The sequence below is a fragment of the Sceloporus occidentalis genome, unplaced genomic scaffold, assembly GCF_023333645.1.
Source record: "Sceloporus occidentalis isolate IW3139 unplaced genomic scaffold, rSceOcc1.0.p SCAF_31, whole genome shotgun sequence".
Lineage (NCBI taxonomy): Eukaryota > Metazoa > Chordata > Lepidosauria > Squamata > Phrynosomatidae > Sceloporus > Sceloporus occidentalis.
Window position 1 is genome coordinate 9042501 of NW_028317011.1, and position 51440 is coordinate 9093940.

The 51440-nt window shown below is 39.1% G+C and overlaps 3 protein-coding genes across 3 annotated transcripts; 2 read left to right on the plus strand and 1 right to left on the minus strand.

Annotated features, from left to right (window-relative positions):
* Positions 1-3434: 3434 nt before the first annotated feature.
* LOC149298807 (2-oxoadipate dehydrogenase complex component E1) lies at positions 3435-16165 on the plus strand. The gene is made up of 17 exons (XM_089487100.1): positions 3435-3606; positions 5943-6098; positions 6959-7170; positions 7759-7953; positions 8618-8887; positions 9414-9585; positions 10063-10261; positions 10596-10908; positions 11888-11972; positions 12265-12404; positions 12811-12961; positions 13179-13285; positions 13728-13892; positions 14243-14325; positions 14789-14958; positions 15679-15764; positions 16064-16165. The coding sequence occupies exons 1-17, from the start codon at positions 3435-3437 to the stop codon at positions 16163-16165; spliced, it is 2778 nt and encodes a 925-aa protein (XP_089343226.1).
* A 2584-nt stretch (positions 16166-18749) lies between these two features.
* LOC149298808 (ADP-sugar pyrophosphatase-like) lies at positions 18750-23792 on the minus strand. The gene is made up of 9 exons (XM_089487256.1): positions 23730-23792; positions 22465-22532; positions 21821-21873; positions 20857-20964; positions 20230-20325; positions 19746-19847; positions 19441-19449; positions 19283-19336; positions 18750-18859 (listed from the first exon to the last, which is right to left on the minus strand). Exons 1-9 carry the CDS (start codon positions 23790-23792, stop codon positions 18750-18752), a joined length of 663 nt encoding a protein of 220 aa, XP_089343382.1.
* A 1934-nt stretch (positions 23793-25726) lies between these two features.
* LOC149298809 (translation initiation factor eIF2 assembly protein) lies at positions 25727-49432 on the plus strand. The gene is made up of 13 exons (XM_089487102.1): positions 25727-25800; positions 26237-26308; positions 26513-26570; positions 27892-27924; positions 28744-28839; positions 31359-31465; positions 35449-35497; positions 36971-37046; positions 39069-39191; positions 42096-42124; positions 45638-45766; positions 48733-48870; positions 49397-49432. The coding sequence occupies exons 1-13, from the start codon at positions 25727-25729 to the stop codon at positions 49430-49432; spliced, it is 1020 nt and encodes a 339-aa protein (XP_089343228.1).
* Positions 49433-51440: the final 2008 nt, after the last annotated feature.

Genomic DNA, 51440 nt, shown 5'->3' on the forward strand with positions numbered 1-51440 from the left:
ATAACAGCACTCGCGGGAGCGACTGTACTCGCCGCACGCACCGCAGTTGGGGATTTTGACAGCTGGTCTCCACGCGTGACCCTATGGCAACAGGAAACGGGGAACACCGCCAGACAGAAACATCTTTATTGGGGGAAAAAATTACCAGACCTGTAACAAAAAAACTCGACTCTCAAAAAACTCAGTGAGGGCTGATAACGATCCTCGAGAAGTCCAAACGCAGGGCGATAACGTAGGACCAGATAGGTGACAACAAGCCGTTTACCTTTGAATTTGTAAACACTCCGCTCCCAGCACGATTCCGCCCTTAGGACCCCGCACGGCGGGCAGCTCTTCCAATGCCTATGACGTACCTGAGAGGTGAGCGGGGCTCAGCGCCCGCAGTGACATACTCCTAAAACCCAATTTTTATCGTTGGCTTGCTGGTCTGGTTCAGTGCGTATACTGCACGCTCACGAAACGACACATAGAAAACGCATTTTGGTACCGGCAGTTCTTAGGACAACTAAATTTAGGACACCATAGGCCGCGGTCGTGGTTGGTAACCTGGTAAGAGGACGCAGGAAGCGGAAGCGTGTTCGCGGGCGAATTGCTTATTTAGCTGTGTACGGCTGTGGTGTGTCATCATAGATGCATGTTACCTGCAGACGCCATTAGTGATGGGAAGTTCGGATCAGTAAAGTGAATCGGATCATTTCGAGTCGTTCATTGAAATGATCCGATTCATGATCCGATTCTTCGGATCACTCAGTGCCACTCACAGGAGTTACTATTTCCCAGTCCCTGCCTTCAGTCACACTGACGATAGGCCTCGAGCCTTTCGTTAGAGTCAATTAATCCTCCTGCCTGCCTACTCTGGTGATGGCAGAGAGTCGTGAAGAGAATGATTCAGATAATCTCACTGACACAATACTTTTATAAATAAATACAGGATTAATCTTCACTGCCCCCAGGGATTCAGATTCCCCTTTGTTTGCCCCCCTTTACCTCTAACTGCACCTTAAGTTAACTTTATTAAATTAACACTCAGTACGAAGCATTAAATTAACCTTAAAGACCCCATTAACTGCCCCTAAATTAACACTATCTCCCTCTCTGAATACAGTAATATAACGCCCAGCGCCGTATACAATAATATAGCGCCCAACAATGTATACAGTAATATAACGCCCTAGCACTGTATACAGTAATATAACCACTAGCGCTGTATACAGTAACTTACCGCCCATCGCTGTATACAGTAATTTACTCCCCAGCACTGTATACAGTAATATAACCCCTAGCGTTATATATAGTAATATAACCCTCAGCGTTGTGTAGTCGATTAGATTGGGATCAGATAACTGAGCAAGAACTCATAATGCCTTCAGGTAGCTGCATATTAGCCATTTGTATATTATGGGGCAAAACCACAACTGGCTTTAAAAAAACAGCAAAATATATATTAATAAAAACAAAACATTTTAGAAAGCGGGTGGCGCAATATTTTGAACATGTAATTTCGATGTGATACCACTCAAAAAAAGAGGCGTTCCCCTTTAAGATGAAAATCCCATGTCACTGTTGGTTCCTATAACCGTTGGATTACCGTTATTTCCGTTTATTAATAAACATGAAGGATGCAGCTTTGGTCGCCTGTCCTTGGAGTCACATTTGGCTGGAAAGCAGCTGCTCCCAACGCATTCTGCCCTTGCGGCTCCGTTCACAAGTCACATATAATAATGTAAGATGTTTTATTAAATGCTGGAATTAATCCTAGTCTCATCGCAGATATGGCAGTTCCCCATCAAACGGTAAAGTGCGATTTAAACATTAATGTATGTATTTGGAAAATATTTGTTGACATCATTTTATAAAAAACAAGAGATATGAATAAAAAAATATTATTTCTTTATAAATCTGTTGTTTCTTTATTAAAAAAAGACAAGGTGTCTGTGATGTATCTGTGCAAAGGAGGAGATGCCTCCAAGCAAGAGTGTAGAGACTTATACAGTGAGGGTATTTAAACCATTAATTGTTGCCATGTATCTTCTCCTTTATTTGCTGCTCTATCACTTCACTATGAGACGTTAATAACTGAAGTATCTCTGCCCTGTGCAGATGGTAATGTGTGAATAAAGTGATCCCCGCAAAATGCTGCTTACAGAAGACCCTTCAAAGGTTAAATGAATTTGTTTCTCCTCCGTTGGAGGATGACAGTAGAAAGCAAATAAGCAGTTTTACTATTTGGAAGAAAAATTCACAGACAACGATTATGAGAATAATAAAAGTTTATTATATTATAAATTTTTTTCTACATAATCGACCATAAAGCAGGTCGAGAGGGGGCCACCTCTGGACTCACAAAGAGTCATTCTCCAGCCCGCAGGAAAGGAAAAACCCCAGCGTTGGAGGAAACCTTTAGAGAAGCCATGGCTGGAAGAATTGCCCTTCCCTCTGGGCGTTAAGAGGTTAATTTTATGTTGAGGATGGGAAAAAATTAAATTCAAAATAAAATACAAATAATTGATCACAAACATAGATCTGTGGGTTACAATCTTCAGACCTCTGCTGGGATCCTGACACTCTGCGAATCTCTTTGCCGGAGAGCCGACACTCCGCAGATCACTTTGTCAGGCGGCCAGCAGTATTGGTTTCTTCAGACTTCTTTGCTGCTGTAGATGCTCCAGAGTGACGGCTTCCCTCCTGTGTGGAGACCTGTGCATCTTCTGTTATGACATCACAATGGAGAAAAAAAAATAAAAAAAACTTTATTTACACACATTTACACAAAACATTCCAGATTTTATAACGGGAACTGGGCATGGAAATGAATATATACAATATGAATGATAAAATGTAAAGGGACATATAGCAATACAATTCCTGGCCTATCTGCATGTAATGTGTCCTGGCTTACACACATGGTGATGTTGATTTAGTTTTAAATGCAGCACTAAGGTGCCATGTGCGGTGTCTGCACTTCTAGATCAGCGGCAGGACAGTGAAGAAAATTGTTTGCATAACCGCGAGGTTGCCTTCTAGAAGTAAGCCGCCGGTCAAAGGGCGAAGAGACCAAAGCCACCTGAAATAATCATTTGGCGGCAACGGGTATTCGCCCGCTCAGCGTACATTACAGGGGTTAGCAGTATTATTCAGCACCGAGATCCACTTTTACGCTGCCTGGCCTTATTACTATCAGAAGTACCTACAGTGGATACATGAAAAACGGCAGCTCACATGTCAACAATTCGCCCCGACTCCTCCCCATTAGAACAGATGGCGGAATCCTGTCATTATCTAGCACCGCACCCCCAGAACCTACCAATCCGCAGTGGGGAGGGGTTGGTCTTTGAAAGTTCATCACGTTGTGGGTGTTCCGGTGGCGCAAACGTCTATGTAGGGTAGTTAACCCTTTGGTTGCTTGCGTGCCGGGTAACAGTAGTAGTTTGATCATGTTGGCTTGGCTTAGTGTCTCGGCGAGGGGTGCCACGTTGTGGAGGCCAGCTCTGCGTAGGTTCTACCGCACCGAGCGAGGGGTCTATGGCTACAGACCGAAAAAGAGCGGCGGTGCCAGCGAGCTTCGGGGGAATGATCGGGTGTACGAGCCAGCTGCTAGCCGGGCAGGTGTGTGCGGGTCTGTCACAGCACAGTGACAGGCAGCTCCTAGCGTGGGGCAAATGTCTCCTGACTTCACCATCTCTATGATTCTCCTGTAAACGTCTATGGTTTATGGACCATCAGTGGTCACCAGGGCCTTCCCAGATTGCGCTCAGTACAAGGAATGAGGGAGCATGTCTTGTGAAAAATGTGGTGGAGACTATAATATAGGCAGTGGTATAGAATATTATAAACTCTGGAATGCATGTTAGATCTAAGCAACCCATATATCTAGGTATTCTATTTATTTACTTTGATAATGGCACTGTTGGTGAATCACTTCTCTATTATCTAACTGGTGCAGATGCGGTGACCTCAAAATACCCCAAATAGCCAAAGAAGAACACTTTGCTTTAGGGTCGTTGGATTGGTTAGGGCTTTTACAAGGCTCTTTAAGGTGACTTTGTGGCCTACAGGTAGTTAGTGTTTAGAAGAAGAATTTTGTATTTAATATACACAAATTAATTTTTAAAGCATTTTAATCCATTTATATTCAAATTATTGGGACTTAGTTGTTACGGGGCCATAGAACACTGTGATACAGTCATACTGAACATGCTAAGCTTTTGGAGAAGAGAGATATCGAGGGCTAAGGAGTGACAGAAGGCTTTGACTGCCAAATGGGTACAGTTCTTTATGAGTCTACTGCATCTTGTCAAAAGCGTCAGTCTTTTATTAGAATGTTAGTAGTAGCCTTAGAGTTTCTAGAGCCCAATGCGAGTTGTGTCTATGACTCCACTCCCTACATGCATTTGCTTACTTACATATGGGAGAACCTGCTGGTGGTAACTTGGTAGCGTAGACAGCCTCTTAGGTATTCTAGGTGGTAAGGTCGTCCCTGAGTGTTGACCAGCCTTCAGTAAGCCTTAAGTAAGTATTCCTCAAGATATGTCTATTGCATAATTTCAGCACCCCATTAAGGGGCTGTATCATATTAAAATACAAATTTTAGAGTCTAGCAAACTTGTTATATTCTGTAGAACTACACTCCTTCCTTTGGTGTAGCACATATACTTTATTTGGATTTCATGAATACACATATTGTACATTATTCATTAAAAACTGGTATTAAACTTTTTAACAGCAACAAGTATCTCTGTCAACTCTAGACTGTAAGCTTGTTTGAGCAGGACCCATTGTACAGCACTATGGAATTTGATGGCGCTATATATATATATATATATATATATATATATATAAAAATAATAATACCATTGTCCATGATGAGGCATCTGGAAGTTTTTGGTGTATCAGGGGTACGCTATGGTTTGTCCACCACAAGGCCTCCTGCTGCCACCCCTGACTCAAAAATGTTTTTTTACAAGGACAGTTTGTAGAGTAATTAAATTGGACTACACAAAGGGTCTGTGCCCTGCAGAACTGTTTCTGTGTGAATCCACTCCTCTTTCCATTATCTGGCATGTTAGCATGTTAGTCTAGTGTGCCTATGGCATGTATGGTTCACAGTTTCATGAACCCAGCAACTAGGGGAGAGTGCAGTTGACAGCCCAGTGAACACAAGTGCATAGCTTTCCAGACCGACAGCTGACTAGTAAGTGAATGAAAGTTTTCACTAAAACGCTCCTCCGGTTTCACTGAAATGAAGATCCAGGAACCAAACTTGGTATGCTGTGGTGTCTCCAAAAAAGGCTGGTCATGACTGCCCCTTTAAGTCTCGGTGGTGTTTACCAGGAATGTGCTGATGCTACACTTTAGTCCTTTGATCATTGACCTGTTTTTCTCTACTTTCCCTGTTGGAGAAATTATCTTCACATCCTTTAATGGATAGAGGTGTGCTTTAGCACGTCACTTTTACTCTTTTGGTTACAAAAAAATCAGAGATTGAGAAAAATAACCTGGCATATAATAATGTTATACCCCATGTATATTTAATATGCACAGCTCTATTACATGCTACTGGCCCTTCTTCGCTAATGCATTAATCATGTGATGTAGCGTCTTTCCCAATAGCTACATATCTGACTTATACATTCTGTATGTGAAGAGGTGACATGACAAACAGTTTCTGCTGATTCAGTGACCATTCTGCAATTAAGAGTTCCATGAGCTCAGTCACTAGTGGCATATATCTTCTATGGCCCAGCAGAACATAGCTCTGTCGTTGGCCAGAAATCCACATTTCCACCGTGGCCCCCTGCTTCATAACCAGACTCTGCAGTGACTAGCACAATATATAGGTGAAACCCCCACAGGAAGAACCACCTTGGTGTTTCTGACGGGTATACTAGGCTTGGAACTTTACTAGTTAGGTTATTTTCATATTTCTTTCTCCATTTTGGCAGTGGATCATGGCCTGGCACGACTTGTTACAGCTTACCGGGAGCACGGCCACAAAGCAGCCAAAATTAACCCATTATTTACTGGTCAAGCAGTAATGGACATGGTGCCTGAAATACAAATGTTAAGTGAAACACTCCATGGGCCATTTAATACAACAGGTAAGAAGATAGTGATTATTTTTGTGTTAATGATAATTATTAAGATTTGCATAAACAATTGTTTACAAATTGTGAATTCCCAACATTCTCACAGATTAGTTCAGAGGAGAGCTACAAAAATGGTAAGTGGCTTGCAGGATAGAAATTATCAGGAAAGGTTAAAGAACCTGAATATGTATAGCTTGTACTGATTAAGGTCAGAATAACATAGTAACCAGCAGCTACATGGGCTTTTATAACTGCACATAAAGAAAAGATCCAATACTCGATGCGCTCCATTGCTCATGCAGGGCAGAGCGTGACGATTAGCCATTCATTTTTCTTTAAAAGTATACAGCCACAACTTTGGTCTGTTATCAGCGTGGCTCTAGGTTTCTTGTCATGCTGAACAAACTGGTCAGCGGCCTGACGTGTGGTATGGCAAGAACAGAAGAAGCATTTGTATAACGTAGTAACCTGAACTTGCTTGAGTACTTCCTCGCCTTCGGTTACTGGGTCCTTGGATCAATCTGGAAGCATATGGTTATGGCTAAGGTTACCTGTCCAGCTCCTGTCTGATACTGTGGCTGTCTGTCTCACTGTTAGTTTACTGAAAAGTGCTGATGTTTAATATATCCTTGCTATAGTTTAGGTTTTCTATGCATACCTGGTGTATAATAACGATGAAAGCAGGGCTCCACCCAATGTATCAATTCTCATCTTGTCAAATGTATTGTATTAAGCGCTGTGTAAATTGTTGGCGCTATATAAATAAAAGATACTTTTATTATTATTATTACCACTAATGTACTGTATAGTGGTGCAAATACCATAAAGTGAAATGTTCTCTGTACCTAAACCCGTTCTACCTTTCTAAACAGGGTTACTTAACATGGGGAAAGATGAGGCAACCCTTGAAGATGTCCTGGCATACTTGGATCATACATATTGCGGTCAAATATCCATCGAAACAAGCCAGTTGCAGAATTTTGAAGAGCGCGACTGGTTTTCTAGAAGATTTGAGGAACTCAAAAAAGAGATCTTTTCTACAGAAGAGAAGAAACAATTTGCTAAGCTCATGCTGGAGTGTCAGGTAAAGCGTATGTATTATGGAGCACTGCAGTGATTCTACTGTAATGTGTGGAAAGTATTTTATAGAAGCCTTCCCTTGGTTTCTGTTCTCTTTTTTTTTTTTTTATTTTTTATTTTTTTTTCTTTGCTGTCACTTTCCATCGGAAATATGTATTTGTCTTACTAAAAAGCAGTTTCTACTTTCTTTTGCTTTCTTAGCTGCATTTCTAAAATACCCCAGTTGAAAGTTTGTTTTATGTGCCAGTGAGCACAATAGAAACAATATATTTTATACATAATCAGTATTTGTAATGTTGCAGATACTAGTCCCGTGCCGCTATTTTGCCAACAAAATAAATTTAAATGTGGGAATTGTACATGCACGTGAGTGCCTATTCCACCAATAATTACAGTAGTACCAGAAATGCCCCAAGGAATAACGCAATACAATGAGATCTCGGATTCAAAGTTGAAGCAATTATATATTTGTTGTTGCATACAGTATTATGCAACAGTATATTTTCTGCTGGTATTTATTTAATGCAAAACATTTAAAAACATTGTTTCATTTCTGTATCGCCTTTATTCTTCTTTTTTTTTCCTTGCACAGGAATTTGACCGCTTTCTGGCTACAAAGTTTTCCACGGTGAAACGGTATGGCGGAGAAGGAGCAGAAAGCATGATGGGTTTCTTCCATGAGCTGATGAAGATGTGTTCGTTCAGTGGTGTAACCGATGTGGTTATAGGAATGCCTCACAGGGGGAGGCTTAACCTCCTTACCGGGCTCCTTCAGTTTCCTCCTGAGGTACAGAGAACGGTTGGCTATGTGAGCTTTGCCGGCTGTGTTTCCCAAGGCTAGAAAAAGGTTTCACGTTGGTACATACAGTAAGGGTAGCTAGCCAGCTGCTAAGCGTCATGGGGGCTGTAGTTCTACAAGAGCTGCTGTTCCTTGCAATTCCCAGCTAGCTGTATTTTCCCATCAACGCAAGTGCAGAGTTGCAGTGCTACCCGTTGGCTGTAGCCGCATATTGTGACCTGTTTCACATAAAAAATGAAGTAGACGCAGCCTGGTTTGGTGACTTGCCGGGGTAACCAAACCAGGTAGTTTGACCCAAGCTGCTAAATATACTGTATGTTGTGTTTTTTTATTTTCTGTGGGAGATGCTTATTGTATCTAAAGCTGGCTAATTTAGCATGATCATTTTCATTTTTTTTAATGGTTTTGTATCAACATGTATGTAAGGCCCCAGAAATGGCAAATGTGTGTATGTATATGTGTCATATATAATATTATATATATATATATATATATATATATATATATATTACAACCACAAAAGAAAGGGGATAAGAGAAAGGGCTAACCAAGGTAAAAGCCATAACATTCATACTTAATCATTAAAAAATGAGGTTTGATGGGCCACAGTACACAATGTGTCTGTAATTGTTGTATTTGCTTTATCTTTCAGCTTATGTTTCGTAAAATGCGAGGATTAAGTGAATTCCCTGAGAACTGCCCAGCAATTGGCGATGTTCTTTCCCACTTGACCTCTTCCGTGGACTTGGACTTTGGTTCCCATAGGCCTCTGCATGTGACTATGTTACCCAACCCCTCACACTTGGAGGCAATCAATCCTGTAGCCGTTGGCAAAGCTCGAGCCAGACAGCAATCCCTGTCAGATGGAGATTACTCTAATGACATTTCAGCACAGCCAGGGGACAAAGTTGTATGTCTTCAGGTAAACTTTGTATAGATCAAAGCACACCCTTAAATGCACAGTCACCTTTTTTTTTGAGTTAGCACAGAATACTAGATATAATATATTATAACACAGGCAGTATGTCGAAGTCAGAAGTTAAGATTTGACATGATCAGTTTTTTATACTGGCCTCACTAAAATACTCCATAGCCGATTGCTATCAATTGTACAGTATAGTTGCCTCTTTCCGCCATGAAAAACTGATTTGGGATTGTCCTTCATGATACATAGTGAGGCTGTAACGTTCAGCATAACTACAAACCCATAATTTAGTGAATTAACTCTTCCCAAGCAGAAGTATTCTAAAACATCATTACATTTATCTTTATATGGTATTTACTTTATCAATTATTTATTTGAGCTGTGTGTTCAGTTGTTTTTATAGTGAACCTTTGATTAAGCTCATTCTATTTCTTTCTCTCTCCCCCCTCCCCCTTCTCTCATCAGTAATTGCATATGATGGTGGTTAGGTAACATGCTTTTACCTATTTTTCATCTTCTACAGGTACATGGTGATGCTTCGTTTTCTGGTCAGGGAATAGTTCCCGAAACATTTACTCTTGCTAATTTGCCACATTACCGCGTTGGTGGCAGCATTCACCTTATTGTTAACAATCAACTAGGATATACTACCCCCTCTGATCGTGGACGGTCCTCTTTATACAGTAGTGATGTTGGTAAGTGTTAATATTACAATGTTTTAGGAACAAATATGATTATGAATTATGGTCGCTGCACATTGGGCAGAAATTGTTGTGGTATCTGGGCTCTGTGCATGTTCTCACCCATGAACTGTTTTGTATCTAAAAGCTTTACAGGCATCACGTAGTTAATAATGCAATGTTACAAATATGATGCCCTCTGCTAGATGGGATACTGTTAATTTTGCTTATCGCTACCATAATACAATTTTGTTACTATCATGGGCATCGACATGGAAAATTCTAGCATAAGGTTTGCAAGAGCTCAAGAAGGGACCCATGCGGTTACAGTGTATTAAGTGGAGAAAATCAAAATGTGATTCTCACGTTACATAATAGATGAGACATTGGACAAAGGAAAGCATTGTTTTGTTGTTGTGTAAATGCAAGTGTGAGTAGATGGTGCAGTAATTCATATAATAGTACTGAGTGCTGTATTCTGCTGGCTTCCAGGTAAAATTGTTAGTTGTGCAGTCATTCATGTTAATGGAGATGACCCAGAAGAAGTTGTCCGTGCCACGAGACTAGCAGTGGAATATCAGCGGCGGTTTAGAAAGGATGTGATTGTAGACCTTTTGTGTTATCGTCAGTGGGGACATAATGAGCTTGATGAGCCATTCTTCACGAATCCCGGCATGTACAAAATTATTCGGTGAGCAATTTTTGTTTTTTTAATAGTAATAAAAATGTCAGTGATTTTGTAGCTGATCAGGTATTCTTTCTTGTGGATTAAACACAGAGGCTCGGTAGGACTTGGTAGGGTACTGGTGTCGGCAAAAAGGAAACCCCACGTTTGGCAAGGGGTGTTAAGGGCATTTTCATTTCATAAATAAAAATTTGCCCGTCAATTCCTATGTTTGCTTTAATTTATTTGGAGCCTGCTTAAATCATAGCCTGTTCATGTATATTTCAAACATGCGCTTGCCCATCATTGCCATTGAGACTGAGGGACAGAGTTCACCATTTTCTTTTCTTTTTTTAATCAGGGCTCGTAAAAGTATTCCAGATGTCTATGCTGATCGACTTATATCAGAAGGTCTGATGACAGAAGAAGAAGTATCTAGTATAAAGACCACCTACTATTCCAAATTAAATGACCACCTTGCGAATATGACATTATACACCCCTCCACCAACGAATCTGCAGGCTCACTGGAGTGAAATGATTGAGCCTTCGGCTCGGATCACTGTGTGGGACACGGGTGTTCCTGCCAACCTCCTGAAATACATCGGTGCAAAGTCTGTAGAAGTTCCTGAAGAGATTCAAATGCACAGCCATCTTCTTAAAATGCATGCGCAGGTAGGAATTGACACGTAACATTGAAATCCCTACAAGCCTTTATTACAGTATATTTAAAGGCCTGCTGAGCCCTGAGCACAAATTGTTAATTACTAAAATTGTGATATTCCTATCACATTTCGTATCCCCTTTACGGAGATACACTATAAAATAATATAAAAACACAGTTTAATTAACCCTTTAAAAATGATGGAGCCTATCTAACCGCTATTCATTTTGATATCCACTGCCTCAAATCTGTTTAGGAGATTGAGGTGATAAGCTAGGAAGCAACCGTTTTAAACTCAAGAAATTAATATGGCATCGCTACAAGCTTTTCAGCTTGAAGGGTCAAAGAATGGTGTTCTGCAATTGTATAGTTAGATCAGCTGACTGGCACATTGAAAAAACTGATCCCTGCTGTCATGTAGGGGATTAGATTTTATGGCACAGCCACAAATAAACATAGGAAAATATACCCTACACTGACATTTTTCTTTAAAAAAAAAAAATTATTTTAGAAATGGGCTGAAAATTTAAACATTCTAATTTGGAAAAGGGGATTGGCATGTTCCATTTTGTCGAAACAAACAAACAAAAAAATAATTCATATGTTTTGTGGTATTTTGGTCAACTGTGCTGGTTTGGAAACAGTTTTCTTAGTAAAATTATTAGAATTTTTTTTTTCATATTATTATTTTGATCGATTTACTTATACTAACTGTTTCATTATATACATCTAAAAATTGTATAAAAAAAAAAAAAAAAAAAAAAGCTCTACCTGTCCTTAAAAGAACAATTATCTAATTTGTGTTGCTCAAAATAAATTAAAAAGAAGAATCATTTTTAGAGCAACATAGTGTAGAGATGCTGAAAAGTCTCTTTTTTTGGGGGGGGGGGCAGTATACCCTCAGTAAAGAAGGGGTTAAAAACAGAAAAGTTTTTATAATGAATGTGTCACTGGTGAAACATGCCTAAATTAATGTTTTCTTTGTTTCAGTCTAGAATCCAAAAGCTGCAGGAAGGAGTAAAGTTAGACTGGGGCACGGCAGAAGCTCTGGCTTTTGGCTCGTTACTTTGCCAAGGTGGGTTACATGGTCCATTTTTCTCCACTCCTCTGCTCTTGTATTGCATTTTCTGTGATAAAATCAGGCTGCATAATTTTGGTCATTGTCTTGCTCAAAACCAGAAATTGCTTAGGGGTTCTTGCGATCCCGTACTTATGATGTCCATTCATGTGCGCATATAAAACAAATCAAAGTAGGCTGCCTGGGAAAGTCATGTATTTATAAATTTAAATGTTTGCATTTTTGTTCTATGTTTCATCATCTTATAGTTGATGGGTTAATCTTATTTGTTTCCTCATTTGTTTTTTAGGTTTTAATGTTCGGATAAGTGGACAAGATGTAGGGCGTGGAACCTTCAGTCAGCGGCATGCCATGGTGGTTTGCCAAGAGACTAATGATACATATATCCCTCTGAACCACATTACACCAGACCAGAAAGGCTTTTTAGAGGTACATGTATACCTTTTAAAGTCCTCATTTTTTTTGGTTGCATTATTACATGGGCATGCAGAAAGAAGTGAAAAGTGATTCAAAATGGATAGGCCAATAGGTTAATCTGTGCTGTCAATATGGATCTGTTTCCAAAAAAAACCTTTTTTGAGGGTTATAGCAAATTCACAGTCTTGCCTCGCCAGTATTAGCCTCTGCTACTTCTGGTGGGGGTGCTGTTCCATCTACAACCCTCTCTGTAAAGTAAAGAGTCCTATAAGTTATACATTGGTCCTCTATTTTGGTTACATGGTTTGCCGTTTTCTTTGATAGTGGCAGTAAAATATATGTAAGTGAATGTTGTGCGAATTTCCTTCGTTAGATGATTTCCTCCAATAAACTTTCCAAACTAATGTCTGTTCCAAAGGTAAGCAACAGCGCCTTATCGGAGGAAGCTGTCCTGGGCTTTGAGTACGGAATGAGCATTGAAAGCCCCATGTTACTTCCTATTTGGGAGGCTCAGTTTGGAGATTTCTTCAACGGTGCACAGATCATATTTGACACTTTTATTTCTGGAGGTAGGAGAACTCTAAAACATTCTGTTTTTAAATGAATAGAGGAAAATAACACTTTTTAAAATAAATATACAAATACTTCTAGGTGCATATATAATTTGTAGCTACTTGATGCGCCACCATATTGATTGAAGCATTTCTATACTGTTGCCACATCAAATTCAGAACAATAAAATGTCATCATTTAATCCTCAGTAAAAATGATTTTCTTCTCTATCAGGTGAAGCCAAGTGGCTGTTACAGAGCGGCATTGTCATCCTGCTTCCCCATGGCTATGATGGCGCCGGCCCGGAGCACTCTTCATGCAGGATTGAACGCTTTCTGCAGGTTAATAGTTGATTATCTCAATAGTTAACGACCTCTTTAATTCCTGCCTGCACCATAACCATTCACCCTGTTCTCTAACGTGTCTTACTACCTTTTCGTTTTCTAATGACCCCTGTTACCCCTTTATAACTATCTCCCATGCCTTTACCCCCTCTTCTTTCGCCCACTCCCTTACTTTCCAACAGCTGCACCAACTGCACTCTGGTCAAATTTGTCATAGAATTTTTTTTTTTTATTATAAAACCTGCTTTTCTACAACTCAAACTTTGTTTAAGTGAACTATAGTTGTATTAAATTACTTCTGGCAGCCTTCTGACCCTTCAGTTATATCTGAAAGCTGTTACTCTGAAAACGACCCTGGCAGTAATTGTATAAAAAACATTCAATTATTTGCATTGTTATTATAACTACAAAATACTAATACCCTTTTCTTTTTGTATAGATGTGTGACAGTGCAGAGGAAGGAGTGGATGGTGACAGTGTTAATATGTTTGTAGTGCATCCAACTACCCCAGCACAATATTTCCATTTACTGCGCAGACAGATGGTCCGGAATTTCAGAAAACCCCTCATCGTGGCTTCCCCGAAAATGCTGCTAAGATATCCGGTAAAGCAGCATACATGATCTAACGCTACCATTGCAGTTCTTCGCTTCTTGAGAACATTTTATTAATATGTGTGCATTTCTAGACATAATAGATTTAAGATTGTTTTTTTATTGTTTCCGTATATGTGTTTTACATAGAGAGTTCTGCAATATAGCACTGTTCAGGTCTAAGTTTAAGCATGGTATGTTTAGTGCCTTGGATTAAGTACACGAAGACAATCCTTCCTACCATTCTTGATTTACTGCTGCTGGGTGACTGTTTGCATGAGTTCATTACACTCTGGAACATGGCTGTTAATATGCTAGTAGAAGTACTAGGTTGTCGTTTAACATTCATGAATATTTTTCAGGCTGCTGTTTCAAGCTTTGATGATATGGCGCCTGGGAAAACATTCAGACCTGTCCTTGGAGACTACTCCGCGGATCCAAAAAGGTAGTGAATTGTTAGTTATGGTACTCCCTGCTTCTTTCAGCCAAATATTACACCTTCCACAAGACTATGGCAGACTGGGATTGGATTATTAGTCATCTATCTTGCTTTTTGGGGGGTAATTCAGTAAATGATCAGTGTTTTATGCAGTGACATAATTTGCTTTATATTATCAATGTAAGCCCAAAGACACTAACACGGCTTTGCATTATCGTCCCATGTGCATTGATTGCAATCATACAACCTCATCGGTGCCTGCTGTGTTCCTCCTTGCACTCTGCACTTCATCATAGGCTTTTTGCATAATTCTGGGGTGAGAAAAGCCAAAATGTTTCCATGCATTCCCCACTAAAGCCACACAAATCGCCAATATGTCAGCGCCAAGTGAAAACATTTGTTTTTTTCTACAACCTTTCCGCTGAATATTTTTAGCTTTTAATTACTATTCTCTTTTCTTCTTCTTCAGCGTCAACAAAGTGATCCTTTGTTCTGGTAAACATTACTATGCTCTTGCCAAGCAGAAAGAGACACTCGGAGAGCAAGGACACAAATGTGCTATAATAAGGCTAGAGGAACTCTGTCCGTTCCCCTTGGAAGCACTACAGCAAGAAATGGCAAAATATCCAAATGCCAAAGGTGAGTCCCTCTGACCAGCTTCGTTTGAAATCTGACATATTTCACTACACTTCTGTATTATAATCTATGAAATAGAAAAGACACTGTTTACTAGTACACTGCATGCATACTTTCAGATTGGGGAAAGGGTAACGCAAGTCCGTATTACATATACTTTATCAACTGTGTCACGTCCGCTAGGCTCAGTGGCTTACCACCTTGTGCAGGCATATTGGCTAGGAAGCACTGGACTTGAATCACTTGCACCTTCAGATATATTTGTAGTATTTCCTTATACATTCAAGTGGCACACATAAAAACAAATGTTTTCTTTCTGTGGCACAATGTATGATGTATAATGAAATTTAACAAGAATCATATTTTATCTTTTGTTATAAAATATGTCTATAGGTAGTTCAGCCAGCTGTTTTTTTTTTTATTATAGCTGATGAGTATTACTTGTAGAATCTTGTAGGTGTCAATAGTAAACAATACCTGGTTTGGCAAATTAGTTGGATTAGTGGATGAGCAAATTGCATTTCTTTTAATGGTGACACCACACAAAGCTGCTTTGTTGCAATATACAATGGCTTTATGTGCTGAAAGGAATGATTATGTACGGTATGGTGCCATACGTGATTCCACAAAGGATACACCAGGCTAATAGAGGAATAACCCTGATAATTTCTTTATTTAACCCCTTTGTACTTTTATATATATATATATTCTCTTATTTTACAGATTTTATTTGGAGCCAAGAAGAACCACAGAACATGGGTGCATGGACTTTTGTTGCACCTAGGTTTGAAAAACAATTGGGATGTAAGGTAAATTATGTAATGGTTTTAAATATTCTTTCTAGCACATTTACATTATTTTGATACAATACCTGGAAGTATCAAATTTTGTATTAAGTATAACTCATTTCAAAAGCCTTTATCCTCTTGTCAACAAAGATGTGCTGTACAGCTATAAAGCAGCCTAACCGCTTGAATATTGTTAGTGAATGTATTTACAAGAAACAGACTATGGGCAAAGCTGGCCATTGAGTAAAGAGTGTTTCTATTTACAATAGTGTGCCATAGTGTGTACTCTTATAATCCGATTCCTCTTTCCGATTCCACAGTTGCGGCTTGTAAGCAGACCTGCTCTTCCTGCACCGGCAGTCGGTATTGGGACGCTGCACCAACAGCAACAAGAAGCTATAATCACGAAAACATTTGCATAGATGGACTATTACACAGCCTTTACAAGAACTGAATGTATTTCTGGGTCAGAGGGCTATTTTGCAGTTTTACCCAAATGGAAAGACACCGTACTTCATAGGATCAAATAATAATGATGCCGTTTTAGCGAGGTTTATTATTTTACCCCTGTTTGAGGGAGGTAAGGATACTGCCAGTGAGAACACTAAACTGTAGACTTTTATAGAAAAGGACTTGAAATATTTACACAATTAAAAGGTTTGAATTGGATCTATTAAATATGAAAATACACAGGGCTTTATGTGAGTATAGTGATATCTAATCTCAAACAGCCACCAACCATACAAACAGTGCATTGACAAAACTGTCCGAACCTGGAACTATTAAGAAAAGCACCTTAAATGGATTGTATTGGACTTATCATCCACCCATTTGAGAACTTAATTTACCGTTTATAAAATAAATTATACTTTAATGTTCTGTAGTGAGGTACGCAGCAGAGATTTGGAGACAGTATTATTTAGAGAACTTCAACTGTTTGCAAATAGCAATTACAAATGCTCGTACTTAATCTAATAATTACATAAAATAACCTATGTTAATGAAATGCTTATGGTTATTTGCTGTCAATTACCAGCATCTCCGCTGCCAATTAGTCCACACTAGCATTTAAACAAAATTCCTAAATTACCCTAAAAACGTATTTATGTATATGGTATACAGTCTGTGTTGGAATTTTACAGCCACGTTCAAATTGAGTGAAAAGTCTGAATCTGCGATATTCTATTGCTGCGGATGATCCCTTTGCTCGAATGTAAGAAGGTAAAATATACACTACCATTCAAACCTTTGGGGTCACTTACAAATGTCCTGGTTTATGAAAGAAAACAAAATATTTTGTCCATTTAAATAACATGAAATGCATGTGAAATACAGCGAATACCTTTATAGGCGTACAGAGGGCTGTGTTCCAATGGCACGTTATGTTCGCTAATCCAAGTTTAAAAGGCTAATTGATGGTTAGAAAACACTTGTGCAATTATGATACTGCTAGAAATGTCCTGGTTTTCCTTGACCCCAAACTTTTGAATGAGTAGCTTTCCATTATTTTTTTTTTAATTTCCACTTATATGCAGTAATCGTCAGTTTTGTAATTTATAAACCTTGCTAGAAGACATTTGTTCATCAATTTGTAATACTTGCATGGATAAAAGTCTATTTTTAAGGCTAGAAAAATTACGAGCACTTCTAGGCTTTTAATATCTTAATGGAGATTTGTGGATAAAATGAACAGTGCGTGGTGACAGACATTTTCATTATTTTACATAAAGCATCATTATAAACTTCTGACACACTTGGAGGGGAATAGAACATTCCAGACTATCTCCACTTTCAGCAGGAATGGGCATAATACAAAAGAGCTTATGATTAATACTTCTGTATTAAATACGTTACTGTGCTAATTTATTCTGTTGTCATTTGCATGGGGTGGCAGTATTTATATATCTCTTACTTTTAACCTCCCTGGCCAGGAGAATGTACTTTTCTCTGCAGCACAATGTTATGTCAGATTTGTAAATGTATAATGAGGTAAAATGGCTCTTAATTGTAACATCAATAAAAGTTAGGAATTGGGCAGTGTTTCTTGAAACTACTTGACCAAACTAGTCTCACAGGTACAAGAAACATGCGGAAACAGTGATACTGTATGTTAACCCCTTAACAACCAAATGTGTAATACTGTAAAGGTTGGGTTATGCTGTTTTACGGGGATTGTTCAACCACAATTCCCCTTTTCTCTGTTTAGAGTAAAGGCACAAATTACATTTACAAGACAACTAGGTGCTAACATTTAAAAAGTTAGTTTAGGGGTTCTTCTACAGGACAAGTGCCACTGCTGAAAAATAACTCCGTTTTTGTTCAGGGGGATCACCCAATTACAGTAATAACGTGTATGTCCATTTTGTTATGCTATGGAGATCAACATCTCTCACATGGTATCCTTATTTTTTTAAGCCTCCGGGTTTAGGGTATGGTTGGTGGTTTTTTTTTTTTTAAGTTAAATTTATAGTTCCGGTGGTATGAGGAATTGGGGTACATTCTAAAGTTTTATTTTTATGTTCTAGTTTTTATTGTGCATTGCTCCAAGGGCAGCATGGCTAATGACCCCATCATCTCACCGATTCAATTCCATGTACAATTACAGCAAACTAACAAGACTTTCAAAGTGTGTTAAAATAAATGGTTAAAAAAAAACAATACATCGTAGCAATATATATAAAAAAAATGATTACAGCTCCTTTGATTGCAAACGGATGACTGCATATACCACAATAATGCAAGCAGACAAATATGCAGTCATTAAATTTATTTGGGGATTTAAAAATACCGTTCACCCATACAAGAGTTTTCTACAAATACTGAATTTCCTTATCGTTAAGTTGGCATGCCAAGACTTTTAAAAGACTAACAGTAGTGAATGGAAAGATTCAAGTGCTCATTCCTCTATCTTCCTTAGAGCCAGCGGGAACGTTACCGTCATTACAGGCAAAGTGAAGGAGAATGTAAACATCTGTATTCCAATAGGATACTATAATGTACCATTCCTTAACCCTTCAAGAATGGAAGCTCATATGGCTTTGCCACAGCATGTTCCAGTGCCAAGGCGTAGGTATAAACTCTAGCATCCACTACAAGCTTCTCAGCAGCCACTAGTTCTAGAGAGAAAACAAAGTTAAGTCAAATTACATTAAGCATACTTAACAGCACAAAAATATTCATATTCACTACAGTCTTAAAAAAAAGTAGTGAGACATGCAGAATCAGATCAATGTATATTTCAATTGCCGTTTCCTTTAATGTCACCAACTGTTCCCATAAAAGTACCTTTAACACAACATCTAATGCAAACAAATTCCTGTACCATACAGCGTACAGGTTTGCATGTTTTTGCTCTCTGGCACCATAAAACGGACACCCAACTTTGAAACGTACCTCCTGCTTCATAGGATACTAAGGTGAAGATACCAATGAGGGAATATATGGTCAAAAGGGTTGAGGAAAAGAAAACATCCTTCTCCTATGCAAAAGATAGATGTATCAAGGCAGAAGAGCTATACTATTCAATACAAAGCACATACCATCTATACGTTTCCTCAGATCATTCTTGGGTATCAAAATGGACTCTGTAAATTCTAAAATAAAAAAAATTTATGTCAAAAGAGGATAGCATTGGCATTACATTATATATATATATATATATATATATATAATATATTAAAATAAGATTATGACATACCTCCATCAGCTGAATAGAGAGAAGAAAAAAAAAAAAAAAGGATAAGTTATTTTTTTGTGCAATGATATCTGTATAAATTACAATCCTCAGCTTAAACCAGTAATAGAACTAGAACATAATTGCTAAAGTCTATATTTAAAAAATACATTGTTGGTCAACTTTTTCTGCCACTAATTAAAAAAAGGATGAATATTTACCCATAATTTAAAAAAACATAACATTTTCATTATTTTGCCCCATTTAATCACCCTGGCGGGTCGAACAGCAGGGCAATTAATGCTCATCAACTTATTGCATGAACTTACCGAGCTTTGGTTTAGGCTTGTTGTTGGCAGGATCATCACCATTTATGTGCACGGTTACTATGTGTGTTGTGCAGTTTGACAATCCAGGATCCAGACAAGCCACTATAGCAAGAATACACATACAATAGAAAAAATGAAAACAATCATTTTCACTAAGGCACCACTACTCTGACATTGCAAATTACGCTGGAGTATTACAAAAGTAAACTCATTTAAAAAGTGTATAGAATAGCTAAGACCTTTTTTTCTAGTACATATGCCATCATAGATGCAGCATTCCTAAATATGTATATATCCATTAATTATAGTACAGATTTTCAGCTGCCCATTCAAATATTGGAATTAGAGACCAGTTGAGCTCTGACAAACGTATTAACGGTGTTAAAACGTCCAAATTTCAAAAAAATAAATTGTACATAAAAAATAATGCTTTTTAACAGTGGAGCAGAAAGCCGTGACATGTTACGAACCAGCTTGGACCCACCTGGAGAGCACTCCATGACTTCTCCCTTATAGCCGGTTTCCTCCTCCAGCTCCCGCAGAGCTGCTTGCTGAGCAGTTTCATTTTCATCAATAAGTCCTGAAATGGTGACAAACCCCAGGAAGAGTCAACAAAACATACACTACATACCTTCATTCCATTACTGCACTTGTGTCACTTGTATTTAAGAGCCCAAACCATTACATACATATAGCCCTTTACCAATGTGTCATCTACCGGCTTGAGACAAACACTAGTGGTATAAAAAAAGACCAGGTCCTCAATACATATACTTTTTATTATTTAGCAATGTACTCTACAATGAGCAAAAGGCAGAATGCAATTAAATAATTGGCTAAGCACTGGACTTCAACAAAAAGGTAAGTATCTGTTCGGCCAACACCTGCCCTTTGCTAAATACTTAATTGGGACAGTCTAAACTTGGCACAGTGAGCAAGAAGGTCCATGTCTGGTTCCACTGTGCACTTGGGGAGAACCCAAAGGAGAAAACCAATGGACTTGGAGAAAGCTCTCACTATATTGGGCAACATTCGGTGTACAAATGGCTGATCATTCAATGTACAGATACAGACAACTCTTATTCAGATAGCTCCATTTTCCTCTACTAACCTGCAGGGAACTCCAAGCAGTGACAGCCCAAAGGTGGTCGGAACTGCTTAACAAGCACAATACATTCATAGTGAAGAGTCCTCTGTAGAACAGGTATTATTGCTACACCTGAAACAGAACATACAGAGACAAGTGAAGAAAGAAAAAAAACAAAACAAAAAAAAAAATGTATTGCAGAAAACAAATCTAAAAACAAATCTATGCACACCAACAGGATGGCTTCTATATGGCCCATCCCATTAATGAATTCTGGAATTCTTTGTATGACATTCCCATCCTCATCAGTACTTCTTGAGTTCAGTTGCTTCTCCTGATCCCAAAATGATATATGGTACTGATCTGAGATTGTTATTCTGATTTGAGATCATTACCCCGCAGGATGATACACGGTGAAATACTAGCATGATCTCATATGATAGTCCGCTCCTTTAAGGATGCATTTTCTGGCATTGTGCGCAAGGTGATATTTATCTTTAACTGCACGTTTGCACACACAACATTTGGAGGCACAATACTTTTAGTTGTGTAGCATCAGTGATTCCAGTACAAAACAGAGAAGGCATGGGTCATGGAACATGAATGAAAACCCAATTTCTCACACAGCATGCTTGCCAAATGTTTTTTTTTTTTTGTTTTTTTTAAATGTTACATGAATATGTTTTGTTTATATTTAAGGGCTGTGGGTAAAACTGTCAAAACTAAACCAACTCCGTTACAATTGTTGTCCGCACCAAGTTACAAAATGATAAACGGCTGAAACATAAAAAAATCATCTAATTTTTAGTTAAAAATATTGCCACAGATATCTAGATATATAAAATGTGTGTCGTTCTGCCCCTGGTATCAGCACCGCGTACAAAATATAAACATCATAAAGTAGCAAGTCTGGCATTGTATGTGACTGGCATCAATGCATAATGATGAATACATAAACTGTACAAAATTTTCATTAAAAAACCCTTACCATCAGCTGCATTACATGTGGCCCGTGTTGTACGCTTTACGGTTTCCCAGGTTCTGTTAAAAGGTGCAAACAAAGTAAGCAATTTCAATAGAAAAGTTTGCCTTGTTCTTACAAAAACTTTTATGTTGATAATCTTTAACAAGAAAAAGAAAAGGTCCCCAGTGTTACGCTACAATACTTATCTATATATATAGTTAAATATAAAACAGTTGTTTTACTCCCCACGTTTTTGGGGTTTTTTTGGGGGTTAACACAGTCGGGTTAATGTTTACATTAACTCATTAACTAGAGTCACAGCAAACAACTTAACACAGAGAATAACAAGCACGCAAGTAAAAAACTGAAAGGTCACTGCTGATTAACTCAATAGTTTATAATCAATGTAACACTCATAGAGCTGTGAAATTACATAAGGGTCCTGGCAAGCACATGACATCAATGTATGGATCTCGTTCATAGGAATGACATACTTTAAGGCATGATACAAAAACCTCCATGTACTTTAGGAATTTAAAATTATTGCACAAGAAACCTCAGCGAATCGACAGATTTTAAAGGCGGCCAAGTAAAATCACAAGGCTAACCAGTCAAGTGTTCTTCCATAAAGGGTTAGGCAAAGGGTACAGATATAATACAAAACGAACCTGGTCTTTCCATCATGATCCGAATATGTAGTTTCCTGGAGCTGCACCCACTTTCCTTTCACAAGTGTCTAACATGAAGCAAATAAAAAGAACGGGTATTAGGAAGGCCAGTAATTTACAGTATAGTACATAAATTACATTAAACTTCCCTATCAGTAAGCCCACCCCCATACAAAAAAACAGGGAACTTTTCTTACAAATAGCTACCATTAAAGCCTGATTTTTGACTTTTATCTTTAATTTTCCATCTGCCCTAGACTAGAACACTCATCTCAGAGTTGGATAAAGTGGCAGCAAAATCCCCCCAAATTCATTTTATTAAGGCAAGTGGGAGTCTATTTTACTACATCCCAGCGGGAGAATGAATTCTCTAGTTCTCACCCATGGAACTAATTGAAGCAACAGCCACAATTGCATGTATGCTAGTAAAAAGGTGTTCAGACGTGCCGCTAGAATAGAATAGGCGTTCTACTAAACACATCCAAGAAACATTATCATCATCTTTTATTTATATAGCACCAACAATGTACGCAGTGCTTAATACAATAAATATATTCAAGGGGTATGACAAGACGAGAATTGACAGACTAAGACAAACCGATACATTAGGTGCAGAGGGGGCCCTGTTCGCTAGCATACTGTGGTATGCCCGATGCTTTTAGTAGAGGCAGCTGGGGGGGGGGGGGGGAGTTAGATGAGACAGAAGTCTTGTTTATTTATCTCTAATAAATAAAGAATGCGTACAACAGAGTATATGTCTGGATTATATATCTTTAAATAAGATCAGAACTGTTTAGTTTGACCTATAGATTACTCAAAAGTGCTAACAATTAAATTATAAAATGAGATGTTTTAAATGATCTCAATATTGTAGTCAAAAATATTTTTTTTTTTAAATCTATGTGTTTTAGATGTTCATATATGGTGGTAATGAGCTAATCTGCATATGCAGGTTGAAAGTTTTGAATACTTGGGTTGCATTCCTCGGAGGTAATGTGGCTTGCAGGGGTTGCTATGACAACCAGACATTGTTACTGCTCCCTGAAAAATTCTTATTAGAAGGCCAAAACAATGAATGGGTCTCCTGAAAATCAGTTGGATTGGTTTATGTTAAAATACACAATTTAGACTCTTTACAGTGATCCGACTCTATTCCCCCTTTATAAAGCCTCTCAATCGGTATGACATCAGAAATGTCACAGGTGGCACTTTACTCGGAACACAGGATAATAGTAAAGAACGGAATCCACTTGAAAGCGACTTACCTCCTCTTTTATAATGGTGTTCTTGCCATTGGCTGAACATTCTTCTGAAGCCTGGTTTTCCATTCCTTAGATGTTAGAGGCACAGGTTAGTTCCAAACAGCATAATGAACAGTATCAATCAATAAAGGATTTTACATTATGATTAACAAATACAATAGATGGCCAATAATACATTTCTAAATCCAAAAAGAGTTCAAAAACGATGACCTTGAGCTTAGTAAGTAAAAAAGTGAAGAATCTTAATCTCAGTACCCTTTACTTTATTTGAATAAATCATTCATTAGTAGCAAATGTAGAGAGTTGTACTGTGTTAGCCATGGAAAGAGAGCCATAGGTCTCTTCTTCTGGTGTATTATATGAAGAAGAGACCTAGATTGTCTCGAAAGCTTGCAATCCATTATGTGTCAGTTAGCCAATAAAGGTATCCTCTTCACCAAATGTACTTTCTCTCTAGAAGAAAATGATCACTCTGTGTGCTGTAACATTATCTGTTCTACAACTACACTAGCCAAGCGACACCCTTTTGGATCTGTTATTACATTATTGTTACATTTTGTTTATGCAACAGATTTTGTAGCAGTATTACAACGAGAATACACAATTAATATAAACATTAAGAATATACAAAATTAAACAATAACATGAGCACACGTAAGCATACAGAAGATGGGTTTGATCTTACAATCTAGTGTCACGTCTTATTTTCTAATTTTGGTTTTCTCCAGTCAAGTACAAGGAAACAAAATGAACAATTCAACAAAAGCAACCCCCCCTCCGGGTGTCCATCGAAATAATAGAGCCCCACACTTCCAATGAATGAAAGCTAAGGAGGAATGACAATGCCAGTGCTGTCCGGGCCCCTCAAAATCGGTGTAACCGTTAACTTGTGCCTCGGGTCACTAAACCAGAAGTCTTTTACCCTTTTTAACCAATTAAGATATTGGGGCGGGAAGTGTGATATCGTAGCAATTAGAACACTCTCCAGAAGAATTCAGGTCTAAATGAACAGCTGTTCATATATATATATATATATATATATTATATCTAGAGACACACACACGTTCAAAAGTTTGGGGTCACATAGCGGTTTTCATGGAAAATTAGTGGATGCTCAATAACAATATATAACAAAAGAGGTCGAGGAAATACTGATTTATTAAATCTATCTTACTCAACTACCCTGTACTACAAACTTTGAGTTCATAAAAAATGCTACGCGGAGCTTCAATATGCTACAGTCCTACAGGAGAAACTCAATATACATAAAATCCACAATAACATGTTGGAGATTTTCTATTATGTGTAACAAATCCCTAAAACAATGAAAGGATGACTAAAGTGCACCGCTTAGCAATACCGCCCCCACCCCTCTTTACCTGAGGGAGAAGCAGCACAACCGGTAAAGTCCAGCACACAACGAGCGGCCACACAACAACACACTTCTGGCACGCAACGGGCTCACCACACATGAAGCAGTAATGATACCGCAAACTCCGCCCCGCCCACCGAAGCACGCAGCATCCAATCCGAGGCTGCCGTGCAGCGTTCCAAGCCTCTCTTCAGTATAGGAAGCAGTGCTTGCCCAGTAAATCGTGGAACGCACGCACATAGGTCCCTGTCTTATGTGACACGGGCTGAATGTTAACCCTCTGCGTTCCGTAGATATATGTCAGGTTATATTATTTTTATATGGCTATCGCGCTATGCCATCGCAGTGTAATCGTGTTATTACATTTGTGATACCTAATTTATGATGAATATTTTATCTGCCCACACATTATTGTATATGTTACAGGTGTGCATCATGTCATTTTGACAATCTTTTTCGCGAGCAGCGCACGTGGCTAACTTCTCAATAATTTCCTTTTCATATGATTCCTATACGAAACCTGATCTTTCCATAATTGTGGGACAACATATTTGGTTCCGCCTGTCTGGTTAATGTTGTACCCGGAGCAGATTTGAGACCGGACACTTCCTGTTCTGGTTGTTTCAGCATGAAGAAGGAGCAAGTACTGAATTGCCAGTTTTCTAAGTGGTACCCAAGGTTCAAGAAGCTTAGTATCAGAAGGTAGGAATACTTTCTTAATGTAACCCTGGCAAGCCACTTACTATACATACATACATACATACATACATACATACATACATACATAACATTCACACTTTTCCCCTCCATGTGTGTTGAGGCTCAGCTACTATTGGTATTTCAGAAGGCATGTATAGATGGTTGAAATGTAACATTGTTCTTGTAAATGTGATATAAAGAGAATTTAAAATGCAATTTTTTTTACGTTTACTCTTTAGAACAATAGTTTCACTCCTTCGATTGTAAGGCTAATGACCATGAGACCTGTCAATGCATTACTTCTGCAGAAATTTCTTTGGCAACAACCTATCACCGCCTACTTATCTGTGATATGACAACTGGCAAGGGGCAAGACTGGGGCATATGTATATTTTATTATCATTATTCTGAACAAATGCTATTTTCTTTCTTTATTTAGCGTTATAATCCCTCTGCCTGAAAATGTGAAGGACTATTTACTTGATGATGGAACGCTTGTAGTCTCTGGAAGGTAAAACACAACATATCTGAAAGGTTTGCCATACACTGCTTGCTTATCCCATCCCCTAATTTCTTTAGACGGAGTCGCTGCCCTTTCTAGAGTTTTACTGACGTCCAACTCCGCTTAACCTCCAATGTTTTTGACATGCCCAAATACCAATATTTACTTAAAAAAGTTTACCCTGACGATGGTCCATGTGCTTTTACTTCTTAGGGAAGAATCTCCAGCATGTTCTCAAACTGATCCGAACAGCGATGAAGAAGAGGTGCAGGTAAAGACAAAGCTGTTATTAAAATGATGCTTCTTTGTGCTTATCACTTGTTTTTCTGTTACTTCAGGCAGTCTCTTCAGACATAACAAAGTGTATTTATCCCTTAATGTCTACTTCCATCACATAATTTGCATCCGAGGAAACAGCTCCTAGGATTTAAGATTTCAAGCAGCACCGAACTATAAAATATTTTGAAAGTAAAAAATGACTGATAAATTTGAATACTTTTAAGGAGGCTTTTCAGTCCCTGAACAATAGATGCATAAGAAATTGCTTTCAAATGTAAAATAATTTACCCTGCGCAAAAAAAGTTACCTTAGAGAGAAGTTGCAGCTCCAGAGTATAGCATACGAGTGGGTGGTGTGGAGATGGGCAAATGCATGTGGGGAGGGGGGTCATGCATTTGTGGGGGCACTACAAGCTCTATGCACACATGCATCTTAGAAGTGGTGGTGCTGCCTACCTATGTGCTGCAGGTGAAGGTATGCATGTCTCATGTGGATGCTGAGATAAGAATGGTATACTTAGCCTACCATTGTGGGAGTGTCATATGGGTGTACTCATTTTTCATATCATTTGATTCTGATCTGATTAAATAATGCTTTCACATACAACACAACAGAAAATATCACTGGGAAAATTGTATGTTAACATTTCCATTAAATAATAAAAAAGTGTGTGTGTGTATATATATATATATATATATATATATATATATATATATATATATATACTTAGATACTTAGTGGAAGTGTAATAATTACATAATTTCATTTTTGTTTTTACAAATCAAGTTCTCTCTGCATACATTGAGATATAGCCGGTGGAATGCACATCGCTCATACAACTGAAAATCTTTTTTTAAATGCTTAATGTTCCCCTATTTTTATTGCAGATATTAACTAAAAGTTAGGTTTTATTCATGGGTAAATAGAACATTTCTTTGGGGCTTTAACATTTTTATTTAGTTTCAACAATTTTGAGAATTGGAAAACTAAGCACATTGAAAGTTGAAAAAAATAAAATAATATATAAAGGGATCTTGACAACCCCAGGAGTCATAACCCATAACATTTCTTGGACATTACAATATTATTCCATAGAAATAAAGAATTTGATGACGTATAGGAACCATTCGACCCACCTATGCTCTCGTCTTAGAATCAGTATAGTGGTATGCCTATCCCATACATGAATACAAAACAATAATGTACCGCAATGAAAACTTTTTTCGATACATTTGTTCTGCAAGTTTGCAGTATGTTTTTAATACTTGATGTATAATATACTTGCCGTTGCTCTTGTTTGTTTACCTTCCTAGTGGTCAGATGATGAGAATACAACAACCCTCACGGTAAGGTCCTTTTGGTCTTGTGAATAATACTATATTATATATAATATATGTAGGTGTATGCTGTTGGATCCAAGGAATAGTGAGTTGATTATCAAGGACAAGGGGTGCTACTTCATTTTAAAACTATTGATGGTTTCAAATTAAAAGTAAGGTTTTGTGCCCTTCCAGTGGTACTCCGATACCGCTTATTAAATGGTATAGAGCCAATCGAGGCCAGGTGGTGGCTTATACTGTTTAGGTGTATTTGGTTCCTGTGTGGGTTAACTCTGTTTGCATCCCTTGCCCAATTATTTATCCAGGATATATAATGTACTCAGCCATGCATTCCTCATCATTTTTCATTAATAGAAGTATCACTGCTTCATAATCAACATAGTGTATTAGCATTTGTGCATGCGCTGGATAGGGATTTAAAAATAAAGACCGTAATGGTGATATTCTGTTGCCCGGTGGCTTCTTAAATCTTTCTGAATAGCTTGTTATATTCCTATACACTGTGGCTTTTGCAAATTGCGTGTATCAGCAGTTCTGTTGTATTACTAGCAAACTGTCCCTAACCGGATGGCACTTAATTCCATCAGACATAGGAAAATGAATATGTTGCATTGGGTTTTCTTGTCATGTTAAATAACTCGAACAGGTGCGATATCCCTTCTCTTATTCTGTAGAATAACATTTGTTGTTGAAAAATAACTTGTGCCAAATGACCGCATTGTGTTCCCTCTATGTTGTATCTGAAGCATTTTAACCCACCTTTACAGTTACTTCTTGATATAGTTCTAGTTATTCACTTTATTAATATACTTTTTTCTTTACCAGGCACCGGAATTTCCAGAATTTTCAACCAAAGTGCAAGAAGCGATTAACTCCCTTGGAGGAAGTGTTTTTCCTAAACTTAACTGGAGCTCTCCAAGGGTAACATTATAACTACCGTATTTTTCGCTCTATAAGACGCACCTGCTGATAAGACAGATTTTAGAGGAGAAAAAAAAGGAAAAAATATTTTGAGCTAAAAAATGGGCTATAAAAAAAGGACATCATCCTCCCGTCATGCCTGCACAGAAAAAAGCTGGTCAGACATGATGGGAAGATACGCTGCCACTGTCCTCCCTCCCCGAGATATGCTACCACTGTCCTCCCTCCCCGAGATACGCTGCCACTGTCCTCCCTCCCCGAGATACGCTGCCACTGTCCTCCCTCCCCGAGATATGCTGCCACTGTCCTCCCTCCCCGAGATATGCTGCCACTGTCCTCCCTCCCCGAGATATGCTGCCACTGTCCCCCTCTGCCCCCCCTCCCCAACTTACCGGAGCAGACTCCCGGGTGTCTTGCGGGGCCGGCGGGGGACGTCTACGCAATACAACTTCCGGTGCGGCACATCCGGCACCGGAAGTTGTATTGCGTAGACGTCCCCCGCCGACCCCGCAAGACACCCGGGAGTCTGCTCCGGTAAGTCCGCGGGGGGTGCAGAGGTAAAACGCATCCGCACGATGCGCTTAGACAACCTCCCGTGCCGGCACCCCCCCCCCGTGGGAAGTGCTGGCAGGGGAGGCTGTCTGAGCGTATCGGGGAGTAGGATGCAGGTCCCCTGCACCGCTGCGGGGGATCTGTATCCTAACCCCGCTGCCTGCCCGGCGCCCGGGACTGCATGTCCCGGGCGTCGGGCGCTAGAACCCGAATATAGGCCGCACCCCCACTTTAAAGTCTTAAAGTGGGGGAAAAAAGTGCGGCCTATATTCGCGCCAATACGGTATATCGTTGCCCCCCCCCCCTCCCTGCCTGCATCTTCGCTCCATAAGACGCGGCTGATTTTTCATCCTAGGAAAAAAACTGCGTCTTATGGAGCGAAAAATACGGTAATTTATCATTCCGCTTCATTATTGTTTAAGATTCCTTGGTGCTCGTTCCCATTGTTTTGCTTTAACACATCTGGTTCTGGAAGGGATGGGGCTGGAAAATATATATGTTTTGGGAACACTGATAAACCTTTCTGATAATAGACCGGAGCGTTTATGCAATAGCTTATGACGAAGGTGCGAAATGCGTCAAGTGATTTTACTTGTTTTGTTTATTTACTCCATGTGGGTTTAAAATAAAGCGCTCTCTGAAACTGGAGTGATATTCCTGGACTACGGTGCTATTATTTTCCTTTTGTTCTTCTTGCATTAATCGATGTGTGCTCCTCCTGTGGGAAAAATTCCCCAGGTGCCATCTGCTCCTTGCTTCAGCTAGACCGCTGGGACCTTTCTCTTCTTTATCTGCTGTCTCAAAGAGGCAGGTGTCCGTGTGCCTGCCGTTGCCTCCCTTTATTGCTCACCAGCCGATAAGGTTGGGGATATAAAATGGCATGGCTACACAACTTGCAAGCTATTCTACGGTTCCTCAAGTCAATTCCAGGGAGCATGTAGTGTGCTGGAGTTCAGCTCCAGTTTATAATCTGTGATAGCAATGAAAAACTGCAATAGTTTTCAGTTAGTGCCAAATTGGTGGCAATGTTCAAAGAACTCATAGCTTGTTTACTGCAAAACAAGACACATAGTGCATACATATATTCTCAGCCTCTCTAATAAATGTGGTGGAACATTCCTGCTTTATTTTCATGCAAAATGCATATTTGTCCATTTTGTGTGATTTCCCCCAATGCATTTCACTGCATGCACAAGCCAGTAGCAGCTGTCATTGTAGTGGTCAGCTTAGCATACATGCAATTAGCTGCTGTTGCTACTCCCATTGATTTCAGTTTGGATGTATGCAGTAAAAGGCATTACCACTGATCCAAAACGGACATCAATTTTACATAGAAATAGGGCTGGAGTGGTCTGTTTTTAAGCTGATCATCAGCCCCCTGACCATCTTTGGCTAAGTCCTTCTGGATCATCAATTAATGCCCTACTTTCTGTATGTCTAACAAGCAAAAATTACCAAATACCGTGAAAAAAAAAATGTGGAATTATAAATGGTGTACATTTTTATTACACAGTATATGCTTGTGTTTGGTTTAAAGTGTGTTACATAGATTGAGACGTGATAGTGTTTAATATACAGCCACTAGAGGGCAGCAGTGCACTGCAGATCAGGAAGGTGAGTGTAAAGGTAATTGTGTATAATAGATGTGTGTTTCTTGTGAAGGTTTGTAGAAGTAGCACTATGGCCGTATGTTAAGTGATTTTATTTTATTTTTTAAGTGATTATTTTTACACACTGTGTATGAAAGTACACGCAAAATTATTTGGTAGAATATTAAAGCAGGGTTTTCTTGCCATGGGGTATCACAAGAAGCAGTTTACGTTGGGAATATTTGCTGAACAAAATGACAATACAAGGCCTACTTGGTGTGAATTGCTGGTGGTATTTTTCTGGAAAAGCGCTTAGAATTTGTTTTCTTTGAAGTACGTGAACCGTGTTTAATTCTATAATTCTGCGTCTCTGCATAGGATGCATACTGGATCGCATTGAACAGCTCCTTGAAATGCAAAACCCTGAGTGATATCTTTCTTCTCTTCAAGAGCTCTGATTTCGTTACCCATGACTTCACTCAGCCGTAAGTAAATCAGGTTTTTAATTGAACATTTTCTGCTCGGTGAAGTGCACAGGCTTTTTTTTTTTAAATAACTTTAGTGCGCCGCAATTGTTTTGTGAAGCTAAATTATACAGTCACAGATGACTCCTCTCCCTGTGTATTGGAAGCAGCTGTTCAGACCTATTACATGTTGATTTCCAGTGGAAAATGTGCCAGATCAAGTCCGTTGTTGTAGCATGTACCTGTTAGACTTTTAAATAGAAGTGCTAAGTGGAAGCAAAGCCTATTCTTGTTTGCAAGAATAGAAGGAACTAATATGCCACGGTCCCAAGAAACACATGCAGGCACTTATACACGAATAGTCTGATGATGGATATTAAAACCAAACCCCAAAGACCAAAAACAGCTCGAGTCAGAATATTGTCTTTTGTCAACAAGTAGCTTTTAGAGGCATTACCTCGTCTTGCCTTGTTGTACATCTTATGTATCTTAAAGATCATTCCATTCATTATTTTAGTGTACATTGCCTGTATTTCCTTAAGCTCTGTAATCAAGCACTACTCTACTGACCTTGAAACTTTTGTAACTACATTTCTTGAACTTGAAGCATCATCCCTAGTGCTGTGAAACCCTTACCAGTAGCAATTCCTTAATCGTCACTGGTGTTGAACACCATTCCGCTATCAGAAGTGATTTCAGCAAGTACGTTTTTTTCGATAACGGAATACACTTGTGGTTAAGTTAATATTTGCTGATTCTCTGTGATCATCAATCGCAATATTGATTCCTCCCCATAGTGTAACCTGTGTAGCAGTGAATCAAGTGACTTAAATAATTGCACATAAATTATTTCACAAGATGAAGAATGGTGAAAGTGTTAATATTTAACAGTGGAAAGTTATTAATATGAATGAAAACGCCAGGATCACTAACCGTTTTCCATCTCCTTGGAAACACTAAGGTGCTCAATCAGCAAAGGACCTCTCATGGAAGAATGTGCTGCAGAGACCAATAATTTTCTCAAATTATATAAGGCCCTAAACTGAATCTGCGTTACACAGAGACTACAAATTACATCACACAGAGGTGCAAAATGTTGACATGCTTTTGGCCATGCACATTTTTTTTTTTCACTTATATTTTGTTTCTTTAACATGATAATGGAATATAACCCCTTCTTATGCATACCTAAACCACACTATACTGTGTACCGTCAAGATGTTCAGCAGAGTGTTGGGGACTTTTACGCACCATGCACCTCAGCACTCAGTGATCCCGCTCTGTGACTTTACGTGGTCTTTCACTTTTTGGCTGCTGTTCCTTCCACTTTCCAACTATACCACTTATGGTTGACCATAAACTTGGAAGTTCATAAACTGAATTATTGCCAAAGGTGGCATCCTATCACAGCAACACACTTGAGTTCACTGAATTTTTCATAAATGTTCATAAATGCAGACTGCGTTGTATAGTCTTAACTTTAAACAAATGCACCTTATGAGCATATAAAGCCTCATTTGTCATTAACAAATTGTATGTAAACTAGATAGATGCTAGTAGCACTAGGTACAGTATATTCCTTTTATATATATCCTAATGAGAAAGAAAGATTTGTTAGGTTTGAAAGGCAAACATACATTTTCATTACCCTTCAGTGCACCTAATCTGCCACCGCTTCGTAATCCTAGAACGTTATCCCAGATTTGTCAGTATGATGGAGCACCCTGGACGCTGGCAGTCACCCATGTTATATTAATATGAATTGTGTAAAATGAAAACAACTTTTTCATTTCTGAATCAATCACTTGTAGAAGATTGTTTTTAAAGCTACAATTAAAATAAAATTCTCGGTGTTTTGGTGGCTTCTAAAAGCATCTTGGCAATTCACGTTTTTTTTGTTGTCGCTGGCGCAATCCCAAACTAGGAATCAGCCAACATGCTGAAGTTCCTTTGTACACTTTAGGAAAGGAAAAGAACAGGACTTGGGGTCTAACCTCAGCTTCATCAATTGCAGGTGTTAGTGCAGACTGTCCTTTGGAAGCCTGTGTGGTCATGGCAGTGACCATGATTGCCTCTTTGGAACATTAAAGTAAAAATAATGAATCATTCTTTTTTTTAGTACTCTTTAAGGTTCATATGATGGCTGGAGTGTCATTTTCAGTTAATGTTTTGGTCCAGGTGAAAGAGCAGCTTTATAAGACCTACAAGTATGTATATATATATATATATATATATTTATATATATACATACATTGTACACGCTGATCAGCCATAACATTATGACCACCTGCTTAATATTGCGTCCCACTTTTGCTGCCAAAACAGCCCTGACCTGTCGATACATGGACTCCACTTGACCTCTGAAGGTGTGCTGTAGTATCCGGCACCAAGACGTTAGCAGCAGGTCCTTGAAGTTGCGAGGTGGAGCCCCCATGAATCGGACTTCTTTGTCCAGCACATCCCGCAGATGCGTCATTGGATTGAGATCTGGAGGCCAGGTCAACAGCTTGAACTCGTGTTCCTCAAACCATTCCTGAATTATTTTTGCTTTGTGGTAGGGCACATTATGCTGCTGAAAGAGGTCAATGGCATTAGGGAATACGGTGTCCATGAACGGGTGTACATAGTCTGCAGCAATGCTTAGGTAGGTGGTATGTGTCAAAGTAACATCCACATGAATGGCAGGACCCAAGAATGTTCTCAGCAGAGCATTGTCCAAAGTATCACACTGCCTCCCCCCAGCTTGCCTTCTTCCCATAGGGCATCCTGGTGCCATATGTTCTCCAGATAAGCGACGCACACGCCCCCGGCCATCCACGTGATGTAAAAGACCATCAGACCAGGCCACCTTCTTCCATTGCTCCATGGTCCAGTTCTTATGCTCACATGCCCATTGTAGGCGTTTGTGGCAGTGGACTGGGGTCAGCATGGGCACCCTGACCGGTCTGCACCTACACAGCCCCATACACAACAAATTGCGATGCACTGTGTGTTCTGATACCTTTCTATCAGAACCAGCATTAACCTTTTCAGCAACTTGAGCTACAGTAGCCCCTCTGTTTGGTTTGACCACATCAATGAGCCTTGGCCGCCCAAGACCCTGTCGTTGGTTCACCACTTTTGCTTCCTTGGACCACTTTTGATAGGTACTGACCACTGCAGACCGAGAACACCCCACAAGAGCTTAAGTTTTGAAGATGCTCTCATCCAGTCGTCTAACCATCGCAATTTGGGCTTCGTCAAAGTAGCTCAGACCCTTACTCTTGCCCATTTTCCCTGCTTCTAACACATCAACTTTGAGGACAAAATGTTCACTTTCTGCCTAATATATCCCATCCACTGTCAATGGTCATAATGTTAAGGCTGAGTGGTGTGTGTATGCGTTTGTATATGTGTGTATATACATATACATATACACACAAAATGGGCAAGGCAATGCATTAATCCATAAAGATCATTGTAAGCGCAAAACATTAGGTGGCAGAAGTAACATTTCTGTAGCTAAGGATACCTGTTTCTTTGTGCTTGTCCAGCCCTGTAGAATTACAGAAAATCTCATTTCTGGTTCATGAAAGTTTTATTTTGTGTTGCAATGATATTCCATTTGTGATGACATTTGTTCTACCCTAATAAATTTGGGATATTAATAATAATAAAAAATAGTAGTTTGGATGTAACAAGCCAGTTTGCAGATGTCATAAATGTGTCATTGAGCTATTTTCAGTATTCTGGGAATTTGTGCAAAGGGTTTGAAACATTGTTCAGAAGCACACTATGGTAAATAAGAAATGGAAATGTAGGCTTTCTAAATATAGGAAACCGAAATAAAAAAATATTCACCACACAACCGTATTATATCCATGTGGATCATGATGTGTAGACTTAGTCATGCTCTAGTCAGCTAGACCCTACAGGAGTGGGCTGTTGATACAATCTGTCCAAGAGCATACACAGGTTGAAGATTTACAGTTATATGGAAGCGTGTTTTATTCTTCTTTTTGCAGATTTATTCACTGTGCTGATGATTCGCCGGATCCCAAAGTCCAATATGAGGTAGGGAGCATTCTTTACTTTCTGGTATTCTGACTGTTAGTACAGTGGAAATATATTTGTCAGAGGAAGTGCCGGCAACAGCAGAGGCTGCCAGAGAGGAGGATCCAGGTTCCCTGCAGCGCTGTGGGGGATCTGGATCTTAGTCTTGTAGTCTGACCTCTATTTGAGGTCTGATTAGAAGATGACCTTGAATATAAGACCTTGTCTTATAATCGAGCAAAGACGGTACTTATCCTACACAGCCCTGTGTCCCTTGAACATTTTTGGAGTCATATTTGATGGAGTCGCCGATTATCTTACAAGAATTGTAAAAAAGGATAAATATTGCCTTTGCATCTTTGCAGGGAAAACGACTCTTGTGCTTTGATGCTGCACCCCCTTGCTTAAAATTCTTGAAACATTAGACCGGCTAGTAGCCGGGCGTGCCTGTGGCTCTCCTCGGAGCAGCTGGGCTACATCCTGAACGCAGCCAAGGAAAATCACTGAGAGTAGAAGAATGTACAGAAGTGCAAGCAGCAAAGCAGCCTCTGGGTAAGCAACCCAGCAGGGCTTCTTAGTGAAACGCTGGTCACGTTACATGGAGACACAGACAGCAAAGCAAACACTGAATGTAATTGACATCTCTCTCTCTCTCTCTCTCTCTCTCTCTCTATATATATATATACATAAAATGTATATATTGGGCTGTTGCTGGCTTAGGCAGCCTGTATACATATAAATTATGAATCTTATTGTCTCTATAGTTTCCTGCTTTATCTATCTCAAGTGCTCTTTTTTATGTTATGGTATATTTATTATATATTTGTTCTGCAACAGTGTCGTGTTTCAACAAGATCATTATTTTGTTTGTCGCAACACTGAACTGTATCACATACCTTTAATTCAAGATGAAGGAAAACATTTTATGGTTTATACCCGCATTTGATATATTTTTTTATAAGTCAATTCACCTGGAAAATTCCCATAGAAGTATATTGTCAGGCCTCAGACCCATGTCACCAATGGTGTACACATTGTACCCTGCAAAAGGTATTTGTATTAATATTTAAAACCACCTTCTAGACAGGATTCTGCTCTCCGGCCGCACATTTAGGATTATGGAGAATAATAACCTTGTTTGATGAATACAGCATGTTCGTTTTGACACAGGTTCTATCTTGATGTGCAGTTTGTATAGTTTCTTAATGATTTGTGATAATTGAAATATGAATATTCCACTAAGTTGTACAGCCCTGAATGCCACAACAGCAGAAAATATGTTTAGATAAATAAATGAAAAATTCTCAAACATTCTTGTTTGCGCAAAGTTGGGCCAAACATATTAGTAAATGGCCACACTTACTGGACACAATAGTGTCTCTCTTGAGATGTATGGTTTATAGAAAGGCATGGCATGTAAAAAAAAAAAAAAAAAAAAGGTTTTTAATATATCCTAAGTGTGTTTTTATTTTTACTTTTTATATATAAATCTAGCTTGTTCTGAGAAAGTGGTGCGAACTCATACCAGGTGCAGAATTCAGATGCTTTGTGAAGGAAAACAAACTTATAGGTAAGATTTTCCCCTGCCATGAGTACTATGTAAACAGTGTGCTGGAGATAATAAGAAAAATGGATATATCTAGATTATCCCGCGTGACAAGGAAGTAACTTTAGTTGAAGTGGATACCTTTTCTTTGGCCAACATAAAAAAAAAGATGCGTTACATAGGTTTTGGGACCTCGGTGTTCTGTTTTTCCATCTGAAATGTTTATGTGTCTTTACGTATTTGCTTTATAAAAGGTATCCGCTTCAACTGAAGGTAGACCTATAAAGTTGCTCGGACAGTAGCCCATCATGTGACGGCTTAAGCTGGGGCTATGTTACAGCACCACACCTTGATCTAATCCTCCCTGCCATATCATGTCATGAAGTGTTTTGCACGTATGGTTTCACTGGTTTCAACACCCAAGATCAACTTTCATTTTTTTGTCATTTACCACTTTAATTAAATGCTATCTCGTACTTTGCAACATCATATTTCATTCTCAATCAACTTTATTGTTCACCTCTTGTGACAATGTGTGGTACTGAGGTAACCTGTAAGCACCATTGGTTTTTTTTGAAAGCAGAATTATAGATAATAATAATAATAATAGTGTGCTGTTAGTTTAATTCTACATGGTAACCTCTTTTCTCGGCTAAATATTGTTTAAATATTTTCTTGTCTGTGGGGGTCAGAGCAACTCGTCTGCCGTAATTAGCAGTTTTCTGTTAGCAGGTTTTTTTTGTTTAAAATTAATTACGTTGCAGAAGTGTATGCTTGACATTTCTGACACTGATTCAGCAGCTTTCAAAGATGAAAGATTGAACTTATTCCACATGTTGGCGTGAAATGTTTCCCTTGATATGTATGTATGCCACACGTAGGTTTTACTGCAAAGGTGCTGAATCTCTACTATGAATGATGTTTTAGCCACGTAACATATAGCAGCTTGTATATCAAACTGATCAAAACCCCTTGTTGTGTGTTAATGTTTTTATATAGAAGAATAGCCAGTTTGTGCTAATTGTGGTTTATTTCTCCTTCCCTTGTCCGATATTGAGTATTTTAACATTTTCTGCCTGGCTTAAAGTAAGAATGATGCATGACACGGTGGTTTATGAATATCACCAATGTAGTATCCTCAATAAAGTTTAAAAAAAAAAACAAAAAAACATCACCCCCCCTCATCTACAGTTGTGATGTTTGCCCAAGAAACACTGTGAAGGGATGCCAAGTCTTTGATGTTGCACATTAGCCCGTTTTATTGGTGTCTATGCCAGGGGTTTGGGCAATGCCATTGCAAAAGGCAGTAGTAGAAGAAGTGGTGCTGGCTGAAGTCCTTCTTGCTCATTAGTCCTTTAGCGTAGCTTTATATACATCCTAAGCTTCAGTAAGTTCCTTTGTTGTGGTTGCTGCACTAAAGCCCTTTCAGTCCTGACTTTTTTCCGTGAAGAATTCTGCTTTCGTAATAGAGGTGCTATTCAGTAGAAAAGGCTTGTAGACACAAACATGGATAAGGAACGCTGAAATATTTGTAAAATGATAGTGGGGAATAAACATACATAACCTTTTACATTTTTTTTAAAGCTCAAAACTAAACCAGTAGATATTTGGAAAATATGGGCTAGCATTGAACCCAAACAATCCAGACAATATCAATGAGATCAGCTAGGAGGAATGTATAAACTAAAACTGCTTGTTTCCAATTTTGCCAACTTGTACCCAATCCCAAAGGTGTTTAAAAACGACCTTCAGATGATTCATTGTAGAAATACCTAAAATGCCTTGTACACGATACATTGGAAAGTTAGTTTCATTCCACTCATTCTTGCGCATCTTTGCAAATAAGCAATAGAATAACAAAAGTTTTGAGCAAGTTTTGGAATTGGGGAAACTTTTTTTTCCAGAACATTGTAATGATAACAAACAGAACCCTACAATTTTCTGGCTCTCCTGTCATACAGTTTGATAGACCCATTTAGGCTAATAAAAAAGCCACCTGTCTTCTAATAAAGTGATATTTCCTTATATCTTCCATTACTGTTGCAGGTATATCCCAGCGGGACTACACACAATATTATGAACATATTTGTAAACAAAAAAAGGACATCCAACGATCAATACAATATTTTTTTCAGGAGCACATTCAGTATAACTTCATGGATGAAGACTGTGAGTATAACTATATATTAATTATCATAGTTGGTTCTAAACTTTTTTTATTGTTATCAGTCCATCAGTACTCACAAGCCCATCATTACCCCCTTTCTTTCTCACATACTGCCTTTTACCTTAACCCCTTAACGACAATTGCCGGTCCTGGCACGACACGGAAAAGCATGTGCTTTACGACAATTGACGTGCCAGGACCGGCACGTCTTTAAACGGGTGCAGAAAGCGATCTACTTTCGCTTTCTGCACCCAAAAAGCGTTGCTGAATGCCTCGACCTCGAGGCATTCAGCAACGCCGCGATCGGCACGAAGGGGCCATCTCTGGCCCCTCCACGGGGCGTCAACATCCGCCATACTTTGTATGGCGGCGGACGCCCGTTTTAAAAGCGTTTAACTTAAATGGTGTCGCTGGAATGCCTCGATCAGGAGGCATCCAGCGACACCAAACACTTACCTTTCGGTGGGCTGTGACCGCTCCGGAGAGCGGTCACAGCCGCAGCTGCCAGTGATCTTCGCCATCAAGGAAGATGGCCGCCGCCCTGCAAGAGAAACAAGCAAGTTTTAAAAGCTCGCTAGACGGTCTCCAGACCATCTAGAGAACTCTGGCTCCACTTGCAGGTTGAATACGGTACTGCATTCACCATGCAAGTCAATGGAGCCCAGCTTTCTAATCACATTGTGATTAGTAAAAAAAAATTTAAAAATAAAATAAAATTAATAATTAGAAAAAAATAGTAAAAAAACAGTAAAATGTAAAAATCATTTCCCACTGATGTCACTATCAGGGGAACCTCCAAGTTGAAAAAAAAATGTTTAAAATTTTTTTTTTAAAAAGGCAACAAAATATAAAATATATATATAAAAAATATATTTTTGTGAGCAAGTCCTAAAATTAGCATATTAGCTTAAAACAATTCTCGCATGGAAAGAGTTAAAATACTGGCATATTAAATGCCCGTGGGGTGTCTACTTTAAAAAAAGGTATGATTTGATGGGGTAAATTGAATTGGCCAGGTTCAACAAGGTCCCAATTAACACCGGGGGAAGGATGGCCACACATCTAATTTCCAATTAGAAAAATGCACACGTACCAAATGTGGCCTTTTAGTTCCCCCAAAAAATGACAAATTCATGCATGTGGGGTATCACTGTACTCAGGAGATGTTGCTGAACACATATTGGGGTGTCGTGTGACAGCGGCATATACCAGGAGCTGTAAATTCATACATAAAGTAGGTGTGTGTGGGAAAAATACACACACAAAAATACTACTGCAAACTTTGAAACAATGCTGGTGGTAAAATGTGTGCATGCAAAGAGTTAAAATACCAGCATTTAAAATACCCCGGGGTGTCTAGTTTTCAAAAATATATGGTTTTGTTGGGCACACTGAAATGGCCCGGCTCAAAGATGTACCAAATAGGGCATGGGCAGTGGATCCCCAAATGCCAAAGTTCAACATTGAAAAATGCGCATGCCCCAAATGTGGCCCTTTTGCCCCCAAACAGCCAGGCAAAATCATTCATGTGGGGTATCACTGCGCTCAGGAGATGTTGCTGAACACATATTGGGGTGTTTTGTGATAGTGACATATACCAGAACATTTTAATTCATACCTGAAGTAAAATGTGTGTGGCAAAACAAATGCAAAAAAATGACTACCACAAAGTTTGACAAAGACTGGTGGTAGATATGGTGCATGGAAAGAGTTAAAATACTAGCATTTGAAATACCCTGGGGTGTCTAGTTTTCAAAAATATATGACTTGATGGGGTAAATTGCATTGGCCGGGTTCAAAGATACCCGAAATGGCACATGGGGGGAAGAATTACCAGATTTGGAAAAAATGGCTTTGAAATAGCAAAACGCTACCTGTACTTATTGCCCCATAATGGGTAGAAAAAAGCAAAAAAACATAAAAACATTGGGTATTTCTAAACTCAGGACAAATAGTAGAATCTATTTAGCAGGTTTTTTCATTACCTTTTATAGATGAGTAAAAGATTTTTCAACTAAAAGTTAGAAACAGTCATTTTTTTCTAAGTTTTTCACCATATTTTATACTTTTTTTAGTAGTAAATAATAAGATACAATCAAAACAATGTCATCTAAAGAAAGCCCTTCTTGTCCTGAAAAAAAACAATATATAATGTGTGTGGGTTCAGTAAACGGGAAAGAAGAAAATTACAGCTAAACACGAGCAGCGCAGAAATGTTAAAAAGGCCATTGTCACGAAGGGTACAAAAAGTAAAATCAGCCTTTGTCACGAAGGGGTTAAAGATTAGCTATCGTCTATTCAAAATAACCCAATGACTACATTCTATAATGTCATGGCTACATTATTTTTTTTTTAAAATATATTCTGCTAGTGCTAATTTTGTAGTAATTATACTTTTCTGTTTTCTGGGCCATAGTAAAGAAATTCTATTTTTCATTTGGCTTGACATGCTGAGTATTTTTTTCTGGCAAGTAATCTATATTTAATTATTATTAGCAGACCTCTAGAAGCCAAAAGTGTGAGTGGATTTTCTTGGTTCTGATACATGGAAGGCATGAATGCCATTGGTGCTGTAAATGAAAGGCACTGTATTTATCGTGCGAGTGTTGGCAGTTGCGTATGTGGATATTTATTCTCCATACTTTATAACCCATAATGTAATCAGATAATTATTTGAACAGATAGTCTTGGAACTTTTTATGCTAAAACAGAGACTGATTCATTTATAATTTATTCCACACTTGCTAAAACGGTGAACATTTTAAAGAAAGCAGAGCCATTGGCAAAGAGCAATACATTTCTAAACGGGAAAGGCAGTGTCTAAAATAAGATGCAGGCATTAGTGAAATTGTATCACAGTACCTTTTAATCACCTTTTTGTGTTCTTTTTTTTTTTTTTTTTTTAGTTGTCTTTGATGTGTACAGAGATAGCCAGGTAAGTGCAGTGACATATCATGTACATTAGCATGAACATTAACATGAACCGTTCTGCTTTTAATATATAGTTAGTATAATTCTAAAAGGCTAGCTCATTGCGAGTAGGATTAGAAATGATCAAAATCGCATAAATCGGGTAAAATGAGGAATGTAAAAATGTATGGTAATACAAATGCCATTGTCAGGGTGAATAGTATTTGGTACACACAATGCCATTTTAAATAGTTATGGCCATTAGTAATAAAGGACGCATCACCTTAAATGGGATCTATTACATTTTTAATGGATTTAATGTTGCTCCATGGGATGTTCAAAGTTTCTGACATTTTTTTATAACCCAACCCTGATCTGTAATTCTCCACAAGTACTTCACCCTGACCTGTTTGGAGAGCTCCTTGGTCTTTTTGGTGCCCCTTGCTCAGTCCTTTGCAGACTCTGGGGTCTTTCAGTACAACAAATGGCACTGAAGGCCTCACTACAAGAGCATTCTTCACCCCTTGAACCTTATGGGCTTGAGTGTGAAATTTTTGTTTGAATTCAGCCACACGGAAGTGGCTGGACACTTCTTTATTTCTATTTATTCACTCACGAATTGCACTGTTTCAATCATGAATCAACATCAAGTTCATTCACGGCTTTTTTGAACAGGGCGAGGATATGGCATTGTTTTGATCCCGGACTTGATTGTACATTTTGAGCACTGCACAGCAGTGGTACTGGACTTCTTGTCATTTGTTGGTAGAGGTAGTGAGATGCCTTGTGGCTCCCTCTTCGGAGGTAGACCAAGAAGATAGCGCCCTCCTGCAGGCCTTCTGGCCAAGGAGGGAAGGACATGATTTGGCATATCCCTTAGGGGAATGCTAGATAGAAGAATGCTACAAAGGATCGGGCTTCTGCTGCTTTTCACTAAGCACGAGGCACACTCCACGAGATGCACGACACCTCGGGCAAAGAAAAAACAAAACAAAAAACAGGTGTGTATATATACGGAGATCATGTGACAAATCACGTGACACTTAGATTGCACCCAGGTGGACTTTATTTAACTACCGTATATTCCGGCGTATAAGACGACTTTTGAACCCGAGAAAATCTTCTCAAAAGTCGGGGGTCGTCTTATACGCCGGGTATACTTACTTACCGAGCCGGACTGGAGAATAACGAATCTCTAGGGGAGGGGCGAGCGGAGAAGCTGCCTCCTGTGGGCCGGTCTTCAGGGCCACGCCGAGGTAGGTGCAAGATCGTGATCTCCCCAACTAGCCCTGATCAGCGGGCGCCCGATGAGCAGGGCTGGTTGGGGAGATCACGACCTCCCTCTAACTAGCCCAACAAAGAGCTCAAGGTCTGGCAGGGTTAGGATACAGATCCCCCGCAGCGGTGCAGGGGACCTGCATCCTACTCTCTGATACGCTCAGACAGCCTCCCCTGCCGGCACTTTCCACGGGGGGAGTGCCAGCACGGAAGGTTGTCTAAGCGTATCGCACAGACCTTCACCGGCAGCGGCGATGCGCGTAAACCCCCGCTGCCGGCACTTCTGCTCGGTGTGCTTTAACAATCTCCCTTGCCGAGAATTCCCACGGGGGGAGTCCCGGCAAGGGAGATTGTTAAAGCACATCGTGCAGACGTGCCGGCAGCAGAGGTTGTCTACGCTCGCTGGTGAACGTCTGCGCGGTAAGCTTTAACAATCCTCCTTACCGGTGCAGAACGGTATACAACTTCCGTTGCCGGAAGTTGTATACAGTTCTGCGTAGAATAGATGTCCCCTGCCGGCCCCGCAAGATACCCGGGACTCCGGGAGTCTGCACTGGTAAGTCTAGGGGAGGGGGCACATCTCTGGGGGGGGACACAGAGTGGCAGCATATCTCGGGGGGGGACAGAGTGGCAGCATATCTCGGGGGGGGGACAGAGTGGCAGCATATCTGGGGGGGGACACACAGAGTGGCAGTGTGTGTAAAGGCAGGGGTGTGTGGTGAGGGCAGTGTATAAATGTGTATGGGCAGTATATGTGTGTTTGTAAGCTGGTGTGTACGTATGTTAGGGAGAGCTGACCCACCCAATCCAAGCAGGCTTTGTATACAACAACCAGCCAATCACCGGTAAGGTACAGTGCTTGTTGTATACTGGGTAGAGGGGTAGTCTTATACGGCGAGTATAGCCCAAACTCTATATTTTAACTGGAAAAGTTGGGGGTCGTCTTATACGTCCAGTCGTCTTATACGCCGGAAAATACGGTAATTATGTAGCTTCTGAAGCTAATTGGTTGCAACAGACCTTATTTAGGGGCTTCATAGCAAAGGCGGTGAATACATATGCATGCACCACTTTTCCATTTATTTTTATTTTTTAGAATTTGTTTAATTCACCTCACCAATTTGCACTAGTTTGTGTATGCCCATTACATTAAATCCAAATACAAATCCATTTTAATTCCAGGTTGTAATGCAAATGCCAAGGGGAGGGAATACTTTTGCAAGTCACTGTACATGTGTGTATGTGTTTTATACAACAGAACATGAAATGCTGATCCTGTGTTGACAAAAGGAAGTTCGATTCTCATTTTAATTGTAAAAACGAAACCGTTGTAAGGTCTGACAGATGTCTTCTTACTGGAGCAAGCTGGGTTATATTACTTTGCGAGTGTTATGTTATAAAAATAAATTTTTATACAATTTCTTTGAAAATGATTGATTGCATTCTTAGAGCACATTCTGTACTGCACAGGCTGTGAGCATGAATTTAAGAATTATGTTGTGTAAATACAATTAATGCTGGGGTAAAAATACACGAACAACAAAAGGCCTGAAAACATGAAATGAACAGTCGATTTGTTCTGTGTGTATTTTAAATTTTTCATACCTACTGGGATTTTACCTAAAAATGCTCAAACATCAAAACCAGTGGTAATCCACTTTTAAAATGCTTCCTGGCAATCTAGAGAAATACAACAAGCAATGGTATATATTTTTAAATGTATTATTATTATTTAGTTTTTTTAAATTTTTTTATTATTATTATAATTAGTGCTATATTTACCTGGTCACCCATCTCAATTGAGTCCTGTGACTCGGGGACATTAAGGATCATAGTTAAGATGTTGTGGGTGGGTAGTAATTAGCTACAGTATACTGCTGATCATCCAAACAATTTGCAGCTAATGTTAATATGTTAATATAATCTGCCAAGAGGAAAAACCCCTTAAATCACTTTAGATTGTGTCTACATTGTCAGTTCCATAATGACAATCAAAATTTGAATTAACTTCTAATTAGAATGTATTACAAATTCTTGTACTTTTTGTTTTTCAATCAGTATAATTGCTTTGAGCTCATAATTGGAATGTGTTTTTACTAGTCACATGCATTACTTTACATTTATGACTGTTCCATTTATTTACCATGTCTACCATTTATCTGACCATATAGCGGAAAAAAAATGTGATATAAGCACAAACTGAATTTGTAACCACAAATAAGGATAGTTTTTTTGAACAAAATTTTGTTTGTTTTTCCAGGGCAAGATATGGCTAATTGACTTTAATCCATTTGGTGAAGTGACGGACTCTTTGCTCTTTATGTGGGAAGAATTAATGAAAGGCAAAAACCTCAGTGAGTCTCATGGGGATGGAGAGGCAGCAGAGCAGGTAAACCATTCGATGTAATTATAATATATTGGATGTAATAGAGTGCCATCATATTCCGTAGAGCTGTACAATGGGTAAACAGGACACGACAAGAAGTATAATTAGACTTACAGAAACTAAAGAGAGTTAGGGTAATCTGTCTTTAAAGGGATACTAGAGCCATCATTTTTTCTTTAATCCATGTGAGAGCTGCATGTTACCTTTTAAATGTATGTCCTTATTGCAAATGCATGGGGGACTCTGTAGAACGCCCCAATATGCATTTGCAGCTTCTCTGACCCCAGCTATTTTGGATGCAGGGAATGTGTTTGGTCAAACACATCTCCTGCCATGGCTGCTTCAAGGGGGAATAGGCTGTTATTAGGCTATAGCTGTTATTATAGCAGTAATTTATTTTGTCAGTTCAGAGAATGCATATTAAAGAACTTACAAAGGACTTTGATGGGCATTCTGCTCGGAGTGTCTTTAAGTGTAAAAAAAAATGTAGACGTGACACAGTATGAGATATAAGAAGTAGCTACCACATGCATGCTTTTTGTAAGTTTGTATTAGATTAATAGATCTAAATTAATTACCGTATTTGCTCGATTATAAGACGAGGTTTTTTTCAGAGCAAATGCTCTGAAAAATACCCCTCGTCTTATAATCGAGGTCGTCTTCTAATCAGACCAACGCTGGGGCCAGGCTGCTTACCGGTGCTTTGGTCGCGAGCAGCTTCTCTTCTACCAGCGGCAGGAGAACAGGAAGCTAGAAGAGTGTCACATAACTCTGCCTCCCCCCTCCTTCCTCTGGGGGCGGGGCCAGAGAAGTTGCTCGCACAGCCGGGCCCCTGCAGAAGTCTTAGAGTGAGAGATCTGCAGTTCAGGTAAGGGGGTGGGGGAGGGTTTTTGAGCAAGTATGTGTGATAAATGGAATGAATGAGTATTTAAATGTTTGTGAATGAGTGTGTGATAGCATGGATCTGTAAGGGGGGTGGTGGTGGTAGCATGGCATAGGGAGGCTGTACTCACACTCCTATCATCCCCAGGTTCCAGCATGTACTGGCTGCCTTGGCTTGATAGGAGTGTGATTGCTGTTAGCAGTTATATATATATATATATATATATATATATATATATATATATATATATACCTACAGAAATGCCTTTTAATCCCCTATATGCCACTCTGCCCCATGATATGCCTTTTAACCCCCTATATGCCACTCTGGCATATAGGGGGTTAAAAGGCATATCATGGGGCAGAGTGGCATATAGAGGGTTAAAAGGCACATCATGGGGCAGACTGGCAAATAGGGGGTATAAGGCATTTCTGGGGGCAGATGTGCATAACTGGGGGGGCAGGTTGGCAAATAAAAGGAAATAAAAATTTTTCCTGCAGTTCCTTTAACCCCTTCAATCCCAGGGGTTTTTGGTACCTCAAAGCCCAGAGCAATTTTGCCATTTTTGGGGTATGTCGGTTTAGCGATTATTCTCTTTTCCTGTGAATAGTGTACCCGTATAAACTATATATTGTTTTTTCAAGGAGAGATAGAGCTTTCGTTTGATACCATAGTTGGATGATTAGCTGAAAATTTAGAATGAGAAATTTAGTAAAAACTAGCGAAGATTAGAAAATTAAACTAATTTTTTTTTACATTTTCCCTCTGAATCCTCACAAAATTAGGTAAAGTGATGGAAAATCCCCTCCAAGTTTATCAATTCAGGTGTCCTGATTTCAGAAATACCTAATTTATATAGATTTTCCAGACTTTTCCTATACCTTTACTATAAGGTGTACAATTTTGTATAATTTTTATGCTTAACGGGTTTGGGGGTTGTGAACGGGGGCAGAAGGGTTATACTGGCTAGATGTTATGCTAGGGCAATGGGAAGTAAGGTTTTTTTAATAATTTTTTTATTATCTTTTTTTATATATTTTTTTTTAATTTTTATTTTTTTTTATTTTTATTTTTTTTTATATATTATTTTTACACAGAAATGGTTAGAGGTCCTCCTAGGGACCTCCTGAACATGCCAGTGATGTCACAATGACATCACAGCTCACATTATAATTTTTTTTGTATTATATATATTATTATTTTAATGATTTATTTAATATTATTTTTTAAATGAATTAACTTTTTTTTTTTTCTGCTTTTCTCTTTCAGGACGGGAGGGGGAGTGAGAGAGATGGTTTCTCACTCCCCTCCCCGCGATCCCCCTGCACCGATCACACTGTGATCTCTATGCAGGTCCTCACAGACCTGCATAGAGATCACAGCGTCTCTGTGCCTCATCGGAGGGCAGGATATCCCAGCAGTGACGTAACCCGGAAGGGAATGCCCGATCGTACGTTTGCAACTGCGCGATCGGGCACTTTCAACCGTAACAGCTTACCGGCTTTCATGCCGGAAGCTGTTACGGGAGATCGGGCAGCAGAAAGCCGGCGATGCCGGCTTCTGCTGCCAGGGGAGAGTCCAGGCTGTCAAACGACAGCCTGGTCTCCCGTGCAGCGGCAGGGATGTGTCCCTGACGCTGCACGAAGGGCTGGACGCACCGGGACGTCCATAGGGGTTTCTTTGTGGGCGTTTTTTGGACGTCCCGGTACATCTATAGGGGATTGAAGGGGTTAAATATGAAACTTTTTTTACATGAATTAATATTTACTAGTAAAACTTTTTTTCCTATAGGGTAGTCTTATATTCAGGCTTTTGTTTTTTTCCTAAATTAATATTTAGATTTTGGGGGGGTCGTCTTATAATCAGGGTCGTCTTATAATCGAGCAAATACGGTATATAGAGGCACGACAGGTATTTCCAATATTCTAGAGCAAATCATAGAGAAAACTACTAAGCTAATAAGTGTTCCTTTAGTTGTAATTGCAATTACATACAGCTGAAAATAACGCTACTATGTTACCGTATTTTATTTTGTGAATATTGCTATTATAATTGTCTTAAAATCTATTTATTGCCCTTCTTGCAGGACTGTCCTATATTTCGTTATACAACCAGTGAAGTTACTGTCCAGCCCAGCCCTTACTTGAGTTATCGTTTGCCAAAGGATTTTGTTGATCTCTCAACAGGTGAAGATGCCCATAAGTTGATTGACTTTCTAAAATTGGTGAGTAGTATCTTCCGTATCTTACAGTGCCAGACTGGGGATGAAAAGCCGTCAGCTTAGTAATATACAAGTGACTGCCAGCTGGATACACGCAGCCGTATGTTCTGCTTCTATACTCCCGCAGCATGTGTCGGCACACTGAAAGACCTGATCTGCCCATGCATCGACAGTAAGGTAAAGTATGCAGCCATTGGCACAACAGGCATTTGCCCGATGTGCCAAATGGTGAGTCCGGGCCATATACGAATACAAAAGCATATAGTCACAGTCTAGAACAAGGACACTTAGGGGTACTGAACATGGAATATGACATGCTGGAGCCACATCAGCGTTTCAACAGAATGTTGAACGTAGCAATCAAGTTAAACCTCCGCATAACCTGCTGTAACGTAACAGGCCCCTCTTCACCAAAAATGAAGTCATGATAGAATATAATGCTGTTCTTATGTCTGGGGACTGCAAGATAAATTTTACTTAAAAAAATGTGTTCATATTAATTAATGTTTTTTTATCTTAACTTTGCCAGAAACGGAATCAGCAAGACGAAGACTCGGATGACTAGATTCCTGTGCAGCGGCTGGGGCATGGCCTCCTTTCTGGTTTCTTGCATGTAACTGGGGTGTGTTAAAATATTTGTGAAGGTTGCAGAGCCTACACTTCTCCAGATTCCCACCCGCTGCAATCAACACACCTGTTACTCTACATTAAAGCAAATGAACTCTATAAACTATCAACAAAGGGAAACGTGGTTCATTGTTTCCTACAGTTCTTAATTTTACAGAAATTGGGAGCAAAATGTTCACCTATAAATGGTAATTTTTTACCTATATGAAGAGAGTTGGGAGTGCATTATAGAGTGTTGTTTTTTTGTGAATGGCAAAGTATCGCTTTGCCTTGAATCTAATAGCATGTTAATTCTGTAACTGCATTTTTAGAAATACAGTAAATATTCATTTGTTACTTTTGAAAAAAACTGATCTGGCATCAGCGTTATATTTTTCTAGTCCTGGAGCACAATTTCCAATATAAAAACACTATATTCCAGGATACTGAACTTTTTTTTATTTTTTTTTACACACTATATAATGCTCAGGCTATACTGACACTGGCAGAGTATAACATTATATTTAATACCAATGTAGCGAGAGCTGATCAAATTAGATGACCTTGCAGCCTGGGTGTCGAACTCCAGGTTTTCCGCTAAATCAAATTGGTTTGAACTGATTAAATCACTTGTGTTTGAAGCAAAGACTTGCTTAAATCCGGGTCCATTTGTGGCACTCGGGGCCTGGAATTTAACACCCATGCCTTACAGAAGTATTAAAGGTGAAGGAAAAAAATAGAAAAATGAATTTCCTTCCATACAATCCATGTGGCCTGCAGGCCATCACAGATTGCAAATACATTGCATTTTCATTGCACAGGATAACTTTCTGTAACAGAAGAGGCGTCTTTCTCTTGTGCATCTAGTCTCAGGGGCTTATGTTCTAAACTGAACGTTTCATGTAAGTCGAGGTGAGATGCAGCATTCAGATTTCAGCTTTAGCTCTCCAGTACGTGTGACTTTGCCATGCATTATACAGGGCCAGTCCAGGCACTCTACTTTAACCTAACTCTACCTCACTTTCTCTCCTACAAAAGTTTTTCTCTACTTCTGTCTTGCACATATCATTCATTAGATGTTATTTATCAATTACAGGCGGTAAAAGTTGTGTACTAAATGGCTAAAGGCAGTTTAGCTCAAAACAAAACACTGAAAGTTGTATAAGGTGACAGGTCCACTTCAATGTTCCTCGGATTCCACAGGATATCCTTAGGCATTTTGTCATTTCTCATTTCAATGTTTTGTTGTTCAACGTTTGCCAGTAGGATTATTTTATTTTCACATGAGCTCATACTTAACTTGCAGAAACTCAAGAGACAACACACCCAAAATGCTTTCAAAACATTTATAAAGAAAGCTGCTAACGGCATTATCCAGCTTGCTAGACACATCTGATAAGTGTGTCGTTGGCTCATGTCTAATGGATTGATGGCTTGTATCCAGATAAGTAGCAATTTGCAGTTAGGCCTGCAGTTATACATGAATCATAGCTGACACATATACCTGTTGGTAATAATGTTCTAGAATGAAGTATTTCCACTATTCAGTTTTATTCAGTAAACTGTAATTCCAAGAGCCATCTATGTACTTATAAGTGCAGCATAGAAGGTGTTCATGCAGGTAAGTCATCCAGATGCTCTTTATATACAGTTATAATAATGCTTTAGGCAACAGGATTTCTGGTATGTCGTGGAAATGACATGGTTAAAATTGGATAATTTTTCTGCTTGTTTTACTATTTTTATGAATTTTTAACCTTAAATCTATTTATCTGCACCAAGATACGTCTTTCTAACCTTCTAAAAATGGATAGCTGTACAAAGGGACCGAGGGAGCAGTTACCAGTGTCTGAAATAAAGGGAGGGCCACGCCACAAGAGGCCTTGGCGTGCCTGTTGTGGCACGGGTGCCATAGGTTCGCTATAGGATGAAGGAGGGTTTTAGAGCGAAAGTAGATGCAGTGTATA

Bases quoted from the DNA above. Each gene is read 5' to 3' on its own strand.
- LOC149298807 (XM_089487100.1), top strand. From the start codon at position 3,435: ATGTTGGCTTGGCTTAGTGTCTCGGCGAGGGGTGCCACGTTGTGGAGG. The intron at 6,099-6,958 runs GTAAGAAGATAG...CTTTCTAAACAG, and splicing joins TGGGCCATTTAATACAACAG to GGTTACTTAACATGGGGAAA. The intron at 11,973-12,264 runs GTGGGTTACATG...TTTGTTTTTTAG, and splicing joins TGGCTCGTTACTTTGCCAAG to GTTTTAATGTTCGGATAAGT.
- LOC149298808 (XM_089487256.1), bottom strand. From the start codon at position 23,792: ATGGAAAACCAGGCTTCAGAAGAATGTTCAGCCAATGGCAAGAACACC. The intron at 22,533-23,729 runs GTAAGTCGCTTT...GCTTCATGTTAG, and splicing joins ACACCATTATAAAAGAGGAG to ACACTTGTGAAAGGAAAGTG. The intron at 20,965-21,820 runs GTAAGGGTTTTT...GTTCTGTTTCAG, and splicing joins CACATGTAATGCAGCTGATG to GTGTAGCAATAATACCTGTT.
- LOC149298809 (XM_089487102.1), top strand. From the start codon at position 25,727: ATGAAGAAGGAGCAAGTACTGAATTGCCAGTTTTCTAAGTGGTACCCA. The intron at 26,571-27,891 runs GTAAAGACAAAG...TTACCTTCCTAG, and splicing joins GCGATGAAGAAGAGGTGCAG to TGGTCAGATGATGAGAATAC. The intron at 45,767-48,732 runs GTAAACCATTCG...CCCTTCTTGCAG, and splicing joins ATGGAGAGGCAGCAGAGCAG to GACTGTCCTATATTTCGTTA.